General features: G+C 39.7%; 2 protein-coding genes across 3 annotated transcripts in view; both read right to left on the bottom strand.

Annotated features, from left to right (window-relative positions):
* Positions 1-31,809: 31,809 nt before the first annotated feature.
* On the bottom strand, positions 31,810-63,199 carry plod2 (procollagen-lysine, 2-oxoglutarate 5-dioxygenase 2). Of its 2 annotated transcripts, XM_056364557.1 has the most exons (20): positions 62,696-63,199; positions 51,371-51,462; positions 50,331-50,467; positions 47,388-47,551; positions 45,063-45,175; positions 44,893-44,956; positions 44,485-44,582; positions 43,261-43,362; positions 41,156-41,281; positions 40,940-41,061; positions 40,054-40,158; positions 39,008-39,133; positions 38,005-38,146; positions 37,094-37,156; positions 35,693-35,806; positions 35,311-35,376; positions 35,004-35,108; positions 33,513-33,659; positions 33,169-33,294; positions 31,810-32,962 (listed from the first exon to the last, which is right to left on the bottom strand). In XM_056364557.1, exons 1-20 carry the CDS (start codon positions 62,796-62,798, stop codon positions 32,807-32,809), a joined length of 2,271 nt encoding a protein of 756 aa, XP_056220532.1. In that variant the 5' UTR covers positions 62,799-63,199; the 3' UTR covers positions 31,810-32,806. The 2 variants fall into 2 exon arrangements, with proteins under 2 accessions (XP_056220532.1, XP_056220534.1); XM_056364559.1 differs by lacking the exon at positions 37,094-37,156.
* Positions 63,200-70,754: 7,555 nt separating this feature from the next.
* The window catches only part of si:ch73-206p6.1 (phospholipid scramblase 1), a 5,435-nt gene continuing 4,100 nt past the window's right edge, over positions 70,755-72,089 (bottom strand). Inside the window, exon 7 of the mRNA XM_056365067.1 lies at positions 70,755-72,089. This exon is cut by the window's right edge and continues 690 nt beyond it. The gene's annotated coding sequence lies outside the window, so the exon portion shown is untranslated.

Genomic DNA, 72,089 nt, shown 5'->3' with positions numbered 1-72,089 from the left:
CCATCCAGGAAGATATGTCTTAAGGGTATTAGGTTTGGGTGTGTAACACAAAACATACTGTAGGATGTTATAATGGTGGTTAACTGGCTGAATCAGTTTATGATAACACACTGGTTCAATAACAGTTAAAGAAAGTCACTTCAGATGATCTCTTAAGAAGTTTATAAACACGAATGTGTGTTTCTATGGAACTGCTGTATTTCTTATTTTCTATTTAACTGGGATTTTATTGCTGCATATTGAGGTTAATATTATCAAAAAGTTCCATACAAGTATGTGCATGTATTCTAACCTTGCCTGATGTTAAATATCTAAGTCCTTTTCTACTTTTCACCTCTGAAATTCAGATTGTTTTCGGAAGCAGGGCAAGTTCCTGGCCTTATTGTAGATAATAAGTGCACTATATGCACATACTGCCCCTGCTAGTTTTACTCAACCAAGGATATGACCCAGCCGGCAAACTGAATGCTCCATTTAGTAATGGGAATTGAATAGCAAATGCTTTCCACCTGGCATAGAACCCACCTTTGTGTGTGTCTGTGTGCGTGTATACGGGTGTATGTGCACGTTGTACGTTCATGGTTGTCTGTCTGTACGCTAGGTGTGTGAAGAGGATAAGAGTTTGGGGGGGTTAAAAAGGAAGACAGAAAGTGATTTTTTATATTGACCCACATTCCCCGAGTGCGTGGAAGTACAAAAGGGGGAGGCAGAGATAGTGCTTCTGTTAAGGCTGCATGGGGTGAGGGATGAAGACTTGCTTTGTGGAAGTTTAACAATAGAAAAGCAGCAAAGCTTCTGCCCTGGAAAGTATCATTTTAAAGCCTTGCTGTGAAATCTGGTTCAGCGTTCTCTGTGAACTGGCTCTCTTAGAATGGGTTTATTTGCAGTGCAATCCACGGGTCCGGCGCCCTTTTTGTAAAAGTTGCTCCATCATTTTAATCTTCACTGGAAGGCGATAGTTTTTAAGAGATCTAACTTGTAAAGGGAGAACTGGCTTTGGTTGTATGGGAACTGGGAATTGTTGGTGAGCGAGAGCATAATGAAACTTTTACAACTAATTCAGTTGATATCCATATTACACTTCATAGTTTTTGAATGTTTTAGAGTTTGGGCTTTCAGTGGGTTGTGTGTGTGTGTGGGTTTGTATGTGTGTCAGAGTGTGGAACCAGAAAATAAAATAGAGGCAGAGCTGCTTGAACATTATTGAACATTTACCAATTAGGATTCACTGAAAAACCTCACTACAGGCCTCATCGTGCGGTAGCTGAGAAATACTCAATATGGGAAACGAAAATGAATTAATTTTGTGAGCTTTCATAGTGTGTTCGTGCACATGGCAGCTTTTGCTCAGTGATTAGGGATCTCGAAAATATTTAGGAAGGCCCAGCTAAATATACAGCCAAGGAGACGTTCTCATACCTTACTTAACCAAGTGTGAAATAGCTTTGGCTAAGTAAGGGGACAACCATTAATACTGATAAAAATGGGACTAGGTGCTCTCAAGGTGGAATGTGAGTTCTCACTAAGAAAGTGATTTATGTCACCTTCAACCGAGGTTAAAAAAAAAAAAGCTGGCACCTTGAATAAAAATTTTTCACAGACAAATACATACTTGTATGCACATACACACTTCCTACCAGGTTGTTGTACTTCAACTCTGAAAGTTACAGTTGTTATATTGCATAACTTTTATAATACTACATTATCTTTTATCTACTTTAAAGCACAGTATCCAGAGCTAGTGACACTAGATCAAAAATTCATTTTAATGTAGCATTTACCTTTATCTTTAAGAGCAAAAGTCTTGTCAGTTGATATGTCTTGTATACTCCTCTATAGCTTTATGATCCTGGCTTTCTTTAAAATCATGTCTATATTGCCTGCTTGGAACACATACACTAGTTTTTGGAATCAGTTGTCGCTGTTTTTTTTGTTTTCTTTCATAGTCAGCAAGGCCAGAAAGAATCACGGCTGGTTGTAGGACGCTGGGTGACAGTTATTTCTGGTATAATAATCTTGTCAACCAACCCACATTTAAGATGCAATTTAGAGGTTATAATTCTAATTATAAAAGCTGCAGCTTTGCTCTATTTTCTTAGCTAATGAATGTGATAAACAAAACAAGCACAGACTGTTGATCACTCTTATTTTATCATCAACGTTTCAGTCTTCAGACCTTCATTAGGTAAAATCAACTTCATCAGGTAAAATTTTACGTGCTTAAAGGGCCTCTGTGGAGTGTAAACAATTTTCAAAGCTGATTTGTAAGGCATTTTAAATCTTTGAATAGATTTTACATCATTTCACTAGTGTCCTCTACTCTGCCTCTGATGGCTCATTCCGGCATTTCTTGTCATGTTACTTCCACTTGCAGATCAGGCGAATAGTGTGACACCATTGGTAAGACTGTGTATCAAGCCACTCACATACATGCGTGGATGTGCATCATTGTGCGTGTGCTTGAGATAAACAAATCAGGGACCCTCATATAAAGAAAAAGCTCTATACTAGAGGGCAAAAAAAACACACGGGGAACCTTTTAAGGTGTGAGAACGAAAACATAGCTAATAGAGTGAGTACAAGCGATTGATAGCATGCATTGATAATACAATATCCTTAAAAGCAGTATATTGTATTGAGAAAGAACTAGCAGAAATCAGTCATTATACAAGGTTCATTTGCATGATGTTTTCTGTTATGGTAACAGAAAATGACCCCGATTACCAAGCTACTTAAAGCCACTGAGGCATTTTTATGTAATGCAATGCCCTCTGGTATTCATTAATTTCTTAGTTCACATTAGGAGTGTTTACTTGCAACAGTGCCTACAGTCAGATAGCAACAGGGGCTATTGGCACTTTACCTCCAAGTCTGGAGCCCCATGAAGGTTGGGTCTGTGGTTGGTACAGATCCGCCCCAATATACTGACTCTATTCCAATAAAGAGCTTGATGTTCGTCCGACTTCAGCTCTGACAAAGTGAGTTTACTAACTTTTAGCTATGCAACATCTTATCTGATAAAATCACAATAAATCCTTTGCAATCTGTTGTTGTCAAATGACCTCAGAAGATGTTTTAAACAAGTGTCAGATCCCCCATCTGTGAAGACACTTGTGCTGGGTAGTAAAAACTGGTTTCTCTCATCCTTTTTTTAAATCCAGTTTCAAAATTCCTCCCTTGCGTCATTATCATAACATGAGATTCTGAGTGTCTGCATAGAAAATATGTCCAGGGTTTGTCACCTTCCTAACTGGCCGAATCAGCGCGCTGTACATGCCTGTGGATATGCTTTATTAGCCTAATCAGGTCTCTAGAGGCAAGACCTCCAGCATAAGACCCTTCTCAAGTAGCTAATAAGGTCCTTGGTTGAAATCAGGTTGTAGCACTATAGCATGCCAACAATATAACTGTGGGGAGAAGGGTTGTGAACACTGTATGTCTTTCAGAAAGGATTAGGGATTTATGTATGAATACTAAGCAAGTAATATATGCAAGTGCATTCAGCACTGCTGATGCTTTTTTTTTTGCGCAGAAGCCTTAGTTGAGCCCAGCCTTAGCCTGAAAAAGACCATTACATTAGAAATGTGTACTCAAGGCTGCAGCAAAGGCCCCGGACAATGGCTGTGCGGAAACACTCCACCAACATCCACAACAAGAAATCACTATTTACTGGATCTCCTTCACATGTTGCAGCACAAATAAGAAAGACCAACACGATGACTTACATGTGCACATTTATTTTGAGAAAAAGGATGTGATCAGTATCTGTCTCTGAAGTTTCTAAAGATGATACTGACACTTGGAATCTCCTTTTTGACTTCGGCACCTGTATGTACTCGTCTTGAAAAATGGTTTCAATAACTTACATTCAAATACAGTTGAACATTGTTTACCTAGCTTTGCCAAGACCCTCAGGAAAGTTTTTGCTGTTGTAAATCGTCTGGTGCACAGGAAGTGATGCATTTTATGTTTCTGGCAGAAGCATAAATATAATCACCATAAACTGAATCACTGTAAGACATTAACCCGATGTGTAGTCCCAAGCTAATGCAAACGGTAGAACTATAAAACAACAAACCACAATTAGCGCTATATCTCTAGCTAAGCACTCCGAATTAATGGATGTCTCCATAAATAATTTTCCCCTTTTTATCCTCTCCTTAGCACAAGGTGATACAGAAGGGCATAATGGCGGCACCCTTCTTTAAAGCTTGGTACAAAGAAACTAGTTTCTAATGCAGACTCGTATCCTCCTCACTGAAAGTCTGTAAATGAAATAAAACCCTAGCTTCTTTTCAGCTGCAGCAGATCAAATACAACTGAACAACCTCAAATTTATTTGACTCTGTGCCCTCTCTGAAGGTAAATCAGAGAACATCACACTAAATTGCTAAGCTCACTAAATTGCAAGAGCATGCCTATATTCCAGAAGGCCTTAGATGCTATTGTAGCCGACGTTTGTCAAGTGTGTCTACATGGGGATGACTGAATTCAGCACCATGGACAGTGTGTTATGCTGCATCTGTGCTAAAGGCCACGGACAAATCAAGAGCATCACTGCAGGAGGGAACACTTAAGTAGCCTACCCTGCTTCTTCAGCCACCCTTTCTGCCCCTCACAATCTTAACAATACCAATATCTGACTGCAGGACCGATTTTGTTTTAGTGAAATATTTCACAGCTGCTGAGGCTTAGAAAAATATACTCAACCTGTGGGTTCATAGTTTCCAATGCTAAATTGTATTCTTTGTTTCATTTGAACAAAGGGGTTATAGAACTGCCAGCTCTGTATGAAAGAAGGTGTAATTTTCATTATATTAATTACCTGTTTTAATGATATTGGTAGTGGGCATTCATTTAGCAATAGCCATTCAATATACTTCCTTCCTGTAACTACTGATGCACTTCAAACAGAACTCGAATGTAAATATCACATCAATCCTGACAGAATTTTTTATGGATTATATCTTAAACTAGCTAAACACAAACAAAATAAACCACATTTAGCCTATATTAGACCTTTAATTAGCATTATTGTGGAATTGTATCTTGAAATTATGATCACATGGTTTATAAAAATAGGATTGTCCCAATTAATTTATTCTCAGCAAACTGGAATATTAATTTGATTATTTCATATATTGTGATATTTGACAATCTTATTCATGTCAATATTAGCGATTTCAACCATTTGATCTGGGCTAATCTTGACACTTATGGAGCTAATAATGATCAAAATAGGACAACAGGAAAGTGCCATGGACTGTTGGCTTGCTATACGAGTTACTGTCATATATGACAATATATTATATACTTGAAAGATTAAGCCTGTGTGATTGTAATGCCTATGAGTCTATGTAAATACTTAACTTAAGCACTGAGGGATGGTAAGATCAGCATTGCTCTGATGCTTAACTAAGCATTGCAAGTCTCTAGTATCTTTGTGGCTATCAGTCTATTTATTTATATCCAGTTTTTCTCATGCACTCATCATGTTTATTCTCCAATAAAGTCCACTGAACAGGAACTGTGCTCCATGACATACAGTAGGCAGGCTCTGACTCAGAATGGCCCCACATCTCTGCCGCCCTGCCTGTCCACTGCCCGCCGCCCGCCTGCTGGCTTGTGCCTTTCCCTGCCATATGCAGCTGTTTCATGCGCCTCCTAGCAACAGCTCGTCCCGCAGCCCAAGCTGCTTTATAAAAACCCCGACAGAGTCAGACAGACACACTCACATGATCACATGTGCATAAATACAACAGGCTTACTGGTATACACTAACATGTTTACATCCACTAACACTGTTACACAAACGTGTACATACATGCATGTAAACTGAGAAATAGTGCACATGCTCAAATGAAATCCAGTCTGCCTTCTAATCCTTTTCTATATAAGCAAATGAAAGTGACCGCGGGAATCGTTGATGGATGCTCTCAGTACCAACAGAAAGGTTAGCAGTTATTAGCCATCATACAGAAAAGGCAGTCTCATCCCAGTGAAAATATCACAGCTGTGCCTTCACATAAGTGTTAGCTGGATGTGAACGGCAGCCCCGGGAAACCTCATGTCTCTGCAGTGATCGAAATGTCTCTGTACTGATTAAACTATACAGACCCAAACCTTTATTTACTTGCATCCCCCACATGGTCAGCCAGTCTGCTCATGTGTTGTGGGCTGGGATATGGGGCCATGCTATTTATGGTGTTGATAATTGACAGATTTGTCCACCACAGCAGCTATTACCAGGGTATCAGGATGTATTTCCCGTGTGCTCGCATTTCATTTTTTTTTTTTTTTTTTTTTTTTCCATTTTGTTGTCTCATATTGACAAAATGCAGTAGATTCTGACATGCATCAATATTCTGCGCGCCAGCACCAAAGGAGGAAAAATGAGCTGCCAGAAGCTGAGGGGGGTTCCTCGCTGTTTAGTGGTACAGAAACAGTAGGAACAACAGGAGCTCAAAAAACAACAAACTGCTACATCCCAAAGAACTTTTTAAGGTGTATATAATCATTTTAATGTAAAGACACTTCTCTATTGAAATATTAAAAGATAAATTCTGATACTGTGAAGTCTTTGCCTGTTCAATGTTTCATGCGTTACCCTTGCAGAAGTAGTTTGACATTGCTGTTTAATACAGAAGCTAGTGCAGCAATTGACCAGGATAAGTAATGTGGCCATGATTCTTTTCTCGCAGAAAATAGCCTGCAGACAATTTTATCAGATGAGAGATGTTTAAGCACAAAGCTGTAGTAATTTGACAACAACTCTTGTGTTTGTCTTTGTCTACAAACAACCAAAAGAAAAAAGAGAGCAAAATTATTTTTGCTTCAATTACTGAAAACCTCATTTGGCTGATTACTGGTGTAGAATGAGTCAATAGTGAAAGCAAACTTGGCTTCAATACCTGCCATGATGTGACTGAGCAATCTGAAAGACATGTGCAACTTGGAAGTGACAGCGTGGAGTTGCATTTAATGAGCATTGAGCCATAGCGGTCTGGTTGATGTACTGCTTATATAAAACAATAATTTAGCCCGTTGTTGATCGTCTCCCAATGGATGAGGGTCAGATCAAAATGTCATCAAATTCACCTTGTCTTTAGTCACAAGTAATTCAATTCTGGACAAATAAATCAATCATTAGCAGCTAATTATGACATGCTGAGGACTTGGAGGCAAGAGGGGTCCATGGAAACACTGGGGGGTCAGCAGCACTCCACATCTATGCCACCACTCGCATCAATAATTCAATATTTTTTCAAGCTTAAGACTTTACACATTGGATTTTAAATGTATATGATTATTTCTAGTTGTTTTTATTACTTGTTTGTACATTTTTTTAAATGTAGTAATTTTATATAATATATATTTATTATAAATATACTTTATAATGTAAGCGAGGAAGACTGTCAGCCATACCAATGCATAGCATAGTTCAAAAAACAAGTTTGTGAAAACCCCTTCATACACAAGTGCATCAGTCAGATGCATATTTAAGAGCATATACAGAACTTCTGTGAAGGCTACAACTAATTATATGAAACTGCAGAGGAATTTTAAATAGCCGACACACTCTTACTGTGTGCTACTGTGTTGCCTTCTTAGCCTCTGATCAATCTGCTCTGATATTATGGCATCCTCCCTCCATTAAGACTGGCCTTTTCCAAGCTGCAAAGAAGAGAAACCTGTTATGACTGAAACCTTTGGGCAAAAATTAGTTACAATTTGGAATTGAATCCATTCTAATTGAGTAATCTGTAGCCTTAATATTTTACTCACAGCAAGCCAGTGTTGGTGACCTGTGGCTGGCAGTCGAATACAGGAGCTCAGAAGCAAAGGCAATTTTGTGTAGTGCAACAATTTTCCAGACAGTAATTTGGCCAGCATACGGGCTGAGTTCAGTGCTTATACAGGTTAGAACCAGGAAATTGGCCACACTTACTGTACTCTTGACATGTTGTTGGGCATAATGCATTGGCTGTCTATTACTTTATTCTAGGGTACAGAAAAATATCAGGCTTACGAGGTCACATACTTTAGTAAATAGCATGTAATGATGCAACAAAGAGAAGTGACCTCATCACACTTTTAAACTGGTTTGTTAAAATACTGAAAATGTGTCTATGAAACAGACTATGAGCTTATTTCATGTTTATGATTTTATAATTCTTCTCACCTATGTAGAAACATGGACAAATAGTAGAGCACTCCCAATGTTTTTCTTTGGATGATGCAGATTGCAGCTTTGTCTTTTTCTTCTGCAAAATGATGTATCTTGATGGCCACTGAAGTCAGTCCACTGTAATAATGATTCTTCCTCTGCGCTGTCACCACACAAACACTAGGCCTGTATCCTGCAGTGTGTGATGCTAGCAATCAACCAACCAGTGGTTCAGATAGACACCAATCAGCCATGGTCTCCATCTCACACAGCATGACTGCCCGTATCAGAGATGGCCGGTACCACCCACAGGGTGCCATCTGCTCTACATTTCATCTGAAAGTGCCTTTACCATCTATCTGCGTGCTTGGTACACACTTCGGAGACTTTAAGAGGAGTCAGGGCTGCAGTTTAGATTGTAAAGTTCTATTGCTTCAGTGTGTTTTGAATATTTCTGTGGCGTTTATGGTTACCTAAAGATGTTCACCCCATTTATATAAAGAGTGATCGTGTCTCATCATCTCGTTGTTGTACAATGTCATTGTTTTGCTCTTACGTAAGGCATAAAGCTGGTATTATTCTGTAGTTTTGTTATTGTCTACAAATGGCATAAAACACTAAAACCAACAGTGTGTTAGTGTGTTGTCTCTTACTTACCAACTTCCCTAGTGACACACACAATCCCAATTTCTCCTGCTAAAGATGTAAATCCTTCAAAACAGGCCATAAATATATATTTTCATTTTTAAATCAGCCTCAGTAATTTGAATTGATGGTCGAAGTTAATGGTTTACTTCTGTCCATATAGAGTACGCTCCAGGGCTCCAGCTGATTAAAATGTAGCTTATGAAAAAACATTTCAAACGGTACTTAAAGAATATTTCATAGGGATGTATGAGGGTCCCTATGCTCATGGAGGATTGTTGATATCTTTTTTTTCTTCTTTTCATTGCACAATATACATCACAGTGACATTCATTATCATCTTTCTGACTGAAGATGATGTTGTGTTAACCAGATCCAATCAGCATGCGGAAACAATCGTAACACTGTTTGCCGCACTCCATTGTGCCGAAAATTATTCCTCGCCGAGCCTACAGCAGCAGACAAATACCTCAGAGTCTGCTGGCGGCCTTGACACAGGAGCCCTTAGATCCATCATGCCATATCTTTGTCTTAGGGTGCTTTGTTACATTTTAGGGGCCTGCTCTCGGGTGAAGATAAATGCTGTAAACACTCCTTTATGAATGAATAAATTCCCCCCGCGCCGACACTGCTCCATGGCCCACTGTTAATAAACTGATTCATGGCGTAATCCACTCTCTCAAGCGTTCAGAGCCCCTTTTTATACCCCCTATTTATGTTTGCTGTTATTTCAGAGAGTCAGCTGAAAGGAACCACAAGAGGAAGAAGATAAATCACATTTCCCTGCTTTAATTTATGGAGGTGAGCGGGTGTTATATGAGCAAATTCTATCCCAGCAAACACCCACTGGTGAGGAGCAGCGGAGGGAAACCTGAAAGCAAAGTCCAAGTCAGGCACAGCATCTTTCTCAATAACCTGCGAGCAGGAAAAGTGAGCAAGTTCATTACAAAACTCATTGTCCGTAACATGACAGGAAAGAAAAGTTAGTCCAAAAGTGAAGGATGTATTGCTCTTCAAACCTTAGAAAGAGCACGTCTTTCATCATTGTTATCCGCAGTTATGAAAAATTGAAGGCCATTTTTTTCACAGAAATGAAATCATTTTGCAGAAATGCTGACAGAAGCATAATAATTTTTAGTGCTAGTTCCTGGGAAATATTTATGGCTTTAACAAATTTGTCAGAACAGATGATCGTTCTTTGGACCTCTTACGTTTGGCAAATCTATTATGTCAGTTACCTTTCTCATTTCACAGTGGATTGAAAAATACAGTATGTGACAATATCAATCCTATGGAACAAGAGGAGTACAACATATCATGACATGACTTTGAGCCAAGCTCAAAGAGCACACAAACATTTAGTGACGAACGAGGTGACCTGCTCGATGTGTGGTGATGCCACTGGAAACCAATGTCAGCATGCAGACCTAACATAGAAGGCTGGGGTTTGATCAATATCCTTACTGGCACATACGGTAAGAGTTTCATCTACTGAATCACAGTCCCACATGTGGGATTTTTTTTTTTTTTTTCCCACAATTAATATTTGTGGGAAAAAAGAAAATAATATTTATACATACACCCAAACTCTACACCAACTTGTTTTCGAGGATGAGTGAAACAGGTGAGAACAAGCTGAGCGACTCCTGCTCAGAGAGTGATTTGATATGCAAATAATGTTGACCTGTGGTCCAGGTCTGACAGAGTGGCCATCTGTTAGCAAGCCACAGAGTGGCTGGTGGACGAGACCTCCAACAGTAATCCCTCTGCCCTCAGCCCTCTAAAAATAACCTACCTTCCATGTTTGTTGTTCTATTTATGCAGCAATAATAATGCAAATCTTTAGTTGTTTCTGTTTATGCTGACAGTTTGTGACATGCATATCAAAACATATCTTGAAGGCACATTCAGTAATAAATGTGTATTTATTAGGGTATAGATTCTTCACTGCAATGACAGAATGTGGCCCTCTGCAGAATCCGAATTAAACCAAATGCTGAAAGAAATGTTTGATTGATGAAAGTTAAATTCAGGGCATAGATCCGCATTATTGTATGTGCACTGTTTACATTATTATTGTATTATATGTCACTAACGAAGAGGAAATAAAAACATGTTATGTACTTGACCCTTCTAGGCTCTGGCAGAGAACAATATCTGCAGCCAACAACAATTAATAATTCATTATTATCATTACCGCCACCACCGCTGGTGGAGAAAGTCTTATGATGAAAAGTGCATGCTGAATATTTTCACAAATAGTAGGATGATGTGTTTTTCATGAAAAAAATGGGAACTGGCCTTGAAGTTTATCCATAATGAACCACAGTGCTTTAGTATTTAAATATAAAATGCACTTAGATGTGCAGAATACACCTGATATGAGATCTGGCAGTTTGAAGAGAAGAATCTGAAGACTCTGAATAGGAACAGATGGTATTAAAGCCTTGACCTTAACCTAGAGTTGCAGTGTGATCAGCAATTCTGCTTGCAAAATAATTTAGCTGGGAAAGAAGCAGAGGCATGAATAGTTCAGGAAGCTACATTTTCGCTAGAAGTCATAGTACAGATATAAAATGTATGCTACAGAATTTAAGAAAATGTAAACACACATTGAACACCAGCCATGGAGAGTTAATTGGGTAATGGTTTGAGTAAATGTATATGTGAAGAGTTACAGTGCAGCAGTTAGATGCAATCATAAAAAGCTGGAACACGAAGAACAATAATTAAGCCAAAGACCAAAGTCAGGTCAGCTGCACGGATATTGATTACAGACTAGGAGCTGCACAGCTGAACACAATCAGGCTAATTAGCTATTTCATTACAGCCACTGATTGTCCACGTCTTCAGGGCTCGAGCACAATGCCGGCGTGGTTGAAATGAGAACTTAACCATGTCTGACCATCTAGCTGTCTGACCATCTAGCTGTCTACCCAAAAACCCATCTCAGAAGAGAGGATTAAAGTATAGGGTAAGCTGTGTTTAAATGACCAGGCCAAATATTTAAAAAGACATCATTTTTGAATAGGACCCAGTATTACATTTGAAGTAATCATGTAACAATTGGCATCTGCACTGTAGTTTGTGTGTTAGGCTCTAAAGTATCAACTTGGGAGCTGAGATTCAAAGCACATGATATGTATGTCATAACCAAAGAGAAATGGATATTTTCATGCAACAACTGAATGGACTTTTAGGTTTAGTCCATTAATTAGGATTTATTTTTCTTTTCTTTAAGTTTATGAAACTGTTGCAGAGACACAAATCACTGTTTATTATTTAGAGATCAATAAGTTTGTGCCTGAGGTTATTGGCCTTATGAGAGTTATGGTTTATAGTGGGTGTCTGCCTCTGAAATTCACTGCACAAGTGAAAGCACAGTGAATACTCCCACCAACAGATCTATCCAAAACATACAGTAACTTGATATTAGAGCTGAGCTCCAAGTTGGGAAAAAAAAATTAAATTAAATGTTTTCCATCTATTCTGCTACCAAAGAAAAACCCTATGCCCCTCATTTTCTGCATTGTGAAAGGCAGAAATAATGATTTCCTATTTGGTATGCATTTTTTCTGCCTCTCACTGGTGGAATGTTGATTCATGGGGAGCAGAAAGGCAGTGTGGTGCCTGTGCCTTATTAAAAGTCAGCTCTGTGTTCGGTATCTTATCAAAAACAGAGACAAAAATTACGAAAACGAGCCACTAGGTTAGATTGTCTGGCTGAATGGTAAATATCAGGTGAATAATTAGCTTTCCCTGTCGCTGCTTCCCTCTTTTGTAGTGTAAAGTGCTTCAGCACCTCTGAGAAAAGGGTACTGCGTTCCTTCTGTAAACATCTTTTCCTGTCTTACTCACATCCCTGGGACATCCAGTTTCTTAGTGGCATAAAAAACAAACTGCATCTTCAATAAACCCAATTATGGGAAAAGTTCGATCAGCTGATCCTGTCCTTGTTGAATAACCTATCAATCCCTCCCATAGAAGCAAATGCTGTAGACTACTGCAGCAAGTGTGAAGCAGATTAGGCTGTGGGCTCTACCTTGTGGCCTGTGGATAATTACAGTGTAATTAGCAATATAGGACCTGACAAAGCTTGAATGACACAATGATCAAATAAAAACATATGCATGTACATGTAGTAGGCGGAGAACATTATAAACATTTGTAAATTAACTGTACATTAGTGGAAGTGACAGTTAAGCCTGAACATTGATTCATAATTCAGTAAGAAAGAAACTTGATTTTTCATACTGATTCATAATTGAATAACTCAACTAATACATGTGTACATCAATATGTAATGTTATATATGCAGTTAGTGTTTGCATGTATCATTAAACAATGCATAAATTCCTCAAGACATATTGTACATATTGTATGTGTGTGACGCAGTACACTTATTAATGCGTTCACACCGCTCCTAATTCTGAATTGAATCTTTATGCCAGGCAGAAATATTGACAATGAACTATTGAATAATAACCACATTTTTGTTAACATTAGTTTCTCTTCAATATAATTAAGATCTAACTATTTATTATTGGATGGATCTGCTCATTCAAACAGTATTAACTTGTAAATGCAAGTGCACAGCATCAATCTTTGAATGAGCTTTCAGTGCTTTTCTAAAATGTAGACAGCACCTCTGAGAAAGCTTAAACATTTCAGCAGTTTGTGCTGCATTCACATCCATATTCTCTGCCAACATAATTACTCAACTAATTTCTATTTCATGATTTTAATTTATTTATTTATTCATTTGATCGATCCTGTGCTTTTGATCATGACATTCTACTGGATAAACTGTATTTTCTAAATCTATCTACAAACTGTTACATCACTGCCCAAGTGTAGATCTATTTTAAGGTTAGTCCTTCTAAACAAAACAATATTTCCTGCATCACTCTCCTCACCATCCGCAGTTGCCTCCCATCTACTCACTTTGTTTGTGATTGGTGTTTTTGTGGTTTTGTGGTTTAATTAGCCCGTCTGAATTTCTTTTCTTTCCTTGTTTTTTTTTTCCGTAACTGAATAACATAGACACCTTCCAATTTATATGCTACTACTTTATCTTGTCGATATTATTTTACCTGTTTTTTATGCTGTTTCATTCTTTTGATGCATTTAATGCTTATAAACATACATCACCTCCACTGTTTACAGCTAGACTGCACCAATGTGATATAGGCCTGTACAATGTAGCTGCTTATAATGGTGAGAGGTATTGCCCTCAGCCCTGAGATTTTGCCTTGTTTTTGAACAGTATTGAATTTTTTAATGATTGAGATATCTATGGAAGAACAGAGGCAAGATGAATACTGAACACTCCAGCTCATTTTTCCCTCATGTTGACAGGACGATCGCTACAGACTGCTGTTTAGATAGTTCATAAATGTTAGTGATTACTTTGTGCTACTGTCAATAGACCAATCCATAGAAGAACCAATGACTGTTAGTGTAGTCATTTAAATGGCTGAGTGTGGTGGTTAGGCTTGGGAGATGTCCAAAATGCAATGCCAAACATTACGATATATAATATATATAATTATGATTGATTGATTGATTTGTCACATGCCAAGGTACAATGTACAGTAGGCAGTGAAATCAGGGTCGTACTCAGCAGCAGGGCAGACTGTGCAAAATTGTAAAAAAAAAAAAAGGAGAAATCTCAATATTATGAATATTGAATATTATTGCATATCGGCCCAAGCCTCGTCGTGGTTACCTTTAGCTTGATTCTTTCCAAATGCAAAGTTCTGTACATTTACAATATTGTATGAAATCATACTGTTTATGCCTCCAGCTAAGATTAACTGTTTGTTAGATCATAAAATCTTGACTGCTCACATTTTCATTTATTGCATATTTTAAAAATACAGGGGTTGTTTCATAAATTGAATTTTTCTTTTCTGACTACATTATCATTATGCCTCCAATTTGTCTTCCTGTGTGCTGCACCTATACTCACAGGCTCTCAAGTCTGAGTTTATACTGCTTGCACATAACAAACTTGAGACCTACAGTGTTTGATGTCCTGTGAAATTCATCAGTCAGTGTCAAAGTCATCAACGACTCTGTCAGATTTTAAAGAAACCATACCCAGCTGTCACAGGAATATGAGAAGTGACGTTGCACTAAGGATTTTCAGTCCATGATTTGTATTTACTTTGAAACATCAGTGACAGGACTCATGCCAGCTGTTACAGAACTACCTTATATATCTTATACTGTGCTGAGTGTTGTGATGGATTCCACTGCAGATCCTAAAATCTCACCTAGTCCTGTGAGATTGAATGACAGGGACCATCTTGGTTTTTCGAGTAAGACGGGCACAGTCAATCTAGAGGCAGGTTACCCTGAAAGTTCCAGTGCATCTGGTTGTTGTAACGTCGTTGCATTTTTCATCTCTATTATTTGTATTGGAGAAGTAAGACAAGCACACAATCAGCGATTTAAGGTGTATGTTACATGACACCACATACAATACTCCAGTGGAAGAAGCATTACATTGAGTCGGCACCATCCACCTGTGGGGCAGGGTGCACACTGGAGAGATGAGGAGTTTTGTTTTTGTGTTTTGTTTTGATTTAAATATATTTGTAGTGACTAATGGATGAATAAATAAATACATTCTCTCTTTCTTATTTATAAAATGAATTTAATAATAATACAAAGCAAATTGTGAGCTTCTCAAAGATAGAAAAGAGGGGTAATGATATTGTTGTGTAATAATAGCTATAATAGTAATTAGGCCAGCCTCACATAGCAAGTGTGGTCGACAGCACTGGGAGAAGAAAGAAGAAACTGTGCTTGTGTATTGTGCATGTGTGTTTGTGAATATGTCTGTATGCATGGTTGCTGTTCTTTCAATTGAAATGTGTTCTGTAACTAGGTTAATCCAGTGAGTGATATGACACGATTTTCTAGATTTCCAGTTTTGAAAGATTATTTTCTTCGTGATATAGTTAGAGAAATGAGTAATGGATTTCTGTGTTTAGTTGGGAAGGCAGCCTGTGTAATATCTCCCAGCAGGCAGAATGATGGTGAGAATGGGACTCTGCAGCTCAAGATAGTGGAGAGTTTCTCAGTTACTACCCAGAGTCCATTGTGAACGGGTGTCTGTGCCAGCCAATACCATTTTAAACATTTTACCTTGCCAACACTGCACCTCTGGATCACTGTATTGAGTGATATGAATTGGTTGTTTTAGAATAGGTCTAATTCCCTTTTGTTGCAAGATGGAAAGTAGACTGGGGTGTTGATACAGTTATGGTTTTGTTGTGATGTATTGATTAAGTTTGAAAAAGCCTAAGGATGTTACGAGAAGCATGTCTGTTTTTGATAAAAGCCTGTCTGGTCAGGGTGAATTGGCATAGGGGTGACTGTCTGTTCTGGTCGCTAGGGCTTTGGCGATAATTTTTAAGTCAGTGTTGATTAGTGAGAGAGGATGGTAGCTGGAAGGGTGGGCTGGGTCTTTATTGGGTTTTAATAGAAGTGTCATGACAGCGGCATTCATGTGCATGAGTATGCTGGAGGTAGCTTTAATTTTGCAGTTACGCTGTAATAGTGGTGATGAAATATCCCAGAAGTGTCTATAGAATTCAGCCAGAAGTCCATCTGGTCCAGGTGATTTATCGTTTGGCATTTTATTCAGGCTTTGTTGAGTTCTTCAGAGTGAAGGGGTGCATCTAAAATGTTTGCTTGATCTGCAGCTAGTATTGGTAAGTCCAAGTCGTTTGGAAAGGCATCTATTTCTGAATGGTAGCGTTTGTGATCCGAGGAGTATAGGTAGCTGTAGAGACTGACATGTTATGATGAAGATATGTACTTGGAAATAGTACACTGCTTGTTCACAGAATGGTGATGTAAGTATTTGCATCATAAAAACTGATCCATTGTTAGAAATTCATGATAAATGTATACAATAAGTACTTGTTCCTGTGAAAGGGTTTACCTCGAGATGCATTCATAGTCCGTAATTAGTGAATCTTTAGTGAATGTCATTGTATTCAGTACTGTAGCTGTAAAATGAAGATGGTACTCTACAAAGCTCTTTCTCTTCTGGTCTTTATAATGGCATGTTTCCCGTGAAGGCCAAGCACTTGAAGACTCATCTCACTTACGTTTGTCTTGTCACTTCAGTTGGCCTCGCAGAATTGATGTCTTAGTAATTCATTATTGCCGAAAAGAATAGTCACAGAAGTTCACTGTCCGTTTTTATGCCAGTGTGCCAGCGACAGATGTGGCCAGAGGCTCTCGGTTTTCGGATTGTCTGTCCGTCCCATTCTTGTGGATACAGTAGGAAAGCCTTGAGGGAATTTCTTCAAAATTTCTTTGAATGTGGTACAACTGTGTACTTGGACTCAAAGATGAACTGATTATACTTGATACAACCTGACTGGCTGGCTAATTCTAGTTTTTTTTTTTTTTTTTTACGTTTTTTAAAAATTTTTTATCAATGATTCACTGGTAGAGACCGATTTTCATGTTTAAGACTTTCTTTGGGCAGCTATGCCTGTGTACTCCTCTTGTTTATTTTTAATAACACCCACTAATCTTACGATGTGTCCCATTGTGTCTGTTGCACTATATTCTCTTCATTAGCTGCAAAATAGATGTAATTGAAAATATCAATTACAGCATATCAACATAGGCCTCACTTCAGCAATACGCTTCCAACACACAATAACAAGTTTATCATGGCATTTATTTCCTCGACAGCAGTATAAACCTAGTAAATTGCACTGCGAAGTCATGTCATCTTGATAGCTTTTGTACTTGTGCATCTCTCTTTTTTGCCTCCTCTGGCTGAGATTAATTGCTCCTGCACACAGCACTGACAACAGCGTTTATGGAGGGAGGGCTACAGATATGGGATGCCTGTATTTCAGGTCCTCTGCCTCCCTTACTTTTCTTTTTATTCTCCCTCTGTCCTGCTTATTTACCACTTTGCACTAGAGGAGAAGCACAGAGGGAACATGTAATGGGAATATGGGAGATAGGACACTACAAGCTACTGCCTGCAGGGTTGGAGGTGACTTGATGTCTAAATTTTTGATCCACCTCCCACATTTTTTTGGGAAAAAAAAAGATTAAATTCATCACGTAGATACCACCTGCTGCCCTCCTGCCACTACTGATGCCTTTGTCACCCACACAAATACCCTGACTGTTGAAGAACCAGTGAAATATTGTAGTTGCAGCTTTAATTCTTCTAAGTACAGAAAGTACATATTATAGTAGAGTGCATAAAGTATTAGGAGACTGTCATAGCACCTCTCAACCCACAAAATTCAAATAAGGTTATAAAAACATGCAGGATTCTCGTGCCTTTGACATTGACCTCAACTTCCTGACAGGATGGTGGGAAATCAAATAGGACTGTATGGACGCAACAGACAGAGTGTATGACCTACTGTTAATAATTCATCTATCTTTCCCACATGTGGGACTCCATGCGGGACAATGAGGGGTGTCTTTGGACTTGAATGGGTTTTATTCTCTGCTGAATTAATTCACCTTGTGCATTGTCCTGTTGTAAGGTTCTTGAGAGGGACTCAGGGATGAGCACTCTAAAACGCTTTAAGAATTCAATGTGCTTCAACATTGAGGTCCTGGCATAATGTTCTCAGATGCAATTGAACAGTGTGTTGTCAGATGACATAATAGACAAGGCCTTAACTCAATTCACCTTCACTAACTGTCAGTTACACAGTTATTACAAACTTTGCAATGAACTGAAGCAGGGACTGCACCCATTTCTACATATAATTCATAAGGCTAGAAAAATTACACTAATAATAATAACATCATATCATTCGCATTTAATCTGTCAGTTATCAGTTATAGACAGTATGAAATAGTGGAAAATGTCCATTCCAATCCCAGATCTCAGAATGACTTATTTAGAGCTGAAATGATGGTAAATGAATCTAAGAATTATTCTGCAATGATTTTTTTTGTGGGGAAAAAAAAATGAAATGTCAAGATTTCTTGTTTTTCTTTGTCCTGTATGATCTTAAAATAAATATATTTGGCTTTAGAGTTGTTGTTCAGACATAAGTCATAAATACATCATCTTTGGCTCTGTAAACTTTTTTTTGTAAACTCTTATGACATTTTTGCAGACAAAAGAGTTAATCAATCAATGGAACAACTCTTCAGCGGACTAATCAATAATGAAAATAATTGTTCCTTGCAGCCATAGAATGAAATTGCTTGTTTTGTCTAGCCAACAGCCAGAAATCCAAGATATTCAATTAGGAATGATGTTGAATGTAGAGAAGCGGGAAAATAGGCTAAAAACAGAAATGTTTGCCATTTTGTTTATTTTAATATCAAATTGGGAATATATTGAACAAGTATATAATAGATCAGTCATTTCAGCCCTAATAATGATTCTGGTATTGTTTCTTGGTCAACACATGCCTGTGGCTCATGTTTGCTTTTACCATTCACAGTGCTTATGATGTGAGTCGGTCCCCGGGATTTGCAAGCCGGTTCAATAATTGGAGAGCAAAGTGCTCGTGGTACCGTCATTTATCAGACACAAAGAGCAGGATGAGAGCCAGTTCTGTTCCTTTGCCACCTGATGTTGTCTCTCGGGATCGCAATTTTGTTAGATAAGTGTCCTTATCCTCGGGTGATACGGGACCCACCTTGAGAAAAATCCCTCACATTCTATTATGTCTCCACTGTCCAGACAACACCTAGAGTCACGGTTACTACAGACATCCATCATATCTCCCTGGACACAAACACAGAGAGGGTAAACCAAGCCTCCTCCATGACCATTCATCTCTTCTTCTGCTTGTGCAGTCTCCTCTGATCTTCTGTGAAGCAGGACAGGCTGAATAACAATTATCTTTGACAACACTTTTCAACTTATTCTTTCTATCTACTTCGGAGAATAATGACACCAGAGTGTTTGAATTTTCAAGGGGTAATATGTTTCACATTTAAGTTTATTACAAAAGATGTGGGCCATTCAATTTGTTTATGAAAAGAGAGCAGAGAGTAAAGCACATCATTTTTTTATGCATTTGTCAAAGACATCAGCGATTCCCAAACTGTCGCTGTGCCTCACAAAAACATTTACTTTTACTTTGCAGATGAAGCTCATTTCTGATCACAAATTCACTGACGCCACAGAAATCCGCCACGCAGCCACATTAAACCAGCGAATGTGCGCTGCTGTTTACCCCCCCAACACACACACACACACCAGCTCCCTGTACCCCCCTCCATACCCCGACCCGCTTTTCAAGCCCCAGTGGCATTCTTCTATTCAGCTGATGAAAGAGATTGCTTGGGTCTTGCGCTAATGAATTGGCATTATTATTAAATGATGTTTGTAAATTATGACCCAGTTTGCTCCCAATGAATGGCGCAGGAACTCAAAACCCACATCGTCAATTAGGAGCTCACAGCCACTGTGAGCAGTTAGTTGAGGAGTTGTACTGGGGGGGTTTAGGATGCAGGAGTTTGGAAATTCCATTCGCAGCTCACTAGCGCTGCCTTGTGGTGCTAAGACGAACATCCACATTTCCCCCTTTAAAAATGCTCTTTTAGTAGTAGTTTCGGTAAAGTAAGAGACATTATTATTATTGTTTCATTGTTTTTAGTTTTTTAATGTTTTTATTTGATATTTGAGGTAATTATAACCAGCATGTGATATGTGAAAAATTATAGCTGTTTCTTATATTTCTATTTTATTTCATGAGAATACTGTTGTTGGCTAAAGTATCTAAAGGCAAGGAATAACACATTTAAAATATATGCTTGCATATCTAACAGTGACTCCTTCATTAGGACAGATTTTTGTGTCCCATCTTCAGCCACAAGGGGGAAGAAGAGTGGAACAGATGCAAACGCAGAGCTTCTCATCTCAGTGATCAAATATTTCTTTTTCATTTCAAATTCTGCTTTGTTGCTAATGATGTTGACAACAACTTCAGTCAACGTTTGATAATTCTAATGGCTGAGCATTTGACAAATGCAAAAGAGCAGATGTTAATTAGGTTTTTGATCCATTTAAAAAAAAAAAAAAATACTCTCCTTGTAATGTGTTTATTATCTTGCATAAGAATGGTTGGATTTCAGACTTGCAACAGCGTCATTCTCACAGTGACACCTTGTGGAGGCTGGATGATACAAGCAGCACATCCAAAGTTTGATTTCAGTTGATCTCTCTCTCTTTGAGATTGATTGTAGACATTTCATTAAAGATGGTAAAATGGAAATAAGAATACAATTTCAGTTTCATGTGACTGTTTGCGTCACAGAGTATTCAGTACTTAATTTTTAAGCAAGTATGGTTTTTAATTGATATTAACATATTAATTAGGGTCTATATTCTCCTGTACACATCATGTATTGAAAGATGTTTGTTTAGTGTGTAATTTGACACCATCTTTGACTTATGGTGACCCCAAACAACTCAGCCATAAACACACACATACACATAGGGTAACAGTTCCAGGTGTCCAATTTTACAGTGTTTAAAATGCACATAACACTACAGTTCTACTGCCACTTTCCCTCCCTTAGCTTGGACAGCTGTGTTATCTGAATGTGAAAGGACCCCCAATAAACTAAAACAAAGGACACCTTGGGATCATGTTGTTCATTCAGAGGTAGTCAAAGATGCACAGGAATGTTATTCCTTTGACTCTGTTAATGGACCACCTAGTCAACATTTGTTATGTGCATAGAGACTACAGCAACATACCAAAAAGCCACTGCAGTCAGTGTGATTAGCTGTGTGAACAAGCACAAATGTGTAACAGTAGGTCCTCGTGTTTCCACACAGGGGTTTTATGTCATACAGTATGTATAAAACAACATCATCACCATGAAATAATTTATAAATCATGAACAGACCCTGTTTGTCCTCAGAGGAGGCTGGTGTTCTTCCTTCGGGCAGTGTAACATTTCCAATACAACAAGAAAATGTATCTGTTACATGAACATGAGCACAATTTTAATTACCATGTGTATCTACCCTCCGTTTCAGAAACACAAAACCTCCTGGGAGTGAAGGTTTAGTCTTACAGTGTTGCATGATTGGCTACATTCCACTCCCATACTTCATTTACCAGATGTCTGTCCCACACAGCAGACAGGCTATAGAGTGTTTCCAGCCATAACGTATGACTGTATCACACACCTCCACCATACAAATCATTTCAAAACTCCAGAGAATTTATTCATCTCTATCAGTACTGAGTCACAGAATCAGTTCGGGGGAAGTGACTCCTAGGAAAAGACGTAATTCTCAGGAATCTTTCTGGCCTCACTGTGAATATATATCTCCCCAGTCCTCTCACTGTATTTCACTGCTGGTTCATATTTAGTTTTGCATCTGCGAGACAGTCCCATTTAAATTCCATAGCATTTCATCAGTATCGCAGTAATAACACCATTCAATTTGGCATTTAGCTTTATGTTCCATCCATGCCCAAGACATAATGGAAGAAAAAACTGACTTAATGTGTATTTTTTGTGGCACAACCCTACAATTTGACAAGGCTGGATTACAGCACATCTCTGTAAATAGCAGTCAGGGAAAATAGCAAAATCGTGCTGTCATTTTGGGTCTCTCTTGTTATTTTCTTTATTCTGCTTAAAGTGAAATTGTATTATCACCATAGTGCCTCATTATCTGTGGGTCCCCATGAGTTGCAGGGCTACTGCTTGTCTTAAATCTGACTTTCCTTCAGAGGTTCTGGGCAGTGAACGCGGACTGTCTCCGCTCCAGATGAATTTCACAGATTTGTCCAATCCAGACATAGCATCAGTTAGAGCTGGAGGGTGGGTGAGGAAGGGGGAGGTCACATTCCTGACCCACTGAGGCGAAAAGGAAATGATGTCACCCTTGCCCAGACTACCATGACTCATTAGTTTCAGACTGCGCTTTAATGTTGTCCTACATTTGAAACCCTGGCAGTTTCAACTGTCTTGGCACTGCCACAGTAACTGTATGAGGAAAAACACCTGGACTATTACATTTTTTTCTCAACACCCATTTCCATGTTTCTTTCTTTCTTTTTTGGGGGGGCATGAAAAACAAGCCAAGATTTTGATCAAACCTGTCCAGAATGCAGACTACAAACTGAATTCTTTTACTCAGCTCTCTTATGAGGCACACTTTAGTGCCTTGTTAGCAAGTGTTACATTTTTTACTTGTTGCGATATATTCCTGTGTGCAGCAGTGGAGTGTTGCGCAAATTTAGAGCATTATACAGGATTAATGAGTTTGATTTTGGAATGGGAAGCAGTCCTGAAAGCTAAATGTTTTCATTCCGTCAAGGCTCACTTGAGAGTCATTTCAGATCATTATGGCTAATGTACATCTGATTTTCTGGCAAAATCTCTGGATATTTACACTGTGAATCTGCAGCTATGGAGACTTAAGCTTAAGCAGTATGCATACAAAAACATACTGATAAATAAATTCCATTTTTATTGTGTATAATGGATAACACAACATACACGCAACAGTAAGGAAATTCTTTGACGCGCAGGGTTCGACTGTGAGATTTCAGTAGCAGAATCAGCATGTTGTGGGTGGGACAGGAGGCAATCAACACACCCAGTGCTGAGTACATAAGTATACATGGTTAGGTGGCCATATGTGTACATTTAACTGGCTTCCTTAGCAACTGAAAATTACATGAAATTGTGTGTGAATATGCACGTAGGCAAACATAGGCCAACCACTGATTGACCCCAGTTATTTCAGCCTACAGACTCAAGTCAAATGAGTGCCTTGAAAGAGTCTTTGTGTGTGAGTACGTGAGTGGGTGTTTTGTGCTGTTGCCTGTCTAAAGCATATTCTTGCACATTATCATTCTTGCATGCATCCACTTTGTATACGTGATCTAATGTTTTGCTCAAAAGAGTTACGTTACGTACACTTGAATGTTTTGGGTGTTTTTTCTGAGGTTGAGATTTCATACACCCAAACTGTAAATCTGTCAGTACATTAACACAAACGGCTTCATGTCATGGGTTGTTTTTTTGCAACTTTGTGGTTGAAATGTTCACGATTAAAATGCCAAGGAAGTATCAGACGAATAAATTATATGCTTACTCGAAAAAAAAAGGTCCTGCTTTCTTGCTCATTTAGACACATAAATTGATCTTAGATGATATGCTAGAATGCAGATGAGGTAATTACAAAGCTAACAACAAAAAATAGAAAAATTCTAAATGAAAATGGAGTTTGGGAGTTTGTTTTTAGATGACGCATATTCCAGCTTTTCACTCCTCTGTTAAGGCCTGGGTTGATTGTCTGCAGCTCTGACTGAAAAAAGGGCCGCAGCAGAAGAGTTCGTCATCTACAACATTCCAGCTGTTTTATGCGAGTTGACGAGCAGGCCAGTATAAAGACAAGCAATGAATTATGAGGTTCTCTCAAGAGAGTCCATATGTGTTTGATGGTATATGATACATAAGAGGTGGATAACTATAGCAGGCATAAATGTATGAAAGTTAGGATTTTATATAAATGTTACCAGGTTTGTCATTTGTGGCACCATTGTTATTAAAGTTGCCTCACTACAATGGTGCATTTTCTTAAAGCTTAAGTGGGCAAGCTGATTTACTTGCAGTCTGTACAAGGGCTCAATTTTTTATGCCTCATAGACCTTGTGCCTGTTTTCATTCTGTGAGAGGCTCAGAACAAAGATGTGTAGCCAAGTGCTGCCAAGTCGCAGGGTGCATTTGGGCAATTGTTTGCAAGCCTCAGTCGCAGGGAAAGCTTGTTGAGAGGGAGCTACAGTATGCATGATCAGAGGTTAGGAGCTCTGTATATGTAAGGCTTTGCACAAGAAGAGATGTATGTGTAAGTGGAAACATATGTACGCCTGCAGGATGCATGTTTCCTGTAATAAATCATAGATATTCTGAAATTTTGCCACATGAATGAGCTCACTGGCTATTCCCAAGCCACATAGCAGGAAATATCAAACAACATGCTATTTTTAACATTTTTAATCAGGGGTCTAACATGCTGCTACAGAGCCGGATTAAGGATAGACAGTGGTGGGGAGAGAAGAAGCGGGATGCAGAGAAAGAGATCTGAGAAAGAGAGAACATTTGACCTTGCGAACCGGTCTCAGGCTCTACATTCCTGGGCGGTTATGTTGCTCGAGAGACTATGTGATTTCTAGCTTTCGCAACTCCCCTCGGTTTCTAACCTTTCTGTGTTTATGTGTGTGTTGGGGTAAGGAGAGAGGGTGTGGGTGAGGGTGACGGGGGGGTGGAGCTCCCATGTGTGCTCCATAATGACCACCACTTGACTTTGGCATTGTGCTCTGCACTTGTCTTCTACCAAACCCTGACCTTCAAAGGCTAAATTTAAGCTGCCGTCTCACAGAGAGGACCCTCTGCTACGTTCAGGTTTACTCTGTAATTTCATCAAACCAACCCTTATACTTCACATAGTGGCACCTGACAGATATAAAAGCAAAGCGGTTTATCTCCTGCAACCACATACATTATGAAATAGCTAGCAGAGAGTAAGAAGTCATCCTCTGACCAAGGAGAAAATACATTTTTATAAAATTTCCACTGAAGTTATTCACTATAATGCAATGTTTGCTCTCTGATAAAGCAAGTGTACTGTACTTGGTCATGGCACATGGCAAACACTTAATACCATTTGTGGTTCAGTTGCATTTCATGTTTTCTCTGCAAAATGTACAAAGATACACTGGACTTGTTTTTGATTCCCTCCTACCATGTAAATGTATTTGCATTGAAAAACCTAAGATTTGAGCCCTTTAAATTGACCCATTCTCCTCTTATGGAAAAAAAGTGGATATCTCTCTTCATCTTCTCCTAAATTCTGGATTGAAAAAGGAAAAAGCATTTATTGAATTTTCTTACGTAAACCTATAGTGTTTGTGTGCATGCTGTGTGCCTTCCTAGGAAAATCCCCCTCGTAAAATCTAATATTAAAGTATTGCACGGGTAGTTACACATGACCCAGATCATGAATTATCCCTCTATGTAAACTTGTGAAAGTCAAAACAAAAAGAGGGTTATGGCAGTGTGCCCAGAATGAGGCATAATGCCACAACACAGCTACAGACCACAGCGTCCAGTGTGGAAGAGTTGCTTTGTGCATGCAACAGAGGTATCCAAGGGAAAAAAAAAAAAAAATCGCTCACTTGTGGTTGGTCTTTTAAGTGGGAGCCAAAGAGCCAATTAGAAGGATTAGGGTGGATCACCACTGGTTTTGTCTTGATGTGCTGCGGTCACCAGATTGCCAGTCTGCTGCTGTGTTGCTTTTGGTTCCTCAGAGGGCAAGAGGTTCACGTGGATGGCTCAAAACAAACGCGGTGGCACGCGGACTTTCTCTTCGTCTTCCGTATCTGATAGTACTCGAAGAAGTGCTAACTACAAATCCAACAAGAGCCACACAACTGGAACATACAATTATATCATACCAATGGATAGACAGGCAGTGGGGGAAAGCTTTCTGTGGCACAAGGTCAAGAGTAATGGTGGGAATGCTCTCATGTCACGAACACTGCTTCAATCCTGTTTCTTTTCTCTGTCTCAGTGAATGGAGCCCGGCCTGCACTGCTGCAACTGCTCATCCACAATTGAGTTTAAAAGTGGCATAAATATAGACTTAGACACCAGACAAGAAAAAAAAGAATGTGGTTGATGCATTTTGTGTTCTGGGATGAGCCTCGCATTCGCCCTCTGGCACCTTCAGATTAGCAAGATATTTGACTCACTGTCTTTCACCACAGAATTCACAGTTTCAGAGAGATCGTTGCTACTGTGTCAATGTGTTGTTGAAATCCCTCATTATTCTGAGGGCATGTTTGATTTTGAGAAAGCACAGTGATGTTTTCTTGGATTTCTTCCTCTTCTGGTACAGCTGATATGACTCTGTTGGTGGACTGTACTGACAGTTATTGACTTCAGGAAGTTATCCAGGCAGCAGAAAGCAAACAACTTTGTTGCCACCTCAAAGCCTTTTTTTCTGCCCTAAGGCCTCATCGTTTTAGAAAACCCTTTGCGTCTGCCAGTGAGGTATAACAATGATTGGCTAACACACAACACACACAGGCTGCCCCACTTCCTCAGTTAAATACTTTTTGCTATAGATGGAAAAGGTTAAGGTTGTTAGATTTTTTTCTATCCTACTGTACTAAGGAAAGAAAAAATCATACACAGCCTGAGAAAAATGTTTATCTGCAAGTTTCTGAGACACTATAGTTGGCATAAGGGTGTGAACATATTGGCCTGGCGGCCTTTATGACAAAAAACATATTCCTAACCTGTAAAATATTTTTAGTTTTTGATGCTTAACTTTATATATTCAAAGACACTTTAATTATTTATTATTCTATCTTTTCCTGATGTATTTTGTGCTCTCATTTATCCTCAAAGGTAAAGCCGCCTTTTGCGGAAATTAAATTAAAACTATCAGTGATATATTTAGGCCTTTACAACCCACTCTCCACAAACATCAGATTCTTGTGACGCGTCGTGGATATGGCAAGTGTGGGTGGCCATCTTCGACACTGTGCCAAGACTCACAAACTAACTCTGATGAAAGTAGCAAGGAAATTGACCACATGACAGTCCTCAACAAACATTGCAGACAGTAACATCATCTGACATCTGTCTAAAAGAAACATCAAAGACATTTCATATGACTTTCCTCTGCTTGTCAGTGTCAACATTTTAACCATTTCAAGATCATATCTTTTTTTGGGGGTTTTTTGTGTCAAAATATATTAATTTCCTTAAACAATCTCAACAAAACAACATGAGGAAACAAGACCAATCAATGTGATTGCTCCAATAATAACATCACCCTGATCGGTATATTTCATCTGACGCATCAACCTGTCAAAAAACAGTCAAGTCAGAATTTCTACTTTGCCCGCAGGCGCGTGGGATTGACTTCTGCGTAACTGTATATCTGCTCTTCATTGCATCAGAGCTTGCACTTGTCACATCAAAGATTAATGGATAATGCTGCAAGCAGAACTTCTCCTGTCAGTGTTGTTGTTGCCAGACTTCTCACTTCGCAGTGGCAAATTGTTTGACGTCCAGTTTAGAAATGGCATAGACAGTCTGTACCCACATGGGGGCTCTGAGGGTCCGAGCAGTGGCCTCCTGTTGCTCCTTCCTCTCCGCCCATATTGACCTAAGACACGTAGCCTCCGCACACACAAGGGCACACACATAGACACACACCCTGACACCAGAATACCCTACACTCCCCTTCTTTCATCTGCATCTGCAAAGTACCGATTGGAGGAGCAAAACCAGACTAAACACACTGAAGGATCTTTCAGAAGACCCCAAAATAGCTCATAAAAGGCACATTGTGTGACTTATATTTTTCTCCACTTACTATAAACAGAGCTGCTGTGGGTTTTGAAAACTCTCCATCCTCCTCCCGTTCTCCACTCCGCTTTTGTCTTCTCCATAAATCAATATCTGTCTGGGAGTGTGGGGCTGCAGATTGTTTTTACAGAGCATTGCTATGTGTAATTTGGCTAAATGGTACTTGCACCCGGTTTACTCTGAGATGGTAAACAGTCTGGCTGGTAAAAAGGGAGTGCGCTGATAGTCTCAAAGCATACAATCAGCGATAATTGGTATTGTGGACTGTGGACATATTTGATTACTTACCTGGGAGATAGGCATGATGGCAGCCTTGAAATAAGAAGTACTATTTTGGTTGAATTACACAATAAGGATCATTTGATATCTCAGGTTTTACCTGACATGTCTTAATCATTTTTAATCACCGGTATTAGCCTAATATGAAAGTTTCCCAACATAAAAGTGAGCAGTGACTTTACACACATGAATTCTCACAGTCTATTTTTTTTAACAGCCCAATAAAGTTTACTCAGAAACTTTTACAATGTTTTTGAGCTGCCACTGTCAGTGGTTTTAAGTTGTGAAAATCGAAGAATTAAAGGCTTCTTCTCTTCAGTGTATATAGGGCAAACAGGCTGTAATGAGAATATACAGGTTTTAATAAAGAAAGTGAACTCTAAATGTTAATTTGATGCCACTAAAATCTGAGAGATGATTAACTTTTATATTTGAACAATATAAGCTAAAAATAAGTTCCGTAAATATATAGGGTATGTAAGCATCTTTGTTTGCCTTGCATTATTGTAAAGATGATAAACTGGCACCAAAAAAGTTCCCTATATGCAAGTGGGCATCAACATAAAGAACGAGTATTTTATCTTTATTAGCCTGTAATAATGATTGAACTTACTGACACTATGCAAGCAGCTGCCCTGAACACGTTTTTGTTTCATGCATTTTGATTTCAGTCTCACTTTCCTTTGGTTTGGTGAATGTACGCTTAATGAACAAGTATCAAAACAACAGCCGGCCTCATATCTCAGCATTCCTGTTTTTCAAAGAATGTTGAAAATGGGGGTCGTTTAGCAGAGGTGTCACGCTACCAAGTAGCAAATTACACAGAGGGGGTCTTGTTTTAAACTTTCAAACATTCTTTTATTCAATGTATCTCTCTCAGACAGACACACACACACACACACACACACACACACACACGCTTTGTTCCCATATATATGAAATGTGAAATTTAATAATGTAATTTCCTATGAACTGCACACACATGTATCAATAATGAACACCAACTAATCCACTAACACACACAAACACACACACACATACACACTCACACTCAAATCCATCTGTGCACAGCTGTATTGAACATTTCCTCACTGTATTCTGGTTGTATCCCAGTACTTTTCCAGTAATATGACTCACAATTGCACTGTGCCTGAACTCGGATGCCTCCCACCCCTACCCTCCTCTTCTCTAAACACAATTTGAGAAATTTATATGAAGTTGACTGTGTGGGACATTGTATATATCACACACACATAGTACATCATACGATGGCTTCTGGATGAACAAGTTGCGTTGCAAACTTGTTTAGCTAGATTTCAAGTGAGACGGTTATTTATTTAACCCACAGTATCTGCTTCAAAACTATTCCACAAGAACAAGAAAAATGACTTAAAGGGTGAAGCTGGTGATATTCTATATGTTTACTATCAACAAGAACAATGAAAATACCAATACCAAAAAATAAATTGATGCCATTAACATCCCTGGTTAGCTGTAGACCTCCGATGTCGTCTAAAATTGATTAAAACCCCATCACTGAGGTGCATTGTCGCACGTATGTCTTCAGTTGGAACGAATGAGGACAGGGTCTACTTTCAAGACTAGTTGTAAAGTCTGCAAAAAAAAAAAAAGATTTTCCAAATTTTCTGTGGCACCTACCAGGTCATAAAAGCTGGTACTCGTGTACTGTAATAAGACTTTGATTCATAGCCCCAAGTGGTAAATATGTGACTAAAAATAAATAGGAAAATGGCTCATGAGTGGCACACAATATAGGCTTGAAACTGCTCATTCCCACCACACAGCATGATTGTCTTCCTCTAAACCATGCACACCAGTCAGTGTACCCCCACACACGGACTGGCCTCAGGCACTTGCATTCTTGGATCATTGCAAAGACTTAATTTAAATCCTTTGTTTAGTCAGGACCAGTATGTATGCCGCCATAATGGCTAAATCACTGTCTGTTACTGGGCACCCTGCAGTTTGTGGCACACTTGAAAATACTCTGGTATAGTATCGCGTTTCCCATCGTTAGAGCCATTGACCCCTAAGCATGAGTATTCACTGGGTTAAACAGGGAGTGTGTGGCCTCCTGGTGTTTTCAGCTTTGCCTGTAAAAACATGCACTCCAGAGTTGAGGGAAAGGCTCTACAACAACCTGCACTTGCATTCCCAATATTCACTTTGCTTCATTCTTCATCTAAACTTTAGAAATAAATCAAACGTTTTCCTCCGTTTCTGTCTTTTGATAAAGTCATTCCTGCGAGAACCTGCTTGGAATGCAGCTTTTTCCTCCACGCCTGGCTGGGATCAATGTCACCTTTCAGAGGGCCTGGACACGGGGCAGACCAGGGGAAACGATGGCCACAAAGGGCTCTTTCAGCAGCACAGAGCCTTTCCCCCATGCTGACCTAAATCTCCTCCTTCTCTGCCCCTCTGCTCAGCGTCTCAGACATTCAGCCTTCATCCAGGCTTCACAGGGAGAAGCAGAATCGTGTGCCTAGTCAGGGAGTCAACCCTGCAGGACCCCAGAGCTGTGGGTGCTAAAAAATAATGAGTTTTGATAGGGAGGTGAGACTCCAGATGATGTAAGTAAGTGAAGGAGTGATCTAACATCAATATTGTATTTAGTTTTCTAGATGGTACACACGGAGAGGCTTGTAACTGCTAAAAATGAAATCACAGTTCTCTTGTATATCTGTTTCTAGTTCTCAAAAGTTGATCAGGTTTAGTGAGATTACTCAATCCAACTGGCTGATTAAAATAGTAATCAAATCTAAGTCAATGAGCACTGACCCTCCTCTCTACAGGATGACAAGTATTCTGTAGATTCCACCTTCCACACTCTCCCCCTCCATTCCGTCATCAATCTTACAACCTCCATCTGCACTTTCATACTGTTACATGTAGATGTTTACACTCAGCCCCTAAGGTAAACTGAACTACATTTGCACTGATGTACATCACCACGCCCAAAGCACTCCGGTCCTTACTCTTCCAGCAGAGCGCTGCTCCAGTCCAGACCGGGCCTGACTGTTTCTACATGTGAAGTGTTCAGTGGAGAACAGCTTGACAGATGTGGTAGATGAACTGATAACAGTGATGAAACAATGGAAGTCTTTCTCCAGTGGCTAGTGATCTCTTCCAGACATGGCTTTGCTTCTGCCAAATTCTGCACAGAGGAATTTCTTGATTTTGAATTATCTTAAGTTACAGAAAAAGGGAGAAGGACTAGTTTTTGCTTTAAATAGCCTACTAAATCACTGATGTTTTAATAATGCAGATAATAATCAGAGTAAAAAGTAAAAACAAAAAGGAATACCTTCATATTATTTTTTAATAAAGACTTTTATTAAATTTCAACAATAAGTTAAACAACTTAATTTGCTTAGTCCCAAAATCTATTCACACAGATCTCTCAGAGAAAATATTGCAGAAAATGTTTTCAGGAAAGCAAATGAACGTTGCCAATTTCCAAAAAAAAAAAAAAAAGAAAGAAAGAAAGAAAAAAGAAAAAAGAAAGCCTTTCAAGTAAAACAGAATATTGAACTTCATTCAAACAGAATTCATACTGAATTCTGCTGTCTTGTTTTTCTGGTGTGCAAAATTACAAAAATAGATTTTTTTTTTTTTTTTTCACTGGGCAGAAATCAAACTTGAATTAAAATCCCAAATGACTCAAACTAATGATTGTCTTTAGGGTGGAAAAACACCTTAAATTACACCCCACCAAATAATTGATTAAGAAGGCAGAACATGGTGAGCACCAGTAGTAATTATTGAAGCAATGAGTTTTTTTTTTTTTTTTTTTGTACAGTATAAATGACATTTTACCTGAAACACAAATAGATACACAACAGCTATCTGCACACTAGCATGGTACAGCTAACTGCTAGCAAAGCCACCAGTGTGTGTCAATGACGTTACCATGACAATTGTAAATCAAGTATTGTGTAAATCATGACGGCCTACAGTACCAACAGCTCCTGCTCGGAGTTTGGTTTTCAATCTAAATATAAACGGTTTGAATGTGAATGGAAGCCCTGTACCCTGCTAGCATTTTTTCTTTAATCCAATATGTGTATCTTAAGTGTGAATTGATTTTATCACTTCCCTTTCCACTCTACACTCTGTTTGACAGAGATTTTTTTAATGCAATTGGTTAATCTTTTAAAGCACTTGCTTTAAAAAACAGAACTGCATCAGAAAAAAAAAAAAAAAAAAAAAAATGGGGCCCAAAACGTCAAATGACAAAACTAAACAAACATGATGGAAAAAAAAAGCAAAGCAAGGTCAAAAGACTAATTTGCAGTCTACTCAGGTAGTTCAAGGATCAATGAAAGACACTGCGATGTAGCGGGTGCCATTGGTGGTGGGCAGGCCTTCGTGGAGATGAGTCAGTCGTCCTGGGTGCATGAAGGTCCAGCCTTTCCTCGGTGACTCTATGGAGCAATTATACCTATGGAAACGGCAGCCCCCACCCTAAAAGAGGAGATAACAGACGGTGGTTGGAGATTTAAATTGGATGAATAATTGTGGAATAAGTCACAGGGTTAACAAGAATATTAAGGAGGAAGATGGTGTAAGTGGAGGAGTTGAGATTAAATCAAGTTTGATGATATCTAGCTGACATGCCAATCCGTTATCAGTATGACTCATTCCCCATAACACCTCTTCCTCCTCCGTACCTGAAAATCTGTGTCTTTGTTATTGAGGGCGATGTTGATGGTGAAGGTGGAGGAGTCATGGTGGGGTCTCAGGTACGCTTGCCTCTCAGGCGTGTACTTCACCACGAAGTTCATTAAAGCGTAACCCTGTATTGAGAGGACAGGAATATATCAAGTTAGCTGACAGTCAGTGTATCTTTTCAAAACCTGCTTGAAATCACTTTTCAACAAAGAATGTCAAATACATGTAAAAACAGGTCTCAAGAGGAGATCTAACTGTTTCTGCTGTTTCAGCTTTTGGGCAAATAGAGGTGGGGGGATTCACTGTTTATCTTTCCGTTATTTCTCCATGAAGTCACTCTAACCTTTGTGTAGTAGCCAGAGAAAACTTTCAACGTGACGGGTGATATGAACTCTCGGATGAAGTGTAGCCACTCTTTATCAAACCCGATTTGCTTCATATGAATGTCGTCCGTCGGCACGGTCTCATAGCCTCCGGCAATCCTCTTGTCCTGAGAAAAAAGGAGAGAAAATAAAGCACATTGCAGTGTGATTAACGACGGAACAAATTACCCTCCATCCTCAGTGTGTGTGAGAGTGCGGTTTTCAAAGTGATGATGATGATGATGATGATGATGACGTGTCTGTGTGTGCGTGTGTGTGTCCTCAAAACCGCAGGCTGTACTGTTGTCTTCCTGCATCAGGGTTAATGACCCATCCCACTCAGCGATTCCCAAACAGAGTTGGTCAAAGGATCTGTACATGTCTAGTCTCCCAGGCAAAGTTTAGGCACATTAATTAACAATTTCAAACTACATAAAGCAGGCCACATGAATTAAACACCATACACACAAAACACAATATCATAATGTTTTGTTTCATTATATTTTAATGCCAGACCTTAATATTATTACCTGATGGTAATAATATTAAACATGTGCATACAAACACCAGTTGTGTGTCTGTGTGTGTCCTTATAAACACATAAAATAAAAATGTAAAAAAAAAAAAAAAATGGCTACACTACATCTGCCTCACACAAGGGTGTGAAAGCTATCTTGAAGGTAACAGCTCCCCAAACCATCTTAAAGACATGGCTGTTACAATAAAGTTTACAAGGCATTATTTATTTCGGTACTTCCACTATTTCCTAATGGTGTCTGGGTGTGATTAATTACAACACAAATGCAACAAAACTTTCAACCAACCTTACCATAAGTATCAAACTCAGGCAATTTAAAAGTAGTGAAAGTTTTATAAATAAATTACAGGAAATGTCTTCTGAATGTTAGAAAATGAGCACTGGTGTCTCCCACTGTGCGCACATTGTTGGAATTGATGTGTAATGGAGAAACAAACGAAATTGCCACAAACTTTTTGATAGTTGTTATTTAGTGCTACAGTAATTAGGCAATTGAGACAAAATTGAAAATGAGCAAAACATTTGAGAAGATTTGCAGGTTTATTAACTGATCCCTTTAGATCTTTTAGCTCTGCTTGTGGTGTTAGCAAATGTTAGCATGCTTATGCCATGAACTAAAATGGTGAGCATGGTTAACATTATATCTACGAAATGTCGGCATGTTAGCATTGTTCATGCTGATGTTAGCGATTGGAAGAGAAGATCTTTAGCTCCGTCATCAGAGCTAAAGGTGTGCTTTGACATTTTAGAAACAAAACAATTGATTGATTAATCGGAAGAAGCTAATTATTTTCAGCTTGAATATTAGCCTTCACACATTTCCTGCCCTTGCAAAGATGTGTGAACATAACTGCAGAAAGAAATAAGGGCATGTGTGCCTGCAGGGTGCTGACTACAGATCTGTGTTCAGGGAACCTGAGCTAACAGTACTGACCTCATGTTTGCCTCCAGACCATGAACCGTAGTGCTCCATCTCCTCGACTATTTCATCACAGGCCTTCTCTGAGAACACTGGGAACCAGAAAACATCTGGGCACGGCTGCAATGCACACACACAAAGAGACATCTGACTAATAAACCTGAGTCATACACCGTCACCTGGAGCTGCAGTTACTGTAATGTTCTACCCAGATACTGGATGTTGAAAGCAGATGTTGTATTTCTGCGCGACATTATGTCATTCTTCTTCCCTGTCTCTCTACATCCTGAACACATGCAGATACACACACAAAAATACAAACCTCTTCCATGCGGTTCTCAGTGAAAATTCGAGTGTAGTTTTGGTGGATGTACTTCTCTTTCCAGTCCTGCACAGAGAAAGAATTTCGGATTAGTGGCCTTTTTTTTTTTTGGGACTTTTTGCTGACCTGCATACCTCACAGAGCTAATCCCCTCTCCCACAGGGCACGTCGCAGCGTGTTGAATACAGTTGTAAATCACAAAGCCTTATCAGACAGGAACCTTATCACACTGAAGTCATTATTTCAAAATCATCTCACATCTGTAATCCATCCATTATGGCTAATGACCTTTTACAGGTGGCTGCTGTTTATCTCAGCTATTCAGAAAAAAAAAAGCCTTTTCTTTTTTGTGGTTGAAGAATAATGGGAGCTCATGACTTACCACAGGGTTTTCAAATATCTGCCACAAGTCATTGTTGTAATGAGAAATGTTATAATTGGCTGTGGAAATGAGCCTCCCAAAGTCGTGACGGTTTGTTAAGTACATGAAGATTCCCTGCAGCAAAGAGAAAAAAGTTCAGTCAGCTTCACAGAAGTTAGTTAGTAATTTACAACAGATCATATCTACATAACCAAAATACATGCAGATCTACATTATAGACACATTTTAGGTTACTATTATGGCAAATGTATATGACAGTCATAAATGGTTAGCACCGACATAAAACCAGAACAAAACCTACCAAAAAGCTTCATTTGCTCGAAGATTTCAATAAAGTCTGATTTAAGTGCGTTTTAACACACTGAAATCCATTCTGTTTAACTTAGACAGAGGTGCCAAATAAATAATCTAAGATTATTTATGGGTTGTGGGTGGGGGGCTGCAGGGGTGTTGATGGGTTGGGAACAGGAGAGGGTGGGACAGTGAGGTGAGAGGAGTGGGAGAACAGGAACAGACGGGTGCTGGGTAGCTTGGGACAAAGCAAATCCAGGAATGATATTCCCTCTACGGTGAAGCATGGAGGGGCGACGGGGGGGGGGGGGGGGGGGGGGGGGGGCTGTGTAGGGGAGGATTTGGACTCACTATCAGACTAGGCTTTGGAAATGACAAAAAAACTGATGAATTCAGGATGGTTTTAAAAGCTCCCAGCTTAAGTTTCCAAATTGCTTGTGAAAGCTGTGATTTAGAGCAGAAGGTTTACACGGGTGAAACAAATTATTTTTGGAGCCTAGTCTGAGATCAGTGAGTGTGTTTAGAGGGAGCAGCTCGTTACATGTGTTTGCTGTGAGGTTTGGCTGTTCGGGGCAAAGCATCAGGACAGGGGACTTGCATGTGGACTGACTCCAGTCCTCTTTTCTCCTCCTTGATCTCCTCTCGGAAGCCATTATAAAAACAGGACAGAGCACTGGTCTTTCTCTCTCTAGCTTAGACAAATCCGCGTTTACCTAAACTCATCACAAGCAAAAAGTCAACATCAATTTCCAAAGAGCTGCCAGTCATCTGGATTTCTTATGAAAGGACATAGACAGCTACTCAATATTAATATCAATATTAATTAACACTTTCTGTAAATATGGAACTGCCCAATCTGAAATAAAACCTGATAATGTTCATATGATTTCCAATGGAGAACACAATGTAGGAAACTGTATTTAAAAATTTGCAAATTTACAGAATTAAACTCAGCATGGCCAAGAAATCCTCAATCAAATTAAGTACACGTCTTTTGCATGTGAAAAAGTGTCTGCCTATGTAATGAGCCATAGCTTGCAGTGGCCTCTCAGTGCTAACCCATTGGAAATGGATGTTTCACAAAGCAGAGTAATTAAAACAAATGGAAACCTTTGGGGGCCTGAGCATATGGAATGATTCCGGAGAAGGGGAGTCTTTTTCTCTGTGACTGGTCTAAAATGAAGGAGAAGCATTATGTAAATAGGATAACATGAATCAGTGTTTCAGAGGAAGAGACAGGGTGGCAGTTGAAATATATATGTCACATACATAGCAACTCAGGAGGAGGGGAAATTCGCCTGCATGAAAAAGGAGCAAGATTCCCTCTGAAGCTGATGTTTTTGTGGGTTAACATAGGTGGGATGCACGTGGGGGCGGGGGGAAAGGCCAAGCAATCCAACAGCGTAGACCGAGTTTGGATCAAGCATGGTTAGTTGTCTAGAGCTGAGCACATGTGGCATGTCAGTCAGTGACATCAGGCATTAGCTGGATAACCATTTGAAGAGTTTAAAGGTGGAAAAAGAAAAACACATAACAGACAAGGCAACTTTTGTCAGCTAGCCAGCCAGGCATTGCAACCGGTTGCACTGTCTGTGGTCATATGACAATGAGGGCAAGAGAATGTGATGGGTGATGGGATATAAGTGGAGCAAGGAACCTGAACACACCATAGAGCAACCGTACATAGAAGAAGAATCATGCCTTGATGACAGACAAAGACATTTCAAACCAAGTATACTTGCCAAGCTTTCATCTGTGGTTTCCGTTGAGCTGTTGACTTTTGTCAGGGTTAAGATTCATTGCATTTTTAAACTAGCAGTGCCAAATCTTTTCTCTATGCACCTACAGACTTTCATTTTCTAAACATCCCTGAAAGTGGTTACATCCTTATTTAGACATGTTTTGAATGAATAAAATAACATTCATATTTTAAGGACTACATAACTGAAATAGCCTACAGCGTATTCACATTAGTTTACAACATGAATCCCTCTGAAAGACTGAGGCTGGGGCCTTCTTACCAGTTCTCTTGCATTTCTACACAAAGCCATATCTGGGTCCAGTTTCTCCAGAACAAAGTAGTTCCTCTCTTTCATTTCATTCCTCAAGACATTGCCCTTGACAAGGTATACATGTGCCATGTAAGGAATGTTCCACACACCCCTAGAAACAACAAGACACAGAGAAAAGAAGTGTTCATTTTGCTGTAACTGTTCAAATTTGCATTCTTGGGATGCCAGGGGACATTTTTCATTGTGATATTCATGCCATCCATGACTACAGGTATATTGTATGAGGTGTTAGGGAGCGTGTTAGAGAGCTACATGGTAAAATAAAGCAGCATGTCAGTGTTATTCATTCAAACTGTTTTGTCTATTGGGTTACAAATATAGAGAAACCAATTTGTAAAGATTTTTGTTTTATTCACTGAAGTGAAACCGTTTTTTTCTCCCAATTTGAGATGAATAGTTCCATCACACTTCACTCTCTGTCACTGCTAACTCCCACTGTCAGCCTGGAGATTGACACTGTTCCCGGATCCCAACCTCCTCCACACAGGCACACTAACTAACCAGTACTGTAGGAGTTGCTAGTGCAGCGACAAGGACCTGATCCCTCCGCTGTTTTCCCTCCCTGCAGGTTCACGGGTGATTAAACCAGTTTCCACTGTGGTGGGTGAATGTTTGTTCCTCTGCGCCTTGTGGGTGCCATTTCTACTTATTTTTAAACACATAAAAAGTGAGTCAGGCAGCGACGCCTCAGGCTTTGATGCTCGGTGTTGTATCACTGCTCAGGTCTGATTGTGGCTTAAATGACTCTTCATGTGTGCATCCTAGGACATAGCTCATAATGAAGGCATCTTATGTGTCTTGTTTCAGGTGAAACAAAGCTATCAGCTGTTTCAGCACAGTAGGACAAGAGTTATTTACAGCCATAAACACAGAGAGATCCAATACTCGCATGCAGGTGTACGAACCATAAAAATGCAAAGCTGTGTGTGTCTTTATTGCACTTGTGACTTACACGCGTTTTCTCTGCACAATGTCGACATAATCCTCAGAGCGAGCGTAATAACCATCCAGGCTCAAGGCTCCCCAGAAGTTGGACCACAGCTTGCCGTGACGAGTGACAAGGGGACCAATTATTTTTCTGTAGAGAAGCAGGAGACAGTGGAGAGATGGTAATTCTGTCAAAGCAGATAAAACTCAGTGACATCTCACAGACAGGCGGCCACCTAATGCACTGGATCCCTTAGTGGTAAAACCAGCGTGCTGCATCGAGGAGATCAGCCTCTTACTGGAAAGATATGATCATCGCCAAGTCAGTAAAAGATCGTAGAAGTAAGAAGTACGTAATGCAAACCAGTTTCATGCATCATGCTGGACTGGATTGAAATGGTACAAAGACTTGCTGCAGCAGGCTCTTTTTTGGTCTTTTTCTTTGAATTTGCACGAAATACAATAACACAGGATTTTTTCCACTGTTGTTCTTTTAGTGCTACTAACCCAAACCACAATGAAAGGATTTTTTTTCAATTTGAGGCATAATTCAGTGTCAGCTGATACAGATGGAGATGGATGCTCTACAGTATACTAATGCTAAATTGTCTTGGTAAAGAGAGATTGGCATTTTCCTCTCACAGCTTCTGTGCCACTAGAGAATTCTCATGCCGTCTTTAAATATCCTAGAGAGGCTTTTGCTTTGCATGCCCTAGCCTCCAACAGGTCACGATACCAGGCCACAGCCACAATGACATCTAGTTTATGGGAAGCTTTCTTCACAATCATGAGCTGCAGACGGTTAAAAAGGGGTTTGCATGTTTGTTTTTTGTATAATGCAAAGTGGCATTTCGGGGTTAGTGCAACAGACTTTCACTGTTTCCATGTGGCCAGGCGAAAACAGGAAGCCAGAGCGGCTTATTTTTAAACTTTCATTCACTCGGCTGTAATGTTCCTGTGGTTTTGCCACTCGAGGGATAAATTGAACGGTTCAACGATCACAACAGCTATCAAGGAGGTTCGTTGAGTGGGTTCCCGTAATGCTTCTATTCCAGTTACCAGTGTGATTACCTGTTCTGCTCAATGAGGAGCTTCAGTGTCTGTCTGTTGGTGAGCATGACGTCTGATTCTATGCTGAAGTAGTAGTCACATGTGGCATCCTTACGGCAAAGATCCCTAATGAAATTGAAAACACAGGCATGGCAGAGAAAGCAGTTATTATTCAATCCAGAGCCGAATACAGTCAATGAAATACTTGGAAGCAATCACAGTCACAATTTGAAATTTATCAGCTCCATAAGTATAAGATGTCATTTTCAATTGCAGAGTCAGACTATCTTTAAGCCTCCGGTGGATAATGTGATTTTTGGAAGATTAGAGACTGCTAATAAACCTTAGACTTCTTCATTATAGGGATGTCCTGACCAATGCTTTTAGGCATGCTCTGCTTTTGATAGAATCTCTGTGATGAGGCATCATAGGCTGAATTTTCACTGTGACAACACACTGTTACTCAACACTGAACAAGGACAGGAAGGTCCAAGTAGGAGTAAACTGCACCTGTGGGGCTGCCATGTAGTAAATCACATCCACATGTCTCTACCGTCCAGCCAAGGGAGAAGATATTATCAAGAGTCTGGAGAGTAAATTATTGAGCTGACAGTATTCCAACCACACTGCAGTACATGCACAGATAAAGTAATTAGTTTGAAATGAACACCTAGGAAATGATACATTGCCACTGTTTAATATCTGTGCTGTGTTCTGCAACATAAGATGACTGCTTTCTTAAATAGAAATCATGAAAGCAGCATTTACAGCTTAAAAAGTAATTTAGCTGGCAACTTTTCCACACAGCTAAGATTAATCTGGGCCAACAGTACCATAATATGGTTTCATGAGTCTTGCTTTTCAAACCACTGATTCTGAGAGATGATAGACTTAGAGGAACACATACATGCCCATGTTCCTGGCCTCCCCTTGGCTCAAATTTTCTTCTGGTCCCACAACCTTGAAACTTTTGAACACATTCCTGTTCTCTTCCCAGAACTTCTGGATGTGCTTCTCGTGGTAAACCTCCTGAGGAGGGAGCCAGTGTTAATGGATTAGGAGCCACATATAAAGAGTCATGTATGATAGTGATGTAGCTGCAGCTGCAGCTGTGTACACTCACATTATTGTGGACAAAAAGTTTGAGTTTATCCTTTGGATAATCCAGGGTCAGCAGCCGCTGGAAGAATTCTGGAAGAAATGGAGTTGGCTGCTCAATGAACACTCCAACCCACACATTTGGAAAGTCCTGTTTAGATTAGAGGAGAGACAAATCAGTACTATTTCAAACAGTGTTTAACATAAATCACTGATGATTTTGACATTTCAAGTCAGATGTAAACAGTAAAGTTGCTACAGATGGTGTCCATGACAACTCTGTCTTCACTTTAAAAACACTTATTTGATTGTATTTAACTGACGTGACCCTTAGTATTCTCTGCAGAGTTCAATTGTTTACATTTATAATTTGTGTGATCTGTGGAAAAATACGTGGTACAGACAGGACAGCTGATGTTATTCATCTAAAAAACTCCCATTAGATAAGCACATTAAAAAATACTACTTTACGGGAATTCTAAGTTCTAACCCTGATTGCAACGTGTAACTCTTGGCAGTGGGAAGCCCATGTACAAGATGTTGAGGCAAAGAAGACAGAGAGAAATTAAGCAAGAGACACAGAAGAGAGGAGGAAACATTTTCCCATGACACACAGCTCCAGCCCACACAGCTCAGTCTGGACTCCTGATCCTCTTGACCAGTTCATGGCAAAGGTCTGGGCCAGGGATCAAAAGGGTTCCGAGCCGAACCGTCTAATTTGCAAGTCCCACAATGACTGTGTTTCAGACACACGAAGGGGAACTCATGCATCCAGCCAGTTGGAGCTTAAATTGTCAGAGAAGGGACAGTGTACAGGCGCAAAGGGAAAGGAGTGGCACAAAGAGCAGTGAAAGGCTAAACTAAATAAGCAAAGCATCTATTAAATCAGACAGAAGCGACACCTCGACTTTCATTCAACCACAAAAGACAAATCTACAGTAGGCAGCAAGGTGGTTTGGCTGGCACAGTATTGGCTCTAGTGTCTTTGCAGGGCCTAAGCTCAATCCTAAAACCAAAGCACACAAAGAACCGAGCAGTACTGCCAGTGATCTGGGTTTACCTCACAAGAAAGGGCAGTATGACCAGTGTATCCACATGACCTGATCTAGAAGTCTCTGTCCCAAACACAGACTGACACAGTGGAACGATATACTCTCACTAACTTGCCTATTATTGAGAAGCAGTGCTTTTCTGCAACCATTATGGAGCGTCACCGAGAGCAGCTTCCACAGAGCCGCCTTTCATGTAGCTGGGTTTGTATTGAATCAGCTCCAGTTAAACTATTGAAGCACATTTATTCATGGAGCCTCTGGGAGTACAGTAAATCTTTAAGGATGCACGCCTCAGTGTTATATTCTGTGATAGATGCTGTGCTGTTTGTGCACTGTGAAAACACTGATGTTATTTAATTACGAGGACACATTTTGTCACATTTTTGAACAGATTTGTACCAAATTAATTTGCAGAAACAAAGTAGATAAAAACAAGGATTATAGAATATATAGACTTGGGTATTGTGAATGCTTCAGTACTCTGCCCACAAAGAGAATTCTGACAGAAGCAACCACACAGCCAGAGACATTTCTTCATGCCTGTCATTCCCGCTGTCTATATGTCGCCGGTCTTGGCTGAACTCTGTGACAAATTTTCAGCGTAACCACTATAACTTACTATTGTGGATAAAACCCATACTGAGAAGCCCACTAAAAGCAAGGCTGGTTGACAGTGACACCCCTTTAAATGAGCCCTTCTGAAAACCCCAGAAGCCATATCCTGCACCACAGCAGTGCAGTGCTTCCTCTTCCCCAAGGAGTTTCCCTGGCACTTATGCTCTTTTTAAAAGGGTCCAAAAGGACCAGCGGGCACATTACCTATTATTCTTGGAAAGGGAGTGTGTGCAGCACCAACAGTCCTGCATATCTGTTGAAATAAGGCTATATAGGCTCCACTCCTATGGTCTAGACAGTCACTGAAAGATGGATGGCTTATACTAGGAAGACCAGGCTATGTTTCATCCTTTCCTTTGTCCACAGGGAGGAGGCGAAAGACAAACTTTCCACAGCAGGAATTTAAAAATGGACTAAAGAGGACAGCAAATAGAAGTGAAATGACTTAATTGGAAAAACTTACTTTTAACTGAGACAAGTCCACAACATCGTCATCACAGTGGCTACATCCATGTTCGTAGTTCCATGCATTGGGGACATAGTTGGCTAAGTAGTTCAAGTACATCTGTGAAGGAAAGAATTCGGAGCAGGTGAATGACTGGATACAGAAGATTAATATCAGCATAAGCAAAAGCTTTTCTATGTCTCAGTAGAGCTCACTTAAAACATTTTCCTGATGTCTTTGGAAAGTCCTACATAGATTTACTTTGAGGACGTGGGATGACCTGGCAGAGTCACTTATCACTAAGTCAGACTAAAGACCACAGGGTTATAAAAGTCACCTCTACTGAAATTGAGACTTGACAATCTAGTGTAATTATTCCTTTTCTTTGTAGTTGTCTTCATAAATTTCAACATATAGTAATCAAAACCATAGCTGCTCTGTATTTAGTGTGCAGGAACGTTACGCATTTTCTGGGAACATGCAATTTCAAGTGTGCTACTGTTTACACATCTCTTATCACAGACATTAACATAGTCATCATGTGTTCGTCACCAGATTGAACCTGGCATGCAGACTGGAAAATAATAATGAGCTAATGGTCAGAGATCCAACTAGGCAGCTCGAGTGGTAGAAACCACTGCTAGGAAATGGATTCTGTGATCTACCATTTAGAGTTTCTCCTCCAGCTGTTGAAGCCTCTGGGAAGAATGACTCAACAGTATGGTGGGTTTGGTTCATTACCAAGGAAGCCCAAAGACAGGCGGCTGGTGGTGGAGCAAGACGCGTGAAGAGTTAGGGGAAGGGTTAAGACCGGAAAAAAAAACAAAGAATGATGATGGTATTGTACGGACGTCCTGGTTTTTAGCTTTATTGTTCTATGTCACTCTAATGCACAGAAATGGAAAAGAGAAAATGTACTTAAGCATTATAACCTAGTTTTGGCCAGAGCTCTCTTCTCCACAAAATAATGAGCTGGCTTTTATGGACCGGGTCTGGAAAGTATCACATGAACACTATGTATATTTCCCGAATGTGTGGGAATTTATGCACTGAAATGCAATCTTTGGTGATGAATGTTAAAAGGCACAGGCCAACAGAAACTCATTAGCAAATGGGAAAGATGGGTTTAATAATTCAACCCGAAGCTAGTGTCGTAGAGGAGGATGATTAACTTAAAAGTATCTATGCTGTGCCATAAGTAGACTATATTTGGTGTGCCAGAGGGCATCATTTCTTACTCACTTTGGTGTTTCCGTTGCCATGGACAACCACTGGCAGAGAGTCGTACACTGTGTTTCTAACTCTCACTCGGTCTGTTCCAAACTTGAGAAGCACTTCGTCTGCCAAAAAGAGGAACACGAGACATTTAAGGCCAGGTTAGGAAATCGACTTACCACATGGGCAAGAGCTGTGAATTTTTCTAATTTGCAGGGTAAGTTGCCAAGACTACAAGAAGATATGCAAACTTTCACAAGAGTGTGGGTACAAAACACGGTTGGTTTAAGTCAGCGCAGCATAAGTTATTTAATAACCCGGTTTTAATTTTTCATAAAACTGGGGTTTTAGGTAACAGAGTTTAAAATATCTGACAAATGATATACATGTTAGCAGGAAATTGAATTATGAAATTCATTTGCTGCGATTTCTCACCAACTGCCCCGTTCAGGTTCTGGAAAATCTGGCACTTGTGGTCCAAAGTCATATTGAGAGTTTGCTGAAAGACATGAAAACAGAGATAACTGGTAAGCCTTCTAAGATACAGTATGTTTTCAAGGGATATATTTTCAGACTAAGTGTTGGTGTTGACACAAGATACTTACTCTTTGTAAAGGATCCACGTATATTTTGGTGTAGAAGAGCTGGTCATCATCATTGTCATGGAGGTTCCACTGTGAAACTATTCTGTTTATGTACGGGGCGTAGCCGATTATACCTGCCAATAATAAACAGTGTGTGAAACACATATGCAGCTCTAAAGTATAGGTTGAGAGACGTTTACAAGGTCATATACAACTGGCAGGCCGTTGGTGACAATTAGACTGCATGTGCTGGCTCCACGGTTTAAAGAGTTCACTCTAGGAAGCCTGAACGCCTTATACAAAGAGTGATTTTTGGCAATAATCCCGAGCACACAAGAAATGGGCGGGGACTTTCTCTTCCCGCAGTCTGCAGATAGAAAGTGTAAAAATGGGCAGTACGAAAGTTGTAATTTATATGTTATAACTGTCTCACAACTCACTACTATCCGAGCCTCTGGAACAGTGTGTACTACTATCTGACACCGTCTCTAAATGTACATTCACATGGCAACCTCTACTGTAGTTTTACCCTGTCTCCTCTTTTTCCTTCTCTAAGGTCACTGACCACAGTAACAGATTGCAGGGTTTGGCTATGTTGCGGGTCAATGCGCCATTTTGCATCCCATCATTAAAAAAAAAAAAAAAAGCCACAGACACTGTAAACAACTCAATGGATAGACATGACATAATCTAAATAGCAGGGGCAAAAAAAGTTAAAAAGAAATCACAAGATTTGATGCAATTCATGTTGTCAGGAGCTGGTCCACAAAATGTTGGCTTAAAAAACAGCAGATCCTGGAAAACACTGGGAAGTGTATGCCTTTTTGTCCCAGTCTGTCTGGAAAAAGTCACTGTTTTGCACTGCTCTGTAGTTCCAGTCATTATTAGCTTGGTCCTCCTAAATAAACACACACAGTCACACAAAAACACAACCCTTCTGTATCTTGGTTCCATCTCCAAAACACTCTACGCTCTGTGACACTGTAGTGTGTGTCCAGATGCCATAAAACATTCCCTGGATGGTCACTTGGGCGGTATCCGTAGGAACACAAACAAAAGCTACAATTTTATACAAACTGTGGCACATTCGGGGGGCCAAGACAAATCCACATGTCATGTCAATGACAGTGAATGCTAAAAACAGTCTCTGATCAGTCTGTGAGACAGCACGGCTCCAATATGGGAGGTCAGACCGGGCTGATGACCACAGGGAAAGCAGTAATTCAGTGTCTTGAAGAAGGGGCAGGATGCAGCTGGCCCATTTAAGAACATTTTGTTACTGCTCCTTCGTTGAAGCATCTGCACATTCACTACTTGTTTTTCTCTCATTCTGCGTCTTTTGTGCACTGATGATCTATGTAACATTCCAAAAATCCTGTCTCAAAAAGATGCAGAAAAACTAGTCCATGTGTTTTCCCATCTTGGCTGGATTATTGCTATTCCTTATTATCAGGCAACCGCAAGAAATCTCCAAAGACTCTCCAGCTGATCCAGAATGCTGCTGGATGTGTACTGAGAGGAAAAGACATCGTATTTCTCCCATAGTTACTTCTCTGCTCTGGCCCCCTGTAAAATCCAGAGTAAACTTTTAAATCCTTATAGATATAGGAAGAGGAGGGTGATCACAAAAAAAAGAAAATCTAGAGTGAAAGGGACTGAAAAAAGTTTGCAGTTAACATTCAGATGAATGGACCTTTGTCACCTCCGCTTGGACAGGAAATACCTCAGATAGGAAGTTTACAGGGAAAATATACTTCCATTTAAGAGATAATAATAAAAGTCTGGTGGTTTCATATGTAAAAGCTAACACCGGTTTGTTGCTATTCCTTGAAGTCACTCCACAACTTTCTAAACCAATAACACTTAGGGTTGTGCCGGTGTTTAGCCCCCCGAATTCTTTCTAAGCCTGCAAGTCTTCAAAGTTTGACAGCTGATGGTAGAATGTATAAACCCCTCCACACCCATGGAGGCTATGGGTTTACAACAAGTTTAAACAGTAATCTACCCCAACATAAAATTGCTATACACATAATAAAAATACAATGGCAACCATTTAGTGGTTCACAGATTTTAAAATTATACTTTTTCACATTGTCCCACACAGATAACCATCACACTGAAGTGTAATTATTTATCCTCTACCAATGAGTGTGTGGTATATATTTATTCTTCAGGTTAAAGCTGCACATAGCTTTGGTTAAGGTGAAACATTGGGGTCAGGGTAGAGTTAGAGATAGACCAGATTAAAAAGATGCAGCAGCATGTCTTGGGTGACACTTTAACATCTACTTTTTCGTCGCCTGATCATTGAGCATTTCGATCATACTTTGAATTTTTGGAACCCACCTCCGGAGTTGAGGTAGCGCTTGCCGCTGCGTACTGATGGGTACTTGTCAGCTAGTCGCTTATCTGGCCATATCAGTCCCTCTGCAGCGAAGAGCACTTTGTGATTGGCTTGCTGGAACTTCCTGAGAATCTCCTCTGGTCCCCCGGCAAAGATAAGATCATAGCTAAAAGGGAGGAGTGAAAATGAAATGCAACAGATTCTTATCAGTTTTTTTTTATCCTTTAGGGGCAGTCTGACAGTTTTCTTAAACAAGTATGTTTCAACTTACATCTGACTCACAACCCAGGCTTCTACTTGCTTCAGACAGATAGAAATCTAAATGTAAACAGTGGACCTTCTTCATGAGTGAGCATTTGTATAGGGACACATTCCTGGATTGTAAGGTAAATTCAGAAGAAGAAGCTTTGCCAGACATTAACACACAAAGACACACAAACTGTGTTGATGCAAGCATTGCCTGTCGAGTTCTGTGACAGATAGAGGAAAAAGTGCCTAGCTGTTTACATGGGCCTTGTGGTGACTTGTTTAAAAGCCTGTTCTTATTCAAAGGGCAGATACTTTTGTGTTTGGAAAATCCTAATGGTTCTGGGGATTTTATTACTTTAAGGTGTGAAGCCATAAAGGTAGAAGAGCTGATTCATGCTATAAAACGCACTCTTCCAGGAGTGACTTTGATTCTCTAGTTGTGTCTGTGTACTGCAGTAAAATCAACTGATCTAAAAAAAAAAAAAAAAACTGAAAAAAAAATGTTTATATGTTATATACACAGCAGTTTATGTAAGGTTTTAGGAAAAACCAGCCTGAACCTCCTCAGTCGGGCATGTCATGAGAAGAAAGGAAGTCTAATGTAGGTGAGAAAGCCTGCACGATCTACTGTATCCACATCTGGCTGACACATGTTCACATGAATACCCTCTGTCCCTTGTTAACTCATCAATCATAGTTATTGTGCCAGTATAAAAGCACCTGCAATCCATAAGAGAACATACTGGACTGTGTTGAAAAAGTTAATTATATGAAAATAAATATATTAAGACTAACCTGACCTGGGAATGAACCCATCTGTTTTCTATCATCTCTCTCTTTGCTTTGCTTCTGTAACAGATGATATTTGGTTTTACCGTGGTTTTAGAGGATAACTCAGGACTAAAATGCTGTTTAGTGGGTTTTAACTCCTGGTTCCCAAAACCCATTTAATTAACAACGTTAACCACATGAATTCAATCAATAGCTGATGGGAGAGAAGCCGAGGGTTGTATTTTAAGCTGTATTGAACATCTTCTCTCACAAAGGACTGGGAAATTAACTGAAAAATTAAAGACTAACATTTAGAACCTCTAATCGACTTGATCTTGCAATACTACCTTGTGTTCAGTCATGTGCCTCCGCCCCGTCCGATCAATGTTAGTCTGCATTCACTCAAAGTGAAGCTGACAATATGGATGACACAAGCGCAAACACTGAGCCTCAAGCTACATCCACACTAATATGTTTTAGTTTTAAAACACATCACTTTTGTTACATTTACGCCTGGTAAACATTCGCCTTTTGAGTGGGTTAGAGAGAGAGAGAGAGAGAGAGAGAGAGAGAGAGAGAGAGAGAGAGAGAGAGAGAGAGAGAGAGAGAGAGAGAGAGAGAAGAGAGAGAGAGAGAGAGAGAGAGAGAGAGAGAGAGAGAGAGAGAGAGAGAGAGAGAGAGAGAGAGAGAGAGAGAGAGAGACCAATAAGTGCCAAAGTAGACGCTCATTAATCGTAATCGAGGTAAAAGTTTGAAATAATCGTGATGTTGATTTGAAGTCATATTGCCCAGCCCTACTCTTACGTGGATGTGTATCTGCTTTAACCCTTGTCACACCCATCAAAGAGCAAACTCATCCAAAAAAAGCTGCGCGCCAGTGAGAGGGAATATGTTACTCAATCACTTCATGAATTTTTCTCTCATTTTATTTTTGTTTTGGGAATTTAGCACACGCTCAGAGGCTCAATAAATTTCAGTTTCATTTAACATTTCAGACAAAATGTAAGACTGTGACTGAACCAGAGGCTGATGCTGTCTAAAACACCCGAGGTGGCCCCGCTGGATTATAGATTTTAAAATACATTTGAATGGCTTATTATTTCCTGTGAAGAGTGGATGCAGTTTATTACACTACAATCATTTCCACAAGAAGACAGAAAAAAGATTACATTCCATTTACCTGTTTCAAGGGTGTGACAACTTTGCACAGTAATTATGGGTAGCGTTGTTCATGTGACATGCTACAGTAAGTATCATCATCATCTGCTCTATTTGAGGAAATATGGCCTTCAAAGCCGTTATTATTCTAAACCACTCACATTAACTCAGTGAAACTTTCCATTGGCCTTGAAAACTCGTAATTCAGCTACCTGCATGTGAGAATTACTCCCCTCATATATTTGCTGATGCTCTATAATAATACCTTTGCGTAAATGAGTGGAGGGCGGTTTTGCGCCATATAATCATGCAGAGACACCTCTCACTGAGGAGGAATCGCTTTCAAAGCAATTATTACAGGCTGTGATTGTGAAAATGAGTTTCATTTCAGATTCATAGATCTACACAGTAATTGAAGGTGGTTTGTGTCCCGTTGTTGTTATGGAAATGTTTCATATTTCAAATCAAAGCTAAATCAAATCAAAGCTAAATCAGATCAAAGCGCAATCAAAATGATCTTTGGGTAATAGCTGAACATCTCTAAGTCAGAAAAGAAAAATGAAAACAATTTGATCTTTTTGTCTTTATTATAAAACATGTGGATTCACAATCACTTCTCTCCATTTAAGTATTTTAAAGTATGTCCTGGGAACGAGCATTTAGGCGTTGGCTGGAAATCCTCTCACTCGGTAAACTACTGTCTGAATTTGAATTACTAAGAAAGCCACACTACAAAGGAAAGCGAGTATTGGCCTGAAGCAACCTACCTATCCACGACAAGGACAACAAGATCCTCCTGGTCAGCCAGAGCCTCCATGGCCTCCTTCAGTAGTCTGACTTTCTGCCCTCCACCGATAGAACGTCCCACGTCACCGCCCTTCCATGCGTCTCCCATTCCCAACACCTGAGCCAGAACACAAGGTGGACACATTGTAGAGCCCAACATGAACTGGCTTAAAACCCCCCAAAATCCCCAAAAGGCAGCCTTGCAATGCTGTAAAACTTTTTTTTTTTTTTTTTCCAAGACCTTTGCTAAATTAGAGCAGAGTAACATGAGTCTATCCACTAATATCAAGAAAATTACACTTGATTCAAAATGGGCAGAAGAAGGTGCTGTGGAAAGTGGGTCAGTTATATTATCCTGTTGGATGATTCTTTTCACCCAGTGATCACTAGAACGGCACGTTTCATTCACTCCTGTGTGTAAATGCGGCCAGAGTAAACTTCTTCACATTCCCATTGGTATAAATGAGAATAAAGTTAGTCTCATACTGATGATCCACATGAGCCAATTTACTTGAGGTAACACCTGTGTTGCAGTCACACTATCAGATTGTTGTTATTCTGTTTTTACTAATGCAGTGTTTAAGGTTTCTCGCATGGACCATGATGAGTAAAGGCCCAAAAAAGGCAAGGAAAGCAGCTTGCAAGAGTGTGTCTGCAGCAGATGGTGTACAGGTGCAGCAGGATCACACAGGAGTATGGAAATGCAAGCAGGACATTAACTCAGAGCTCCAAGCCAAAAAAACAATGTTTTTTTTGTTTTGTTTTGTTTTTTTGCTGCTGCTTACTGCCACAGAGGGAAATTCAGGACCCACACTGTAGAGTGCGCCTTTATTTTTGCAGCTTGCTGCACTTCATTGTTTCATCTAACAGGCCTAATCAATCTTGGGAAGAGTGTTTTAAAAAACATTTGGCTGCTCTGCATGTGTGCGTGTGTGGGTGTGTGTGAGAGAGGGTAGCATTGTTTGCTGGGACATACTGCCCATTTGTTGACATAATTTTACAATATAAGAGACCCTCTTACCTTCACAGTGTAGTTGAAATAGTTTGCAGACTGCATAAAGCGGAGGAAGCCGTCTGTTTCCTCCGTTGCAACAGTTAAGACAAGCAATTTTTCTGAAAAAAGAGAGAAGAGAAATTTCCGCAACTGATTATAGGGATTTGGGAAAGTATACTTTTAACAGAAAACTGTGACCTAGTTGTGAATTTAGAGCTTTATACATATAATATGTATATAAGTTGTTTTAGATTATTTAGACTCCCACTTGTGTGAACCAAGTTCCTTGTAAACCTCAGACCTATGTCAACAAACTGGTAACAATTTGGTTTAGCAGTCTAACCCCTACATTTCAAATTAGGAACATCAATGATAGTTTTAATTTGATTCAAAAACAGAAGCATATTTTTAAACATGGCCTCAATAATTTCGTTCTTCTTGGGTTAAAGGAACTCCCACAAACCTCCAGGACATTTCCAGTGGTCACGAGTGCTGAAGTCTGAGGTTTCAGGAAGGGTTAGACCAAATACAAATAAGCACTATAGCCTCATGTAAAGCTAGAGAGGCAGACTACACCCACTGATAGTTTTCACTTGTTCTATTGTGTTTTGTTAAACCAAGTGGAGGAAGCTTTGATCAGAAAGGCTGCAATCTGTTATTGTGAGCCAAGGAATAAAAGATCCTCTAGGTGTGGGCAATCAAACTTGATTATTCCGAGAAGAGGGCACACTGATTAATTCCCAGCTGCCTATGGATCATTACAAAATGTGCAAAATGATGTTCTGTGATTCCGACAGGCCAAAAAAAAAAAGAAAAAGTTAATGACACTTTAATATGGTTTTATAGGAACACTTGAATAGTAATCCTGCTTTTCATGTGTCGAGAGCCAATCTGCCTTCTATTTAATATAAAGTGCTATGTTCCACTAAACCCTTGTAAATTATTTACAATCCTACATTGCCAAGTAGGATTGAAAGTATGAAAGAGTCCATATCAGGGCCATATAAAGGCTTTAAGAAGACATAATTTCAAATGCACTCAGCCCCAGAATGTCAGCTCTTTAGCTGTCTAAAGAGCTGACATTACACCTTTGGAACAAAAAGATGAACCGGTCTTCATTACTAAATTTTTTACAGAAGTCTGTAATTAGCCTGGAGTGTATCGATTATTTGTCTTTTTAACTCTTACCATCCACATAAAGAGTCGAACTATAACAGCTTACAATTCAAATAGAGGATGTGTGTTGACATGAGATTTTCTCGTGGTATAACCCGCCTCACTCCCACTGGTCACATAAAGCCTGTACTTCTACCATGAAAGGGAAAGTTATTTTACTGGGAGGAGGACAAATATGTTGAAAGAGTATTTGAGTAAAGACCACTTTAATAAAAAAAAAAAAGGTTTGTACGACATAGATGCACTGTGGTTGTTAAAACGCTGGATATAAGGAAATTGAGTTGCCTGATTTGTGCTGTATTTGTACCTTATTTCCACAGTGGGAAAGTAAACTAAACAAAGCCTGAGGTTAAGTCCTATTCTAAAGCTTTTTTTTTCCTGTTCACCCACAATCACCCACATCCCACCCACTCATCCACACTAAAGTACATTACAAGCAGCCTTCTTGCAGCTCTTTTCCATTTTTCCTGTCAGTGTCTTAGCCATTCTCTCATTCCAGTCTAGCCTGTGGCCCTGTCATCGCTCTAATAGCCATTCCGGTATTACTCTGACACACAAAGTCTGTCACAGGTTGGAAATAGTTCCCCATCTGCCTCTAACAGCATCAAATGGCACGTAGCAAAGAACTGGGCAGTTTCAGGACAATGTTAGTTTGAAATTAGGCACAGGGAGGGGGATGCAAACTCTGTGCCAAAGATGTGTCACTGTTCTTGTTTTTGGCTTGAAGGTAGAAGAAGATGGGGCAGAGAGGGGATGGTGTCTCCTACATCTGGGAAACACATTTTCCATGCAGCTCTATAAAACCTGTGATTTAAATGGATACAGGACAGTTTAACATGCTGTCAGATTGTCACACTGACAAAGTTGAACCCCATGTCGTGTAATTAGGTATGCAGAGTGCAAGATGTGCAAGATCAAATCTTCTGGCAAAAGGTTGCACAGTTAATTAGAATCGACAGTATTTTTTCCTCTGCTTTTGCTGTGTGGGGATAAATAAAGAAATAACAGTGCACAATTTCGTACCATCTCCACTGGAAAGTGTACTGGCGCCGTGAACATTTTTTGCTGAGAATTCTTGGCAATATTTGGAAGCCTCCATGAAAATTCTGCATTTCATAATGCTGTGATTACAGCCAGGACATGTGTTTTGAATATTCCTGAAATGAACTTAGTTCATCTTTCTCTTCCCATAAAATGTGAATCACCACCAGTAGCTTTGTTTGTATTTCTGCAAATTGAAGCAAATGTTGAGCTGCTCTATTCACTTAGAAATCATTTAACCCATTTTTATTTTCTAAACAATAAACTATTAAGATCTGTGGTTTTGTCTGTGCTGTAATAAACACTGACACAAGATAACTGACTTGTCTGATGGCAGAGAGACATTTCCTGTCAGGAAGAAATAGACTGACACCCAACATCGATCATCCTTCTGGGACTTTGCCCTGACCTTATACAGCCACAGAGTTTTCCTCCATCGTAAACATGCAGGCCACATGTATCCTAGCAAGCAAGCTCCCAGTTAAGTACAGCCTAGGGATGCAAACCTCCTTAGATTTAAAAGAGATGAGACACTTTTATTTCCTACATTACAAGTGTTTTTTAAACACTTCAGCAAGTCTCTTTTATGGTTGTTCCATACACAATTCTGAGTGGAAAAAAAAATCGCTTTCAGTGGCCTCATGTTGACTGTTTGGCTGGAAACCTTGGCTGGATATCATGGCATTGTCACCAAATACAAAACATTCTGTGGGAAGAATTAGGATCTGCCAATTCAGTGCTGAGCCAAGGCCATTTATCTCTGTCTCTAACTATCATTTATCATGCCACGTTAGACAGGGGGTTATCAATAGCCACTTTAGGTCCAGTTTTTGATTGGACTGGATCAGTTTGGCACACTATAGTAGGAAAGACTGCTGAATTGCACATCGGATGATAGGCTAAAAGCGACCAACCTTGCACACTTAGTGTTCAGGTGCCTTTTTTTTTTTAATTGAAAAAGTAGAAGTAGATTAGTTTTAACTGCTTTCATCCAAACTTTAAAAACACCCTGCTCACCATGGTTAAAAATATTTCTGACCATCTGTTTGCACAGCTCAAACAAATGGGATGATCCTAAAAGATTGATTGTACAGTGGAACATAACAGGATGAAGGGTGCATTATTCTGTGCTTTTCTTACTTGGTTTAACAGTTTCTGTCCAACAACACTCTCAGTCTCAGACATCAGTGCTTCCAACCAGCACATGATGTTTAAATGCAAATGAAAACTTATCTCAACAAAATTTCATGTCTGTGAAAGCTGATTTTCATAATGCATTGAGACATATCTAAACCAATTGTTGCCTGGGAGCTGCGAAAAATGCATTAAAGCAATCATATGTAAAACATCAGTTACCTAAGCCCACAAGCTTATACATTTATGTCTTCATGATGAAAGACCCTTCAGGAACAAGAACGTTGTCATAATCGGTTAGCTAATGACTGCGCTGGTAAACACTTTGCTTTTAGCTTCAAACTGCACACACACCAATCAAGAGAGACCAGTTTCTGTGACTGTCTAATAATTCAGGCACTCATCTGAACTAGCCAATATGTCTCATCTGATTTCCTTTTGCCTACAGTTTAGTGTCAAAGCTGGTTAGCCCTTTCCGTTGTATCCAGACAAGTTACTGAGAAAAAACAAACAGGCTCGTTGGAATTATCGAGGATATTAATGGAAGATACATAATGCTTCGTTGTTCAAATAGAGAAAACGGCAACTGTTGGAGGACAACAAAACTACAAATCTACTTTTCTGTCTAATCACAAGGTGAAATCCTGGGCCAATCGTCCAGACCTTTGATAGGTTTATTCATGTAAACCCCATAACCGCACTAATAATGAAGCATAGCTGAGCGACAGATGGCAACACTCAAAAGGATAGGTTTTCAGACAGCTGCGATTTTGGAGGATGAGTGTCTAGTCGGAGTAAATACAGCATGTTCTCTTGTCAGTACTGTATGAACAGCCCACAGGAGGACAGGAATGTTGCTCTTACAGTGCTGCTGTGTTACTCTTCTCCAAGAACAGGCATGGACGCCAAGTTGTCTTTCACTCTCACTCTTTCTCTCTACCACATGGGGCTCAGCCGTCTAGGTAAACTTTCACACTTCGATGAGCAAAAGTTCTGACTCACTGGCTGGGGCTAAGTTTAAGTAAGCATTTCTTGCAGAACGGAAAGAGGTATGATGGGAATGTGCCCTGGCCTTAAATATAAGGATAACAGGATCTTTCCTCTTTCTCTCAGAGACAGTCTTGGCCAGTGAACACAAACCCCTGTTCTATTTTGGTCATCCAAGTAAATAAACAGTTTTTACCTGCAGCGTCACAAAAATGATGTAGACAGTGTCAGGCCAAGGAAAGTGCATGTAGTTAAGTTAATGGTCTACATAACTTTGCCCTGCATTTATTTGACTGGGCCTGCCTTTAATCGTAAACTTAAGCTAGAAACAATGAGCTGGGAGATGGAAAAAGACGTGCTTACAGCCACATTTGACCTAATTCAGACTTTCATGCAAGGATTTCACATTGTGGTGCTTTATTCTGCCATTCCAATGTGCCATTCATGAACCTGGTTATTCGCTTGAGGATAAGCATCCTCCTGAAAAGCAAGGACGCAACATATGAAATGTAATTTTCGCTTTCATACATTCTGTGTGTTCCTTTCCCACACGTCAAATAATGAAAGGAGACGTCAGTGGCAGAGTGCATGGCCAGAGTGGTGAGAATTTTTTTTTTTGAAAGTTGAGTTTTATGGGCTTTCAGGCATTTACTTTTCATGGATGGGCTCTGGCCTTTGAGCTGTGCCAAAACTGTCAACAGACAGTGATTCGCGTCGTCAGGTTGTACAACTGAAAGCTCTCTTTGAAATGCTCAAGGTAACATAAACTCTTTCCACCCTGACAGCAACTTTCTCTAAAGGGACATGTTACGGAAACATTTCAAGCCAAGTTGGATAAGAAGAAATTTATGGGGGAAAACAAGATTGGATGAGTATTCTGATGCTATGTAATGCATGGTTGGCTAAAGCACATTTCTTGTTTAGTTTCCAGGGTAACGGGCTAAACAAGGTGTCTTTGCTTGTCCTCCTAAGTGAGTAATAGAAATGGAGGCAGCCTTGTCACCCAGGTCATCACAGCAAAGGGAGGGACAAAAACAATTTTCAGTACGTCATAGGGGTTTCACAGAATAGTCGACTAGTCGACTATTCGAATATTACAACCACTAGTCGACACTGTGCATTGCTGTAGACTAATCGTTCATCTGTGATTTTAGCACGGTGCAGTAATAAAGCAGTGGCATCTACAATGTATCTACAGCAGATATGCAGCTGGGGGCGCTGTGGGTATTTGCTGTTGTAGTTGTTGACAAGTCACATGTGATACTGTTGGGCGCTAAAGCAGCAGAAATGCAGCGAAAACAAGAGGCAGAGAGAAACATGACTGTACGCCCCGATGCTCGACAGTCAACAGTGGGGAAATATTTTACCAAGGCAGATAAAACCGTCAGCTGCAATATATGTAAGGCTACTCTAAAGTACCACCAAAGTACCAGCGCTATGCATAACCATTTGAAGCTACACCTGCTCATGGTTACCGCTAACAGCAGCAACAACGAGGAGAAGCGCCAACAGAGTGAACAAAGCAAAGCGTCCGATCACCGACCACAGAAAAAGGGAAATAACAGGTCTGTTGGTAACTTTCATTGTGCTGTCGCTGCAAGAGAGCAGTCCGTCATGCAGTCAAACGGTAACTCCAGGTCAGACAAGCTGCTGGGGATTTAGTCCAATCAGATCGCGGCTCATTTTTAAACAGCCTCTCAGAGCCAATCGAGGGCTCTGGTATTTCACCTACCCCCAGGTTGGTCCCGCCTACACCCTTTACTGGTTGTATGAGACGTTTTTGACGATAATTGATCATTGTTATTGGGTGAAAAAAATATGATAGATCTCCCGCGATTAATCGACTAGTCGACTACTTTTTGGGAGTAGTCAATGACTACTAAAATACAGCACTCGTGAATGCCCTAGTACGTCACTGTGTAAGCAAAGACAGACCCAAAATTCACATTTTAGACTCTGAACAGATTAAGTCAGAGCAGAAACCAAGCTTATCTCTGTCCATGAGTTATCAATTTGTATCACAATTGTTCAGAAATGTAGTATTCCATAATGCAATGCCTACTATAACTTTTCTTTTTTATTGCCATTCAGTGGCAGCAGAAACAAGTTGTGAACACAACACTGACATACCAGGTCAAGGCGATATAATGACCACTGTTAACTGCGCAAGTAGTGTACAGTGAGTTTTTAGAGCTCTTTCACTGTGGCTGAAAATCAAGCTATGAGAGCAGTGAGAAAGGAATAAACAATACGGTTGCAGCCCTGAACAATGAGCTGAAACACACTGTAAAGCCGTGCGGAGCTGGATATTCAGGTGATTACTCTCTGTATCTTCATCTCTACGAGTGACCCTTTCACATAGTTTTCACTTTCATTCGATATATTGTCTGCAGCTGTTTGTAGAAATATGCTAAAGAAGAACTACATGAAGTGTCTTTGAATGTTGGATTAACATTTTTTCTGCGTTTGTATGGGACTGAATGTAAATAGGAAGGATAAACATACACAAATCTCTTGTTGGACAAACACATTTGTTTGACAGTTCAGTTCAGTCCTCGCATATGTATCACTTCATTTCTCAGCCCCCCAGCTAAACACAGATGTATGCTTCCCAACCTACAGTTACTTTTCCAGGGTTCTCCAGCTTTAGAATGCATTAGAATTTGAATGTAACCACAAGCAGCTTCAGCACAAACTAGCACTTTTGATATCTAAACGCCACGAGCCTCCAGACATGCAGACATTCCTTTTCACCTACAGTAGCAGCAAACACCATTATCGCTACTTAGGTGAGTGCTCCATGTGCTTGTAATTAGCCTCAGTAACTAGATTTGAGGGGTGCATACGGAAAAAGGACTAGAAAACCCAACAGCTCACAGGCTGGTTAGTCAGACTTTATCTTAGCTGCCCAGAACTAAACTAGAGTTTATTTTCTATTGATGTTTTCAAAGTCACCGTAATTGATAAAACACACAATTTCTATAATACAAGAGCCGTGCAGTGCATCCGCAGCAACAGCTGTGTTTTCAATTACACGTCAAACCGCAGGCACTTCAGCCGTAGGATATTGCGTGATGATGTCACCAGCATTGGGCCAGGAAACAATTTTGTCTTGTCGCATGTCATTTTGAATCTAGCAGAGCTTATTTAACTTACCCTAAAAAATAACAACAAATTTTATCTGGTTTGTGTCATGCAGTGCTCTTGTCAGGGCAGGGTGATGATTACAGTTGGGACAGTCATTTCCTCTGTCCGGTGTTGATGTTACACACCTAGAGGAATTCAACATAATGCACTAGAGGTCAACAGTTTAAGTTCCAACTACTACATTTTGATAATATTTGATACAAAGGTAATATGAGCTGAGCATTTTCATGTACAACCACATGCTGTTACTTTGAAACGGCTCCTGTTTCTCTGCCTGGAAAGTGAATTGAAGCTGCTTCTTGAAGATAAACAGTGATTTGCTCCCTAAGTGCATTGTTTGGCATCTGCATGTTCTTCTCAGCCAGCTGATTTGTTTTAAAGGCTTTTTGAGATCATGATCTCATAGAAACGCAGAAAAAGGACTGTACTTTCAAATGTTGCCACTGTACTACCTTATTCAAGTTGTCTTTGTTGTTTTCTCTCCAGTTTGAATGTATTATAGTTGTGACTTGATCAAGAGGGATTTTGAACAGTCCACCCTGTCAGCTGTATCAATACAAAATTCAGCCAAAATAGCTTTTGCTAAAAATCAACAACTGCTTAATTCCCACTTTCAGACAGTCATTATTTAAACGATTCCCTAGGTTGAATAATGGAATATTTGTACCACATGGATTGTCCTGACAACCCTGCTGAATTGTCATCTGTTTTCAGTACTGCCTAAGACGAAAACACTTTACATCAGGGGAACTCTGCTGGATATCCTGCTGTTCTTATCGGTTTGATAGTTGGCGGAAAATACCTCAGACACAGCTAAGATAAAAGCAGACAACGCAACACATATTTGGCTGAAATGGTGGCACAGAATCAACCTTGTGGTGATATAGTGACAATGTTCTATGACATGATTGCAGGCTTAGCCTGCCAACAGGGTTTGTTAGTTAGTTAGACTGGAATTACAGGCAATAGAGAGCGCCATTATCCGGTATATAAGGCATGCACAACCTTAGGTGGAGTTTCCTTTTCTTCTCTATAAAATGTTGCCTGCTGACACGTCAGTGATGTCTGGGAATGGTCTAATCTAAAAACACCCAATTCCATGGGACGGTGGAGCAGACGATCATACTGAGTAATGGTATTTGTCCCGGCCTCCCATAAACATTCACTCAAGAAATATATACTAGTAACTGTCAGGAATACAAAAGGTGTCTCCAAGTAAATAATGCCAAAATTTTACAACTCTATAAAATATAGCTGAGATAAAACAGCAGAGGGCACCTTTGAGATCTTTAGATCATCTGAGCTTTTACACTTTTCAGATAGAGGCATCTTCTTGTTAGAACTTCATAGTTTACCAAGCAGTCTGGCAAAGGACAGTTAAAACACTGGAGAAAAATTGTTTTCTGAAGTACGCCTGACAGAAGCTAATCGAGTGGTTTTCTGACTCGTCCATTTTACTTATTGGGAGACCAATATTGTAAAATGACTCCGAATGCAAATCAAATGACAGAATCCAATTCATGAGTCATGAACAGAGCTATGCAGTGGCTTAGAGTTACACCACAAGAACTAGTTAAATCCAATACTGCTGTTCACACAGTCAGTCAGAAATCGGTGAAAGGCTCCTTTCAGACGCCTGGACAGTGGGGGTCTACACCACCCAGTTTTTGTAACTTTCCAAAACCGACAAACCAACAGCCACGTCCGCTGTTCTCAGTGACTGACCAGGTGCGCATAGGTGAGAAATGGGAAGAGCTCTGCGTTCCTACTGTCCCTGTTCACTGTCCCTGTAGCACCTTTCACATCTGTGCTACGACCGATGGAGAGGCACTACGCTCTTAGAAAAGAATTGACAAGCATCAGAATCAGTCTGAGCAGAGAAACACTCTCCCTACATCTCTTTTCTCACAGCTGGCATTGGACACAAATAAGGGAATAGGAATACGTGTGTTACATGTCATGTAAAGTCTGCAGCATTTTACTGGTGCCTTACGGACTACTGTTTGTGCTTTTTAATACCTCCGTTGCTATAACGACCAGCATCTTGCCCCACCTAAGAGGACTGTAAGTCTAAAACACTTGGAACAACTTGTTCTTCGTATTTAATCCGTAGTCCATCTGACCAAGACTCAATATGATCGTACTGAGTACTAAAGTTATTTGTTTCTCTTTTCACACGAATACTTTTCTTACTTTCTCTGGAAAGGAAATTAAAAGTGGGGGGAAAATGACTCATGAAATGGATATTCCACACTATTAATACATCATCTAATAGGTGTTGTGCATGAGTGTCTGACGTTATGACCCAAGAAGCCCCCCCCCTCCCCAACGGCTGATAGCTGCTGGGCTAGAGTGTTATATCATTATGTCCTAGTCAAAAACATATGGATCCTATTTGGATTAGAATGAGAAAAATAAAAGAACATCTGTGCTACATATCAAACTGGCATTTAATGATTAATTGCCTCCTGTAGTGTGTTTTAGGCCTTGGTCTATTGGGCTGGCATTTAAAAAAAAAAAAAAGCGTTTCTGCTTATCATTTTCATTCAACTATCGTAGCAAGGTGCCACAATGTACAAATCAAATTTTTAGTGATGCCATTGCATGATACACTTCAAAACGTTCTATATGAACACGGAAGGTGAGTGAATACAAAACTGAAGACAATCCAGTTAAAATACTTAGATATAATCAGGTGTTAAGGTCAGTCTGCACGGTCACATTAAATATGAAAGTTTTCATTTACTAGGTTCATTTAGTTGAAAACTTTGCTGTCAGTCATGATTTAGACACCATAACACACCAGCTCCCTCTTCCCTGATGTTATGATCTTTCCTAGTTGTTCTAAGGATTACACAAACAAACATGTTAACCATCGTAAAAAGTTAAAGTGGCTACTGTGTGGGATACACCCAGGTTATTCCAGACCAGAGGACAGTAAGAGCCTGTGGAGACTGAAGTCAGCTGTTGTGCCCTGATAGCGTACCGCCTCCCTCAGCAAAATTCAGCATTAGAAAAGCATCAGATTTCCAGACATATGCCCATGTATCCGTTTATGCTGCTGTCTGCGGGTTTTACCAGATGCCCTGTGACTGTGACAAAAGCTGTGTTTAACTGAAATCATTTGAGGGTAATTTAGTGCAATTTAGCCACAGCAACATGTTAATGGGGCGAGGATTTTCAAACAAGTCAATAAACCTGTACATGCACCAGCGTATAGGTTGTCTCAACAGCTGAGCACTCAACTGTAAGAGCAGGTTGTGCTTGGCTCTGCTCCATGAACCTTCAATTATAACAGGTTTACAGGCGCTTCTCTGTGTCTCCAACATATAATTAAAATCCAATGCTAATGGGTTTTTCTCTCGTATTCTGATGTGAAGTAAATCACGGCTCATGTATGATTGTTCTAGCTTTCTTTTATGTATACATGCAAAGCAATAAAACAAAAGAAACCATCAAAGACCTGCATCTAATTGCTTACTTATTTCTAACAAGCTGACATCTGTATATAAAAAGCAGGGGCTACATGCAGCCAGACAACATAAATAAAAACAGGATTGTGAGAAAACCACAGACAGTTTTGCTGTGTCAAACACAATCATGTAATTAAACGCCTGTGTGGCGCAACCTGCACCCCCTTCTACTGTAACATCATGTTGCCGGTCAATTTGCACAATTTGCGCAATTGGCACGAGAGCTCGGAAATGCAGCTAAAAGGTGTGAGACTAAACAGCTCGATCAAACATGGAAAAGCATTGAGATGTGATGGAGCTTCATGCGTCGTTACTGTACGTTAGGCTGCGTGAGAGTTCGGGGCGACCCACTCGCAACAACAGGAGGGAGTAAAAAGTTTTCTCGCTGTTTTACCTTTAGGAAGAGGCGCGGGAGCTTGGGGTGTTTCAGTAGAGTAGACACAATTTGAAAACTTGATCCAGAATGAAAACACAAAGCAAAACTTGAGGTACTCCATAGCTGTTATAGTGCGTGTTCCCGGACAGAGCGCTGGGGGACCAACTGGACTCTCGCCTCCTCCTCTCAGACCCACAGCAGTGGTCAGGATTAACCCCGCGGGGTCGTAATGTGCGCTCTCGCGATAATAAAATAATAAAAGGGGAAAAAAAGAGAATCCTCTGGTGAATATCACTTTTTCTGGGCAAGCGGTTCTTGAGACGGCTCGCTCTGCTCCAAGGAGGGGTAGCAGCCTATAAGTACTGCAATTCAGGGGACTTAGAGCAACAGGCGTGGTTCCTTAATTGCAACTGCAGCCACTTGGGCTCCCGGTGAAATTCCTGCCCGTAAAGAGAGAGAGAGACGGTGGAGGAGGAAAGATAACGGTATTCACCCCTGACACAGGGACGTCCTGCGCGAAAGTGTGACTAAGCACAGCTGTATTTGAACCCCCCACCCCCAAACTGTTAAATATCCCTCCCCTGGTCCCCTCCCCCTGCGCACTCAGCGTCTGTCTAACACTAAACCCCCTCCACAGTACACCCTGCCCAGAGACTCAGCAGTGTAAGCCCTGGAATAAAACTTCAATATCACACCTTAAAACTGTTTTATTCATTATTTTCCCTTTGTTCAGATCACATACAGTAGTGCACATGTCCCTGTTTTATCAGTCTATATAGGCCAGTCTAGCATGACAGTGACTCTATACAGTGGAACACCTATATAGATCCCTCTCTTAAGTTAAATGTAAAAATACAATGTTACAGTAAAGTCCTGCATTGACAGTCATTAACAGAAAAATGTACTGTGGAAGTAAAATTAGATTGAATCATTTGTTGTATCATTTATTCACTTTGTTATAATTGTGTACTTCCAGAACAAACTCTGTACCGACTGTGTGCTAGGTGAAGAAAGTGAACACATCACGTTAATGTGTTCCAGATGTTCTATGTTCAGGCTTCTTTTCTCTGGCAACTATAAACCTCACCTATGTTCATCATCATAGGTAGGTTAGTGACTATCCAGTTCGTGGACAGTTCATGGCTTCTATCCAATTGGTTAATATCATGTTGTTTTGGGCAAGCAGCCAATCATGGCCTTCATCTTCACTATAAATTACACCTTAGTCTTCTGTTCGAGCAGATTCTCCCCTTGGTTTAAAGGTTGTAGGGTACCTGTGTGCAGTATTTTCCTCAACCATCAGTGTTGTGTGTGTTTATTTCTGTGCAGTGTTTTTCTCTCAACACACCAACAGTAAACAGTAGCTACTTGTTATGTAAGCTGTTCCCTGTCAGAGTTGAATTATATGTTTATTCATTTTTTTTATGTATTTCTTTTGATCCCCGAACAACCCCAAGCAACTACTACTCCTGCCGTCCACACACAACAGTGTGATCAAATCCAAGGTAAAAGAAAAGGGGAAAAAATACAATGAATCAACAACATAATAACAACTACAATGACAAAAAGTACCCACTCTACAACATAAGTATTAATGGGACATAATAGTCAGTACAATACAGCTCAGAAATAGTTGATGGTAAATGACTAAGAAATTCCTCTTTAATGATCATATAGTCATGTATGGAACGACTCTTAGGTTTTCTTTAAACCGTTTTAATTGTTAAATGTATAATGTCTGATGGCAAACCATTCCAGATTTCCACTTCTCTGTACATGACAGTACGCCACCTTTGTCTAGCATTAAAGTTCTGTACATTACTACCATATGGACATTGATGGTACAGAACATTTGGAGTTTTAGCCAAATTAAATATATGAACACAGAAAGAACCATCCTCCCCTTATGATGTTAACTCTTTTGTTGCAGTTCTGGGTCTTGACCTCATTATAATGTGATGACTGAACAATTAGAGAAGTGCATCAACTGTCGAATATTTTCGTCTGCAAATTATTATTATTATTATTATTATTATTATTATTATTATTTTAATTGTTTGATAGTCTAAGTTGTCTGAACATAGTGAAGAAATAAGCCCATCGCAATTTCCCAGAGTTCAAAGTGACATTTTTATGTTGCTTGTTTTATCGGACAAAGAAAAGACTAAAGAAATAATAATAATAATGATAATTATAATAATAATAATAAAATCATTTATAGTATGAAAAGCTAGAAAGAGAGTTTGGGGGAATTTTTGGCTTGAAAAAAGTTGTCAAATTTTTGGTCGATGGATTAACCAAGTAATCACTTCAGCTGTACTTTCTGCCATTCCTCTGCACAGCACAGTAGATAACCCCATGACCTCATCTCACCAGTGACGGCACACATTTATGAAATAGTTGAGCTGCAGATGCTAGAGCTGCTCCTGCTCCCCTACAGCAGTGTGCTCTCACACACGAGGGAGAAATGAAGAGGAAAACAGAAACCAGACATTACATCCAGCTTCCATTTACCGTCTGATTCTATCTGTGTCTCCTAGTGTCTCAGCTGACCTTGAAACCAATGCTTTGTCTCATTTGTGACTCTCATTCCTTATTAGGAGTAACAGACTTGCCCTGTGGCTCAAACCGTTTCTAAACACTTTGCATTGCAGTTGCGGAGACTTCCAGTGCCCAGATTGTTTTACTCAATGACCTCACCGCATTCATGGTTTTTGAATGCAGAGGCAGTAGAGGCAGAACTTTTTTTTTATGAGATAAATTGCTTCACTTCAGTGGGGCCCTGATAAACCTCGAAAACTTAGGACCATGCCAGAAAACTCAACATAGAGTACTTGAATTGGACTTCAGCCATTCGTCCTTACTTTAATTCAGCATGCAGCTGACACTAAGGAAAGCCAGGCACATTCATAGGAATTCAAGAGAAAATTACCAGTGGACTCTTGCTGTCTAACTCTCTCTCAAATGGGAACACATTCAACCTAAAAAGGAAATCCCCCCTACTGTGAAACTCAAATAAATACAAATTAAGTCGTCTAGGCAGACTTACAAAGGTATCAATGCTATTATTTGCAATCAAAATGAGCTTTAAAAAATCTGTTATATAACAGCTCAGTGACAAATATCTAAAGGGCTTTTTGCCTTGTGGGTTAGTGAGGGAACTATCTGCAGCTGGAAGATTAAAGTGTTTGTGGTAGAGAACCACATGCTGCATGTTGGCGGGATGTGATAGGGAATATGCTTCAGTTCAGTGGCACAACTCTGAACACCCACCAAACATTTTAGAAAAGCTAGTGAAATGTCCTCTGGATTTGATTAAACCCTGACAAAATGTCCAGAACTTGTATGAGTGGTTTAAAATCCCATCAGAGCCCTGTGCTGGGAGACATGATATACTGTAGAAGTTTGTCAGAATCATGAGGCCATCCATTTCAGCCATGTATCTTTACTGGGTCGGGATTTGCAGATTTCTAGAATTTGACACCTCTTAACTGCATGCAGTGGCGGCAGTGGCACTGATGGCAAGTTTAAACTTAGTATAGGCTACATGTGGTGTGGGTGAAAATTACATTTAATTACACATAAATTGCCATATACAGCATGCATAAGCTGAGAGACTGCTGCGGTAAGAGGGGTGAGGATGGAGTAGAAAGCCAGGAGCTCATCAGGGCAACCACGCACAATTGCACATAATTATCCCCACTCTATATCAGCTTGGGTGTCAATGGATGATAGCAGACTTTGGACTGCAAGCACACGTGGACGTACAGCTGTTCACCAACCTGAAAAGAGAGCACTGACTCTTGGGAACTTTCCTACTGCACAGGTGGCATGCTCCAAAGCCTGCTTTTTAATTTTGGTTTATTTCAGTTCCAAATAAAACACACAAGCCTCCAGCCTCTATGGTCCTTGCATTAGTAAAAGACTAAACAGTGTTGCAGTGTCCTGACGACAGTAGAGCATCATCTATTTTAAGCACTGTTGTGGAGACAGTGGGTTTACAGGCGCTGTTTAAATTTAATCAAGCTGAAAGTAGAAACAGATGATTCATCAGGGAGACTCTAAAGGACATACCCTAATTTTGAACATAAAGCTAAAGATTCCTTAAAGGAAAAAGAGGAGTCCATGAAAAAAGGTGGACACATGGGAAAGTACCTCTGAAATTGTTCTTCCATTCATCTACCGATTTTTATGACGGCCATCAATAATTTTGACCGTATAATCTAAAAAACAATGTGTTCTCCCTTTCATTTTTGCCAGTGCATTGCTTTAGGCAATATCTAAGCCAAAATCACAGACCTGTCAGTGGTTGGGACACACCTTGGACTTCTTTCTACTCTATTTTTGACGTTACCCTCTTTTGGTGGTACAGCCGGATGGTTTTGCAATTGGTGGTGAGTCACATACCCGAGACACATGGTGCCCCTAAACCTTTCTTGGGGAACCCACAATTGCACCATGATTTTGAAAGAAAGGGTTTTAATTTTATCCAAAATGCTTTGATCACTCCGCAGAAAGTTAAATTACTAGTACAGATCAATGGAAAGGGCAGCACTCCATTCCTTCACTCAGCTCATCTTCTTGACAAATCATCGCTACGTCATCCCTGGCCCACTTCTGTCTACGTTGGTTTTCACTTACGAGGCCACAAGGCATCCATTGGCTCATGGTGTGGTCTATGAGTTTCTGGGAGGGGTTTCATCAACACCACATTTAATCCAAGACCAACGAACTTTAACAAGCACAGCAAGTACATTTTAAATGTCACCCCAGTGTCTGGCTGCAAAAGGGGAAAGGGGTTCGATGGATTAATTCACTTTGATCACGATCTTTCATCTGTTTTTTAATCCTGACCTTACCGTAAAGCAAATGACTGTACTTTTTTTTTCTGAATCAATGAACAGTTGAAGTTGTTTGCGACTTTAAAACTAGTGCGATTTTCAGTCCCATAAATTTGCATCTCTACTGAATAGGCTGGGGTTTTTGGGCAGTTTCCTTGAAAATTACACATAATAAGCTCTTTACCCAGCCTTTCATTTGAATGTCACCATTAGGCGGCCATGTTAAAACCACAAGGCTCCAAAAACACACCAGAAGTAGGCTGAGGAGAAGAGGATTCACCCTTGCATTAATCCTCTACTACCATCTTAAAAAATATGTTTATACTCTACTAATTAGATTAGCCAGGTATAGTTTGGAGGAAACTTAATTAATGCCTGGATTCCATTCACTGAATATTTTTTTTTACTGTTCAGAAAGGGTGACATTGTTATAATACCCAGAAATGACTGGGATTTGGGTCCTGTCTCCCACTTATTGTTAGTACTAGCTACTTAAATACTATGATCATTTCCTAACCATAACCAAGTCATCTGAGTTACTGTGGATGTTCAGTGCAGATGACGCTCAACATACTGTTTGTCATTACAATATGTTGATTGAAAATGCATCTAAGAGGAAGATTGTTTCCTATAAAACATAGTTACTAAAGCAAAAGGGGAATTTTTAGGCGACAGGACTCTAAAATATCTCCAGACTTTGATTTGTTCTTAGGAAATACCAGTGTAACAGTAAATAACCAACCCCCATTTTATATTACATTTGCTGTCTTTCCCCCCACTTGTGTGAATGCAGTGTTTCCTAGGCTGCGTTTGTACAGATGTCGCTCCAGCTATTTGTTTATTGCAGTGGGTTTAAAGCACTGATACCAGAAATTCCAGTTACTGTGTGCTGCTGGGAGCCAGCCGCAATCACCCTAACATTGAGTAAAACTGCATTTAGCTGCCAGTGTGTGCTGAGCTCCAACGTTGGCCAGAAACAGAGTTAAAACATAGTTTCCATTAAGACTGTAGTTTCACTGATTTGTAATCACAACCATAACAGCACAGAAAACACTACCAGTCAATTCATTTTAAGGTGTTTTCACAATTATCCAAAGTGTGTGCAGTACGTAAACCCAGCAGTTCAGTGAAACAAACAATAGAACCTCAGCCCACAGTGAGAGTGTTTACACTGAATGTGTCATTCATTGCAACACAAGGCTGATTATTTACGACAACTGCTGCAATCACAAAGGCAAGGCAAGTTGTTTGTATTGTAGTTTGTTTGCATCTCCCGACTCCCAGACTTCAAATTCCATTGGGTAACAAATTGTGTCATTTTTGAAAACATGTGACCTACAATTATCACACATTTAACGGGCAACATATTTTAATAGGAGTCTAATTATTAGGGAACTCAATGCGGGTGTTGCACAAAAACAGAATCCCACATACTGTAGTTTGAGGAAACAGCTGTGTTTTTTCCACTTTGGGATGTGTCTGCTAGCAAATCATTGCCGCAATGACATCAGTGCCATCCCTTGTGTGTGGCCTGGTTGTTCAGTTCGTTCCAAAGGAGCAGTGTTGCTCTGTATCATTTCATCTTACAGCACAAAGTTTCACAGATCAGGTCTCTTCCAGAGTGGTGTAAGCCCCAGAGAGGATGATTTCTAAGGAAGTCTCAGCAGTTCATTTGCAAGGAATTTGTGGGGAACAGTGGGCAGTTACACATTAATCTCTTCTAACCGCAGCTGTTCCTGTACAGGCTTTTAGTTGGACAAAGTTTTCAGTGAAATTACTTGGAATGTAAGGTCACAAGGAGTTCAAAGGTTTAAGGTTTAATGTCAACCAAGAATCAAAAATTACAGCAGCAATTCATTTGAGCCTACAGCAACAATAGAAATGGTGTTATAGAGGGAAGAGAAAAAACAGCTTAAATGCGAGTCTATTACCAGCATGCAGCATACCAGTTTATGTAGGTAGTGGAATTCATTCCAAATTTGTTTGTGGTCTTGTTTGTGTGTTTAAGTGAAAAAATTGTGAACAGATTTCGATGAATTTTGGTGTTAAGTCATGGAACAACCACATGGTAGGCTAGAGGAAAATCAGGTGATCGCTAAAGTTGGTAAGATTCATCCGCAAGGGCCCATGAACATCTGTTCAAAAAATATAACTGCAATCCATGTAATAGTTGTTGAGATACTTCAATCTGGACCAAAGTGAACTGTTTAAATGTCAGGCAGGCTTTGCAAGAACCATGCTGCCAGAAAATGTTGTCATATCATCAAAAAATGGAATTACAAAAGAAAAAAGGAATCATCCCTATCCATGTCCTCTCTGGCCCTACATGTACACGCCTCCACTGTTCACATTGTTTTCCAACCACAGCTTCATAAGATATAGAATTCCGAGCAGTACTGCCTCACATGTTCCAGAAAGTCGCGCCAGGCAATGTGTAAAAATCATCACAAAAAAACATTGCATTTACTAAGACTTGCAAAAACATAGAAGATACTGAGATAGTTAAAAAACTATTTATAGGAAAGTTTAAATGTAAGAGACGTGGTATCAAATATTTAGTATCACTAGAATCACCACTGACCACAGCAAAAATGTTGGGTGATTTTTTTTTTTTCTCTTCCGTCAATCAAATATCATAATAAAAAAGATTCTATTGTTCCAGAGGGGTAACAGGAGCTGTTCCAAACTGCACCAGAAACAGCAAGGATTGAAGCAAGACCTTCTATTCCAGCCTTCCTCTTTACTCAGTCCCAGAGTAGCTCATTTCATTGATGTGTGATTAAAAAAAATCTTTAAAAGCAGAGTTTTTTTTTTAGGTTACACCCAAGGTTAACAGCTTCAGGTTAATGGCTTATTTGAAAAGGGAGAAAATTAAATGTTCTCATTTCGCTTTTCATGTTATCGTTCAAGGACATCTACGTTTGACGTAATCGGTCCAGTCAATTACTCTGTGTGGCAGATTTTTGCAGCAAAAAAAAAGAAAAGAAAGAAATTTTACCTGAGCAGTTTAAGAAGACTGCTTAAAATAAGATGAAGGTGGTAATTACAGTAGCGTGTGAACTCAACTAATTAACAAGCAAGGCTCAGTGGTTTTACATTACCCTTTACAAGGTCCGACTATTGTAACACTCAAAGCTAGTAACTATATTGAAATGACTAGAGGCCAGATTGAAACAATCAAGTAGTTTTTAAAGCCTAATTGATCCAGTGATGTAAGGAAAAAAATTGAAAAGATCTTCACACGTCACACTGTTGTGTTTTATTGAAGTGTTTCCATTGACTGTTTGCACAATTTAAGCTTAGCTCACAGAGTTAGGTTGCATTCATTGCATGACTAAATGGTTCATCAGTTCACATTATTAGTGCAAAAGTAGAAGAATAAGTATTTTAACTGTTTCTCATATGACTGACTAGAAATAGCTGAATTCCCTTTGTATCACATTCTGACTTAAATTTTTGGCTTTTAAACACAATCAAAGAGGCTTCAGAGGATGTAGTAGCAGCAATTTTATACTATTGATGCATTCTACTCAACATGACATGCCAAATGATCAGGCTAGTTAATGGCAAGAATAGAATTAAAATGTACATAAATTGAGTATTTTCTCAACAACTTAATCCATGAAATCAGAACAGACTGCAAAAACATCCATCTTAAGTACTTAATCATGTTGTTTGTCTTAAAAATTGATCTTAAAAAATGCTGCTCTGAAAGACAAATACACTTGTAATAGTACAAACAAGTGTCATTACATTGAAGGCCGAAAAATAACACTGGCAACACAAGAAAGTCTCTTCGCCAGGTCTCCCAGCTGTCAGTTTATAATACTCTATACAAAAATAAAAGCCTTTATGCTTGATACCTGTTAAAATTACTTAAGATGGGTGTTTTTAACAGTTTTCCAGAGTCTCATGTGGAGAAAACTTTTATCAGGCTACAAAAAAATGTTAATGGCCTTAATGTTTATGTAGCACATAAATAATATCTTTGCTACAATGCTTCACTTTATACCATCCCGAATCAGATTGCCATTCTCATTAAATCAATTTTACAATGATGCAGGGTGCACAGCAGTATCAATGGCCATTTGATGGAAGGTTTTATCTGACATTTTGACATGTGCAGAGCTGTCACATGTGTAATGTAACAGTGGAAAAGATCAAAATTAAAGTTGATAGCAGGATATTCAAGCAAAATCTGACATATGACATGTATATTTAGATGATTTAATGTATAAAACCTCCTCTCAAACATTAATCTATCCTTATTTTGATAGTATTAGGCGCAGATGCGTAATTCTTGTAGCCAGCAGCAGCCAACACTATATTACAGTAGCATGCATTTCAACCTGAGTTTGTCCAAAAATAAACCATGTCATCAGACACTGATATTTGAATAAAAACCTATGGCATAAGCAAGTATTGAGTTTGTTCATTTAGGCTGTGTTGGGTTATTCTTACACAACAAGCTAGTTCCCTCTTGTGGACAAGACTGGTACAGCACACAGCTGTAACCTGTCCATTCCCAAATAAAAAAAAAACCTACTTAGTTGACAATGCATAATTATTAT

This window comes from Seriola aureovittata, chromosome 20, assembly GCF_021018895.1.
Source record: "Seriola aureovittata isolate HTS-2021-v1 ecotype China chromosome 20, ASM2101889v1, whole genome shotgun sequence".
In the NCBI taxonomy this organism is placed as follows: domain Eukaryota; kingdom Metazoa; phylum Chordata; class Actinopteri; order Carangiformes; family Carangidae; genus Seriola; species Seriola aureovittata.
Note: the sequence above shows the minus strand (reverse complement) of the source record. Positions and strands in the feature narration are given on the sequence as shown.

Bases quoted from the DNA above. Each gene is read 5' to 3' on its own strand.
- plod2 (XM_056364557.1), bottom strand. From the start codon at position 62,798: ATGGAGTACCTCAAGTTTTGCTTTGTGTTTTCATTCTGGATCAAGTTT. The intron at 51,463-62,695 runs GTAAAACAGCGA...CTCTTTTTTCAG, and splicing joins TCCCGCGCCTCTTCCTAAAG to AAAAATTGCTTGTCTTAACT. The intron at 40,159-40,939 runs GTATGTGTTCCT...CAATTTCATTAG, and splicing joins GAGGCCAGGAACATGGGCAT to GGATCTTTGCCGTAAGGATG.